This window comes from Zingiber officinale, chromosome 2B (assembly GCF_018446385.1).
Source record: "Zingiber officinale cultivar Zhangliang chromosome 2B, Zo_v1.1, whole genome shotgun sequence".
NCBI classification, from domain to species: domain Eukaryota; kingdom Viridiplantae; phylum Streptophyta; class Magnoliopsida; order Zingiberales; family Zingiberaceae; genus Zingiber; species Zingiber officinale.
Window position 1 is genome coordinate 49,291,981 of NC_055989.1, and position 72,089 is coordinate 49,364,069.

Below are 72,089 nucleotides of genomic sequence, written 5' to 3' on the forward strand. Positions count from 1 at the left end.
TATGTGTAATTTATTTGAAATTGAAATGCTTGAGTTACCTAGGGTTGAGGATGGATGAAGACTTTCTTCTTCATCCCTTCCGGAGGTAGAAGCTTCTTCCTCTTGCTCCATTCTTGAAGAAGAACTCTCCTCCTCTTCTTCCTTAGATGTTGAGTAGCCCTCAACTTCTAATTCCTCTTCTCCATGATGTGAGCTACTTGGCTCACTTGACTCCTCTTCATGGCTTGAAGTGGAGTTCCCCTCATGGAGCTTAGCCAAGTTGTTCCACAACTCCTTGGCATTGTTGTAACTACCTATCTTACATAGAATGTCATTAGGTAATGAGAATTCAAATATTTTCATTATCTCGTCATTAATCGTGGATTGGTGGATTTGCTCCTTCGTCCACTTCTTCTTCTCTAATGGTTTTCCTTCCTTATCCATCGGAGGCTTAAAACCTAATTGAACACAAGTCCAATTTTCAAAGTTAGTCATAAGAAAATACCTCATTCTTACCTTCCAATATGCGAAGTCGTCGCGGTCGTAGAAGGGTGGAATGATGATGTCTTCTCCGAGTTGATCCATCTCTAGCTTGTGCTCCCTCGGGTGTTAATCCGGCGAAGAGCGACCTCGCTCTGATACCACTTGTTAGGATCGATGGTTGCGGCTAGAGAGGGGGGTGTGAATAGCCGACCCCAAATCTCGTTCGTTTCGTTCTACAAGTCAAGGTTAGCGCAGCGAAAATAAAAACAGCGAAACAAAGACAAGAAATCAAACCTCAATACGCGTCGATGTAACGAGGTTCGGAGATGAAACTCCTACTCCTCGGCGTGTCCGTAAGGTGGATGAAGCCTATCAATCCGTCGGTGGATGAAACCCCGGAAACCCGGCTAATAATCACTCCTTCTGGGTGGAGAAACCTCGCCACAATGTCTTGCAACAGCAAGATAAACAGGAGTACAAGAATACAGCAAGAAACTAAGTACAATACAACAATGTAATAACCCTAGCTTTCCTTCTTGTCGACTGGTTGAAGCAGCAACTTCACGAGACGCCTACAACAGCAGGAACCCAGTCGAAGAAGCTCACACGAAGCTTTGGAACTCAGCAAAGCTCAAGAGCACACCAGCAGCTTAGTAGCAAGAATAGAAAGAAGATAAAAGAACAGTAGCTCCTCAATCCCTTTTATAACCTGCGAAGAAGACACAGAAGAAACTAGCCGTTGCTACGCAACGGCTAGGATGTGGACCGATCAGGCTTCATCCTGATCGGTCCACAAGGGTCCTGATCGGTCACAAGACCGATCAGGCCCTTCCCTGATTGGTCATGGACCGATCAGGTCCTTCCCTGATCGGTCCCATGACCGATCAGGACCTTTCCCTCCTTCTGATCGTCTCCTGATCGATTTGCAGACCGATCAGGAACTTCATTGTAGGCTACTGATCGATCACTGATCGGTCTGCTGACCGATCAGATAAGCAACAGAATGCTTCTGTTTGGTTACTGATCGGTCACCAGACCGATCAGATAACCCAGCGTATCACTGGATCGGTCACCAGACCGATCCAGGTTTAGAGCTCCCAGCCCTAAACCCTACTTGGTCCTGAGAACGAGCTACCGAGCCCTCTCCGACTTCGTCCGGTCCAGAGAACGAGCTACCGAGCCCTCTTTGACCTAGTCCGGAGAACGAGCTGCCGAGCCCTCTCCGACTTCGTCCGGTCCAGAGAACGAGCTACCGAGCCCTCTCTGACCTAGTCCAGAGAACGAGCTACCGAGCCCTCTCCGACTCCATCCGGTCCAGAGAACGAGCTACCGAGCCCTCTCTGACCTAGTTCGGAGAATGAGCTACCGAGCCCTCTCCGACTTCGCATGCCAAGCTTCCATACTTAGACTTTTCCCGTGCCAAGCTCCCTGCTTGGACTTTTCCATGCCAAGTCTCCATACTTGAACTTTTCCCGTGCCAAGTCTCCATACTTGGACTTTTCACCAAATGTCTGGTCAACCTTGACCCATCTGGATTCCCCTTGCCTGGCTTCACTCACCAGGACTTCCAAACTGCCTAGTTTCACTCACTAGGTCTTTCCCTTGCCTGGCTTCACTCACCAGGACTTCCCAATTACCTGGCTTCACTCACCAGGACTTTTACCTGGCTTCACTCACCAGGGTTTCCCATCTGCCTGGCTTCACTCACCAGGGTTTTCCCTTTCACCTAGCTTCACTCACTAGGATTTTCACCTGGCTTCACTCACCAGGATTTCCCGACTGCCTGGCTTCACTCACCAGGACTTTCCGAACTGCCTGGCTTAACTCACCAGGACTTTCCGAACTGCCTGGCTTCACTTACCAGGACTTTTCCAACTGCCTGGCTTCACTCACCAGGACTTTCACTTTCACCTAGCTTCACTCACTAGGGTTTTCACCTGGCTTCACTCACCAAGATTTCCCATTGCCTGGCTTCACTCACCAGGACTTGCCTAACATCCCAGTTAGGACTTCCCAGTCAAGTATCCGGTCAACCTTGACCTACTTGACTCTTCTTCATCCAACCTGATCAGACTCTGATCAGTATCTCTCCACATTGACAACTACACCTGCATTGTCGTCCATGTCTACATGTCTTTCTGTATTGTCAAACATCGAAACCATGACCAAGGTTTATGCTTGGTCAAGGTTAACCTTGACCTACTGGAAATTGCACCAACAAGATCTTCAATGACAAATTTGTGATGTTACAAATAGATATAATCTATTCTATATCAACGACTAGAAGTCATCATATTGTTTTGTTTTTTTCACAACTAAACGAACTCATTGGCGACACCTCCAATCAAAATGAGGTGTTTACAACCAAAATCAAATTATCTAGAATGATGTTAATTTTCATAGTGAATGATAATTTAGATAGAAAAAATATACATATAATGCAGGCACAAATAATATAATAATATAATGTAAAATTGGACATATTAACGTCTATATTTACAAATTAATAGTTAAGCAACAATTCGAAGTTTCATGCTGTTACATCAAAAATATAATTGATTTTTATTTTTTATTTTTTATTTTTCATTTTTATTATTTACTATATTAAAAAATATTAAATAATTACAATGAATTTTTTTAAAAATGAAAACTTATTCTTAGCTAAATCAATTTTGAAATGCTTCCGTAAAATATCTCAAATCTCTTTTACATCTTCTAAAAAAGGTAACACAGTGCACGAAGTTCCCGCCATGCGGGGTCCCGGGGAATGATTCATTGTACGCAGTCTTACCCTGCTTTTTACAATAGGTTATTTCCAAGATTTGAACCCATGACCTTTTGATCACAAAGCAACAACTTTACCGTTGCACGAAGCTCCCCTTCTGCTCTTTTACATCTTCTATCTGAAAATATTCAATACTCACAAGATCTTGACTCTTGCTCAAAAGTTCTCATAGTATAGGTATATTCAACCTTTTGACAATTATATGTGAGACAAGGTAATTATGATTGGCCAATAAAAATATTTTTTAATAGAATTCCTTTTTTATTTTTGTAAAAAGTTTCTATCTCTATAAATAAACAATTTGTTCTCATTTCTCTGTCTCATTTATCATATAATATAATAAATAATTTTCTATTTCAACATGTAACAAAAAAGACAAATTATAGGATGATGAGTAGAAGGAGCCTTTTTGCTGAGTTGATCACCCAAATAAGGAGATATAAAAAGTCTACCACTCCCAAAGATCCCTAAACTTGGTGTTGTGCTCAAAGGATGTTCACATATCTCCACAATGGCATGATATTATCCACTTTGGGTCTATGCCCTCATGGCTTTGCTCTTGGACTTTACCCAAAAGGTCTCATGCCAATGGAGATATCCTACATCCTTTTAACCCTATGATCTTTCTCAAATCTTTCCAATATGGGACTTTGATTGAATCCCAACAATCCTCCCCTCAAACGAAGGACAACAATTACTCTCATAGTCTAGGCCTCCCCGCGAGCATCCACATCTGGTCACTCTTGACCTACTCCGAGCCTCCCCGTGAGCATCCGGTTACCCTGACCTACTCGCCCCTGCAAGTATTCGGTCACTCTGACATGCTCTAAGCCCCACACAAGTATCCGGTCACCTTGACCTGCTCCGGACCTCCCCCACGATGCATCTGGTCTGGAACATGGCTCTGATACCATTTGTTGTGCCCAAAGGATGTCCACATATCTCCACAATAGCATGATATTGTCCACTTTGGGCCTAGACCCTTATGGCTTTGCTCTTGGCTCTACCCAAAAGGTCTCATGCTAATGGAGATATGCTACATCCTTTTAACCCCATGATCTTTCCCAAATCTTTCCAATGTAGGACTTTGATTGAATCTCAACACTTGGATTAAATTTATTATAGAAATTAGTCATCTCCAGAAGTAGAAAATTTAGGGTGTGTTTAGTTCGTGCATTTTCTATTTTCATTTTCTGAAAAATGTGTGTTTCTGAAAAATGGTGTTTGGTTTGCATTTTCTATGTCAATTTTTTAAAAAAATAGATAGAATTTTCTAGAAAAATAGAGAATGTCTAAAAGTAATTTTCTATTTTCTAGAAAACGCGTGTTTTCTAAAAAATGAAAATGAAAAACGCGCAAACCAAACACACCCTTATTTTTTTAAAAAAAAAGTTGATTTCAAATAATCTTTTAAGTGAAAATGATTCAAGTTAGGGTTTTCCTTTGCAAATTGGTCCAAACTTCAAATGAACCGAGTCACTGTTTTTTCACCATATTAATGACCAGCCTAGCCCACATATTCAAAAAAATTAGGCCTATAGACACTAGATATTGAATGTGTGATGCTATCCCTTCCCCCAAAATGACTTGGTGGCCACATAAGTAAGGCATTTGAAACTTTGCTACTTAGAAAAAGGTGGGAAAGTGGTGCAAAATATTGGACTTGCAGCAGAAAGCATAGCCAGCGCAAATTAGAAATATTTCCTGATCTAATAAACAAGATAGGCATTGTATATTGAGATTTAGTTACTGTCACCAGCACAATAGGAAAAAGAACCTCCTGAATTTTGACATTTGACACAATAACTGATTCAGAACATGTATGTGCTTGTCAATGTAACGTTTATGTAGCTTCATTATTTGAGAAATGCAACCATAGAAAAAATGAATTTATCTGATTTAAAGAACTGATTACAAAGAAACGAAACAAAGTTGATTGGAGTACTTTAATGAGATGCCCACAAGAATCAGCCATGGAAGTCTTCAAGGGATATTCCACCAGCTAACAAAGCAAAGACAAGTAATGATTAATCAGGATCAATGTAAAAAAGAAAAGAACCAAGCATAACTCACAATGAAACAATCTTCTCCAACCAAAGGTGATTTTGCTAGCTGATCCATTAGTACAGAATAATCAACTTCCGTGTAGGGTGGTGTAACACTTACATAATCAAATGTTCTGTTATTATCTGCAAAGTACAACTTTGTAAGCTGTCAATTGAAACTAGCTGTTAGAATGAAGGGTTACCATTCCAGCAAACACAAAAATATCCCAGCTAGGTGTATTTTAATACTGAAATATAGTTAAAATAGTTTTTACAGAAAATATTTATTATTTTATGAAAATATTCATCATGTAAGAATTACCTTGCAGTCATTTTCTATTGCAAAAAATATTCCAAATAACAAAACTTCAGTAAGGTCAACAACAAGTCAAAGTTGTTTTTAAGCATCCAAAGTTGCACAGAATTGAACTCCTACTGTAGTTACTAATCACTAGTTAATCAGCATAAACAAGGAAACCATGGAAAAACTTTTTGCCCTTGACAGCCAATTTCAACACAAAAGTATTTCCTTGAAATATTACCATTATTAATGCACTCACAGAGTCGAAACTAAATGACACATTGTCATCCCAATTGTATACTTTACAAAGAAGACATGTAAAGTGCATGGTGCACACGTGCAAGACTAAGACATCCTTGTGAATGGCACAATACTAATGTAGTGCCTGTATCCTGCAGAATTAGTAAAATTATGCTTATACAGTGGAAGATAACTTTATGCACTTGGAAATGTTCAAAATCCAGTCAGTGTCACGAACAATTAAGCATGCACATATACATTTTTAGCTTAGTCTCTGATTACTAATTGGCAACTATCAAGAAGTAATGGTTAAGAGAAGCAAACCAAAGCAAGTTCATAATTTAGATAATCAAAAAGGAAAAAGAAACTTTTTCACCCAAAAAAAGTCCATCAAGACAAACTAGATATTAAATATTCCAATGTGCACAATCAAGTTTGTCAAGGGTTGCAGTGAATTAGTGGTATAGAAAAACAGGCATGTCTACCTAAAGATTGTTCAGCTTGTTCCAAGAATCTTTCTACGCGAACAGTATGTATAACTGAAACATCAGAAAACCCAGTCGACTCTAAATTGGGCTGTAGCACTTTAGAGACAACCCAAGGATCCATCTCAACAAAATGTGCCTGATATAAAGGAATAGGAAAAGAAGGAATTTGCTATAAGTAATACAAGTTAATAAACAACACTGTATGTAAAATGCATGTCAATTAGCATCACACACCATTTAGGTTATGTAGATTATACTTCAGCACCCTTATAGCATGATTCTGTTGGTAGTTTTGAGAGCATGAAAACTAAAATAATATATAGATAAATTAAAATGATGCGGTAATTATAAACATACAGTGATCTCTCGAAGTGCTGTTGAAGACGCTGGCGGTCGACGAAGAGGTTGCCGCTGTCGGAAGCACGATCACGGAGCAACCGGAAAGTGTTTCAACGTTCACGAACCAAATCCCAGCCGAATGTTCTCCCTTTGCTCTCCCACGATCTCTCGATGCTCCCTGATCACCTCGCCAAAAACTCTCCTTGTCGATCTGCACTTGGACGCTTCTTATAAGAAGACTAAGGAAGACGAAGGGGAAAGGACGCCCCTTCGTCTCCCTGGCGTTTGCAGCAAACATGCGTTTGCAGCAGCGAAAGGGACGAATCCTTTCGTCTGCCAAGTGTAACGCCCAACATCTCCCACTCGTCCAAGTCAATTCATATGGTCACATAGACCATGTCAGTCACATAGACTTCAAGGTGATCAAGTCACGAAGACCGGAGCGAAATTAGTCACAAAGACCAAATAAGTCACGAAGACTTTATAAGGATCAAGTCACGAAGACCAAAGCAAAATTTAGTTACAAAGACCAAATAAGTCACACAGACTTTATGAGAATCAAGTCACGAAGACCAGATCAGAACATCCATTCCATACATTAGGGAAAATGGTTCATGCGACAGCAAGCACAGTGAGCATTCAATTGCTAAGAAGATTGTCACACCTTACTTAGCTGCTCCATAGAATAAATCAAAGACATAAATGTCCATAGAACGAATCATAGACATAAATGGCTTGCTTTTACCCCAGATTAAATTATTTACATCATCATGAACATCTCTAATCCCTCATATTGACCATATGTCAAGAGCATGTTCAACATCTCCAATTAAACAAATTATTCAAAATTACATTTTATGTACTGAACTAAAAATGTAACTGGTACCAGTGAATAAATATCACAGATGTAAATCAATCTTAATCTTCCTTTTTAACTAGAATCCATTCATTCTAATCAGTCGCTTTCCTAGTTATGCTCCATAGACTGAATCATCCATAGCCAATAGGAAACATGCTAAAGTAGCAGACACTGATCAGAACTTCAAGTAGACAGCTAAATAGTCACTTAGGATAAAATCGAGATTAACTTATAATCTCAAGAGTCTCACATAGTAGAGAAGCAGGGATCCATTCTCCTACTACAATTCTTGTCGCCATAGCACATGTGGTATGAATCACATGCTACGATGTTATTCTCTTTACCAAAAAGAGCGCATGTTTTTCCCAAATTTAACATCGTACAGATTTCGATCTAGACATTCCCAATGTCTAATCCTGAATTCAACATATGAATTCTAATCTGGCTTCAAGCAGATTCAGTAAATGGTGGGTATATTTACTCCAATCATTACACAAATGATCTCATCTTGACACAAATATCAAGGCGACCTTAACTTATGGGTATGTCTCTATTCACAGCTACATAAGCTGTCCCATAAGCAACGGTCTTACCTCTATTCGTACTTAACAAATAGAGATGATTGTCCATGTGAGTGGACCAATCCCAATCTGCCAACATGCTTATCGAGACTTTTATTCGAATGTAACCAAGACATATACACTGAATAGATCATGGAATTTTTCATTTATCAAAATGTCTTTACAATTATTACATTCTTCGAAGTCCCAAAGACTTCATATGCCCATGAAATGACTCTTTAGTCAATGGCTTAGTAAAAGGATCAGCAAGCATATTTCGTGTAGGGATGTACTCAAGAATAATCTTTTTCTTGTCAACAATATCCCTTACAAAATTATACTTAATTTCTATATGCTTGCCTTTGCTGTGATATTTGGGATCCTTGGAAAAAGCTATCACAGCTTGACTGTCACAGTACATAGTAACAGGACTCCCACTATCCTCAGCAATCCTCAGATGCTTCAGGAATCTTCTTAGCCAAACAGTCTCTTGCACAGCCGCTGCACAAGCCACATACTCAGCTTCCATTGTCGACAAGGCTACACAAGCCTGCTTCTTGTTGTTCCATGAGATGGCGCCATCATTCAGCAAGAAGACATAGCCAGATGTGGATTTTCTGTCATCAAGGTCCCTGCCCAATCTTCATCTGAGTAGCCACTTAGGCTCATATCTGATCCTTGGAAACAGAGGCAATAATCAGCTGTTCCTTTAAGATATCTGAATATCCTCTTCACCGCTTTCCAGTGTCTCGATCTTGGGTTTGACTGGAAACGACTAACTAAACCAACAACATAGCTTATATCGGGACGAGTACACAACATAGTGTATATCAAACTACCAATAGCACTGCCATTGTTAGCTAGAGCCCTAGAGTCAATCATTTGATGATTGTATTTTTGGACTTATTGTATCATATTCTATCTATATAAATAAAGGCATTTGGATTTTGGTTATTATACTTACTTGTATTGGTGCCAAATAAACTAAGTATAATAATGTCCTTGAGTAGACGGTTCTCACCTATATCAATCGGTTAGTTGAACTGATAGTGAGATGATATAGGGAACACTACTCTTAATCATTCCTAGTCGAGTATTAACATTCAGGGACAATGTTAATGCAATAAGACTAGCATGTAGGTCAACTCGATGACTTGATCTCACAAGTCATGGATATAGAGATATCAAGTTGACACATGGGTATACATTAGAGAATGTATACTGAATGACCCGCCATGAGAAAGTATCATGGATCGTTATATGAGTGTCATATACTTTCTCATGTGGCTATTAGTATGACTACTAGTCCTTAGACCTGAAGTCACCATAGATCCCTACATAAGGAGTTATGTACTTTGGTTTCGTCAAACGTCACCCGTAACTGGGTGGACTATAAAGGCGATTACTGGGTATATAACAAATTATGCAGAGGGATGTGAGTGATGTAGATGGGATCTATCCCTCCTATATGACGGGAGAGACATCGGTATTCTTGATAGAGTGAGACCACGAAGTGCATGGTCATGCCCAAATGAGTCAATATAGGATATTGAGCTCATTTGATTTAGTGAGTCTACTTGGAGTTCAAGATTTAGATTGGTCAGAGGATGACACGGTCTATGCCTCACATTGACCAATCTAGATGTCTAGGATAGAAGGACACTTGTCATATATTGTGAGAAGTCACAATTAGTAGTCACAAGGTGATGTTGGATCTCAACATTCTTGTAACTTGGGTAGTAATGATGTGTTGCTAGATACCGCTCGTTACTTATGCTCCTAAATGAGTTTAGGGCATTGCCAATGTTACAAGAACCTATAGGGTCACACACTAAGGACAATTAGATGGAGATTAGGTTCATATGATTAACCAAGAGGATTAGATTCATTTGATGAATCAAATTGGATTAAGAGTAATCCTAATTGGGCTAACTTGAGTTGGACTCAAGTTGATTCATTTGTTCAATGAGTCTAATTTAGATTATGACTCATTGAATCAATTTAGTTAAATGAATTAGATTCATTATATTAAGTTGGCTTGAATCAAATGGTTGGATTCGATCAACCATGGAAGAGATTTGGTCAAGTTTGACTTGACTTGAGAGGAAGAGGAAGAGTCAAGTTTGACTTGACTAATTGCCACATCATTAGTGAGATGGCAAGATGTGGACCAATGATGATGTGCCACATCATCAAAGTGTGCCACCTCATGGGAGTTACAACTTCATTCTCTTTAATGGCTACATTTAATGAGAATGGGGGTTACACCTTGGAGATGTGGCCGGCCACTTATCATTGTGAATGAAATTGATTTTTCATTCAAGGCATATTGATTCCTTCTTCTTCCTTGAGTTCTTCTTGCTCTCTCCCTCTCCTCTTCTTGCCGTGACCTATCAAGGTGCTAGCACACCTTTGTTTAGGTCTTCTCCACCTAAGTTGTCCGTGTGGATACTTCTAGAGGACCGTACGCTTGACGGTCTAGAGATTCGGCATTTTGGACGAGCGGGATACGCGAAAGGCACGCTTCAAAGGTATAAAAATGTTTTCTTCCTTTGTAGATCAACTGTAGATTGAAGCTTTAAACTCATACTCATATTTTTGAAAGTTTTCTTCGCACGAGATCCTTGGCATGGGTGATTCGGGGTTTCCACGACGCGAAAATACGGTTTTCGCGGCCCGAAAAACCCAACAGTGGTATCAGAGCCACGTGCGAAGCGAGTACTAGTTTCAATTAGTATTTTTGTGAAAAATATGCATACTGTAACATTCTGTGAATTTCCTAATTTTTATGATTTTATGGGTATTTTTCTTGTAGAAGCGAAGCACAAGTGTTTCGGCACTTGTAGGCTTCGACTACCGAGAAGAATTTTCCAAAACGGTAATGTTTCGACCCAAAATCTTTTGGGACAGCGGGCTAAGGCGCTCTTGGATCGCTTAGGAGCAACTCGCGATGGTTAGATCGCGGGTAGGGGTAATGCCCCTAACCCCGCAAGGGGATTTGCTCCGCGATTGCGCCCGAAATCGCTAATCGGGACCGCCGGGAAAAATTTACTCATAAAATCTGTAAAATTATGAAAAATTACAAAAAAATTATGAAAAATATATAATTTTGAATTATATATTATTTTTGTGATAGTCATGGCCCAAAGACCCAATTCGATTGGACAATTGTGTTGTAATTCATAATACGGCCTGGGTGCCGTTATGTGATGTGCGTGCTGTATTTATCTTATTTTTATTTATTTTATTTTTCGTGACCTGCGCGTCGTGCCTTCCTTTTATTCTGGTTTGTAAATTAGATTTAGACTCGAATGTAACTCGAGTTTCAAAATTGTAATGTAATTTTGAAGCGGTGGAAGGTCCACACGAGACGGAGTTACGAGGAGGGCGCGAGCAACACAAGGTGGTCAAAGGAAGAAGCTTGAGAAGCTGTTGACCTTAGGTTGACCATCCGATCTTCTCATTGGCTTGAGAAGATCGTAGTAGGGCCATGACACAATCACAAAATAATTTAATTAATTACTTATATGTATGTGATGCATGTTTAATTAAGTAGTTAATTAGTGCATAGCGATTAGATAAGATCTAAATCGTGCACATGATGCACCCCACGATTAGATTAGATCTAAATCAAGTATTTGATACCCATCATCATTTAGATTAGATATAAATCACGTCAACTCTAATGCCTACCGTGCCGTGATACCTACTACTACCTCGATCACATGTAGTTGTTGAATCTGCCAAAGCAGAGCAACACATACTATCTTGGTAGGGTACGGAGGGACAATCTTGGTCCCGCCTATCAACGCATGGGTGAGTATAACTCAATTAAATTGAGTATTCCTAGTTAACTCAGTTGGATCGAGTATAACTATAGGCATTTTTCCAACGGTTGGAAAGTTAGGTCAAAATCACATATATATTAACTCTCGGTCGTATTAGCCAAAGCTAACTCGAGTTTTAATATAAATGCGGATTTTGATTCTATAAACAAGAGTTGCATAGAGATGTAATTGATAATCGTTACCTACAGATCATACTAAGTCTTGGGCGTATTAGCCAAAGCTAACTCAAGGGTTAGTATGATGTGGATCTTGTCCTACATAAATTATAGAATTCAATGGGAGCATCATTTAGTTAAAGGCCTAATTAAATGATTAAGAATATGATATTTATTTCTGCTTTTATTTCTGTCGTAGATTACCATGACGTCGAATACGAACACCTTCTCCCTGCGATATGTCCTCGAGAAGGACAAGCTCAACGGAGCAATCTTCCTGGACTGGTACAGGAACCTGAGAATAGTTCTTACCCAAGAACGTAAACTGTACGTTCTGGAGCAGGCCATTCCGGAGGCTCCTCCTGCCACTGCCCCGCGAGCTGACCGAGATGCTTTCAAGAAGCATCAAGATGATGCATTAGATGTGTCTTGTCTAAGGCTCGGGACCATGAACTCTGAGCTTCAGAAGCAACACGAGTTAATGGGCGCTTACGATATGGTTGAACATCTTCGTCAGCTGTATCAAGGACAAGCGAGGCATGAGAGATTTGATATCTCAAAGGCACTGTTTCAGTGCAAGATGTCAGACGGGGCTCCCGTAGGCCCATATGTACTCAAAATGATTGGGTACATAGAGAACCTACAAAGGTTGCGGTTCCCTCTTGGCCAAGAGCTGGCTACTGACCTGATCTTGCAATCCTTGCCGGATAGCTACAGTCAATTCGTTCTAAACTACAATATGAACGAGATTGACAAGCCACTGCCCGAGCTGCTTAGCATGTTAAGAACTGCTGAGCTAAACATTAAGAAGGCTAAGCCCAACACTATTATGATGGTTCAGAAACATAAGGGCAAGGGCAAGCCTAAAGGCAAGGGAAAGTCCCAAGCCAAGGGCAAAGGCAAGGCACTGAAGCCTAAAGGAGGGGTCGCCAAGGATGCTACCTGCTTCCACTGCGGTCAGACCGGGCACTGGAAGATGAACTGCAAGGTATACTTGGAGGATCTTAAGAAGAAGCGAAGTGAGACTTCCACTTTAGGTATACATGTTATAGAAGTCAATCTATCTATTTCTACATCATGGGTATTAGATACTGGATGTGCTTCTCACATTTGTACTGATGTGCAGGCACTGAGAAATAGCAGGGCATTGACAAAGGGCGAGGTGGACCTACGAGTAGGCAATGGGCACGGGTTGCTGCTATTGCTGTAGGGACTTACTTTCTATCTCTGCCCTCTGGGCTTGTACTAGAGTTAGTCGATTGTTGTTATGTGCCTGCATTAACTAAGAACATTATATCAGTTTCTTGTTTGGACAAGAAAGGTTTCTCGTTTACTATAAAGAACAAATGTTGTTCCGTCTATTTAAACGATATGTGCTATTGTAGTGCACCTCTGATAAACGGACTCTATATTCTAGACCTTGAGAGCCCTATCTATAACGTAAATACCAAGAGGTTCAAGTCAAATGACATGAACCAAACCTACCTCTGGCACTGTCGCTTAGGTCATATAAATGACAAGCGCTTATCCCAGCTCCATAAGGATGATTTATTGGACTCATTTGATTTTGAATCATATGAGATATGCGTGTAAAATACCATAAAATTAAATAATAATTATTATTGGACGAAAAATCTTATTGGATTTTTCCAGAATTTTTAGAATTTTTTTTTTGGATTTAAATGGAGTCCGTATGACTTGTTTTGAGGGGATGAGTCGGTGGGGTTAATTGGAGGTCTGTTTGGAATACCCAATTAAATTGGGAGTTGATTGAGGAAATCAACTTAGCGTTTAATTAAATTAACCTAAAGTTTTAATTAACATTAGGTTATATACCTAAGTTATTTCCTTAGCCCTTTAATCCCCGATTCATTTCCTTTCCCCCCCGACAACCCCTCTTTGCTCGATCCCTCCTTCCCGACGCCAACGCCGCGTCGATCGTCGCGAGCTCACCGGCGGCGGCGGTCTTCTCCAGCGTGCCTCCGTCGACTCTCCAGCCTCCCTTCCTCTAGTGGTATGGAGCGGTTGAGCAACGGTCGACCACCGAACCAGAGCTTTTCTGCCTCTTTCTCGCGAATGGCGTTCCGATCGCCGACGCCGAGCCTTACTCCTCCCTCTTCCTCGCGTGCTGCTGCGATTCGTCGACCCCCGAGACCCTGGAGCCAAGCCACCCTTCCTCTAGTGTCATCGTCGTCGCACGGTTTCCGATTTCATCTTCTCTTCACCGGATCTTGGACTAGGAGGGGTTCAGCAGCAGCTCGTCTCCCTTCACCGGAGTATAGCCTACCTGTCTTGAAGCTGTGCCCTAGTTGCATTTCATTGCTGGTACACCCCAGGAGTTCTTCCTCTTTGGATGTCAGCCCCAATTGTCTTTGATTGGTCGCGATCAAGTTAATGTCGGAGGGTTTTCAAGCATCCAACAGCGGCGTTGTTCCTTCGTCAATGTGAGCAGAACGGTGACAATTCCACCAGGGAGGTTCATCACCTTCTCTTTATTAGGATTGCAGCACCCTTTTCATCTCCAGACAGATCCGGTTACCTTCTGTGGTAGCTACCTTGTCTTCTTGGAGGTAAGAAGTTAGGTCTAGCGGTGGATTTTGCGTGTTTGATTTGTGTAGTGTTGATTAGGAAGTGGCATTTCTTGTGTATGACAGGTGTTTGACGAAATGTTTGGAGCCCTTTTGTCTCCTCTGTTTGCACTGGAAACTCCATTGGTGACCACCTATTGTGGAGAGTAGCTGCTGGAACAATGGGCATTCATTGTAAGGAACTATGAGGTAACAAGGACACTCATTTCATGTTGTTGTTTCGTTCATATATTTAGAATATGATTCAAGTGGCTAGAGTACTAATTTAGGGTTTGTGTTTGCTTAGATTTATGAATGGTTGATGTGTGGTTAGGGATTGATTATGTGGATTTAGAAGGATTAATGGATGGATTTGATTAGTGTTTGATTGATGATGATTTATATGAATTGGATTTAAGATGTGTTAATTATGCAGATTGAGGATTATTGGAGTTGTTGGATTGATTGAGGTTTGTATTGGATTGGAATTTATGTTTGTGGTTATGGTCATTGGTTGATGTAGATTGTTACGTGATCATTCTTAGGATCATTAGATTGATTAGTGTGATGATTGTGGATCGTGTTTGGATTTAGAAAGAGTTGGATTAAGGATGATCTTATCATCTACTTTGGTTTGGATATTTAGGTGGAATTAAGCAGGGTTACCTAATCGACGTAGGATTAGGTTATGAGTTTAGCTAGTTGTTGATTATGTGATTAGCTAAATAATATATGTATATATCATGTGATCACAGGACTTTGATCTGGACGAGCAGCGTGACGTGGAGTGGTTCTGTTGGATACGGGACTTTTAAAGGCGGGTATTTCTTCCTTTGCCTCTATGTATTTTCTTTGAGCTTAGTGCATGGTTGTTGTTTGACGGATTAGGTTGCTTTACCCTATATCGTGTTCGTTTGCTGTTTTCCCTGCTTGATACTTTGCTTGAGCTTAGAGATGATCTAGTTTTATCATATACAGTCTCAACTTTTGATATCTACTCTGCTAGGATTACGCGTGTAGAGTATGTATAGTGGGGATTGTCGAGTTGTTGGATTTATCATGCTGATTTATGCATATAATGTTGATTGTATGTAGTTTGGTATGTGTTTTAGGAGTCATCATGTTGACCTTACATTTGCATGTTGTATGTACACACGTGTTTGGTTATGTACTTTTGGAGGAGTTATGTTGATTGTATGTTTGTGGTTTATACACGTGTCTGATGTGTTTATTATTGGAGGATACATGTTGATTGTATTTACGATCTGTGCATATGTGTTCAGGGGGGATTATTGGAGATTCTTAGTTGATTATACATGTGTAGTTGTGTACATGTGTTGGGTGGGATGTGTGGATTTATCATGATGATTATACTCATGTTGAGGGGTATTTAGGTGGATTTAGAGTTGCATGGATGATGGCGGTGTTCGTTTCATGATTATATATATATCATGTCATCATTCATTGCATGCTGACGACTATTGTCTCCCTTGTGGTGAGAGAGTCGTCGGTTGTTTATAGCTGCCCATTCGGCCACTGTTGGAGAGTGGTAGCTAGGAGTGGAGCTAGTCCTGTCGTGCTCATTCAGCCGCTCAGTGTTCTGTCAGCCTCGACCACTCTGGAGTAGTGGGTCTTGAGGGTACAGTAGTCAGAGGGTTTGAGTTATGAGTGGTCAGGGACCCTTAGCTATGTAGTTATATAACTACTTAGCTGACCGTCCGCTTCGGGCGCCTATAGCGCTGCATGTACTGGAGGCTAGTACGGTTTGTCACGGACCCAAGCCTCTCGGCCATACAGGGGTCGTGGTGTCTAGAGAGGTGGCGGGGGTGACCATGGAGCATGCATGCACATTTGCATTTGATGCGCGGTGCATCTTTGGAGATATATTTGCATACATGCCTAGTAGTTACTAGTTGCATGTGTTTGTGGTATGTTGCATTTGTTTGCGATATGATTGTTGCATATGGTTGTCATGCTGCATACATGTCATTTATTTTACATGTATTTGCAGTCGTATTTATATTGCACAGGTGTCACGGGTATATCTATTGTAGATCCGGTGAGTTTATCGATCATGTGTCGATTCCAGATTAGGTATGTATCTGTCATTATGCTAGTTGTGGTTTGTACAGTTTATGTCAGGTTATTATGTCAGGTATGTTCAGATGCATTGATTATGATAGTATGATCATGTTCTTATTCCCTACTGAGACTGTATAATTGTGATCTCCATGTTGTTTATGGACCATGCACTATCTTTTCTATTACCCGCTGAGTTACCTATACTCACCACCGCATGTATACATTTATGTTTTCAGGTAGCCTGTAGATGGTTGGTGTCGCTCAGAGTATCCTGTCTGCCGGGTCCTACGTCACATCCGAAGGTCGTTTTTGGTTTTGTATATTCTTTTCTTATTTTTGGCATTGTATTTATGTATAGCCATGTGGCTATCTTATGGTTTTGGTGTTGTATTTGTGTTTAAGCTGTGCCGGCATGCATTGTATTTATTTGTGTTGTGTGGGCTTTCCTTCGTTTTTCTGTTGTGTGCCGTGTGGGCTGTTTTATATATAACTGCGTGGTTGTGATTGTTTCATTCCACCGTGTGGGCTGTTATTATAACTGCGTGGTTGTGTATATAAATATTCCACCGCATGTGGCTGATGTATATTTTGTTTGTAGTGATGCTTCATATTGTCACCGATACAGGGAGATGCTGTCGGATTTTGTTGTGACTCCTGTGAGACAATGCGAGTCATGCCTACGAGGCAAGATGACCAAGACTCCCTTTAGTGGGCACAGAGAGCAACTGATTTGTTAGGACTCATACATAGTGATGTATGTGGTCCTTTCAATGTTGTCGCTAGAGGCGGTTATAGATACTTCATCACATTTATCGATGACTTCAAGAGATATGGTTATGTGTACTTGATAACACATAAGTCTGAATCCTTTGAAAAGTTCAAAGAATTCAAGAATGAAGTATGTAAGCCTGGCAAGAGTATTAAGATACTTCGATCCGATCGAGGTGGAGAATACCTTAGCCATGAGTTCCGTGACTATCTAGCTGAGTGTGGGATTCTATCCCAACTCACTCCTCCTGGAACACCACAGTGGAATGGTGTATCCGAAAGGAGGAATCATACCCTATTAGATATGGTACGATCTATGATGAGTCACGTAGATCTTCCGACATACCTTTGGGGATATGCTTTAGACACGACAGCTTTTATACTCAACCGAGTTCCATCCAAGGCTGTGATAAAGACACTATATAGGATATGGACTGAGAGAAATGCCCAGGTGTCTTTCATGAGGATTTGGGGTTGTGAGGCTTACGTTAGACGTCAAGTCTCAGATAAATTAGGACCCAAATCCGACAAGTGCTACTTTATAGGATATCCCAAGGAAACTAAGGGATATTACTTCTACATTCCTAGTCAGCACAAGGTAGTTGTGGCAAAGACTGAGGTCTTTCTAGAAAGGGACTTTGTTTCTAGAAAGACTAGTAGGAGCGCGTTCGATATTGAAGAAGTTCAAGATGCGAACAATAGCACTGATGCCTTGATGGAAATTGAACTGGAACCACAAAGTGTTGTGAATGATGTTGTTCCATAAGGAGTTGAGGAACAACAACCAGTTCAAGTAGACATACCTCTTCGCAAGTCTGATAGGGTACGTCGTCAGCCTGAGAGATACTCATTTCTCTTGTCTGACCATGATGACATTGTGCTCATAGAGGATGAGCCTGCCACCTATCAAGAAGCTGTGATGAGACTAGATTCCGAGAAATGGCTAGAGGCCATGAGATCCGAAATGGAATCCATGTACACCAACCAAGTATGGACTTTGGTTGATCCACCTGAAGGGGTAAAACCCATTGGGTGTAAGTGGATTTTTAAGAGAAAGACTGACATGGATGGACTTATCTATAAGGGTCGCTTGGTAGCTAAATGTTTCAAGCAGATTCATGGTATTGACTATGATGAAACCTTTTCTCCAGTAGCGATGTTTAAGTCCATTCGGATCATGCTTGCTATTTACCATGACTATGAGATATGGCAGATGGATGTCAAAACCGTGTTTCTGAATGGAAACCTGCTCGAGGATGTGTACATGACACAACCTGAGGGTTTTGTAGATCCACAGCATACTAGCAGAGTATGCAAGCTGCATAGGTCCATTTATGCACTAAAGCAAGCTTCTCGGAGCTGGAATCTTCGATTCGATGATGTAATCAAACAGTTTGGTTTCATCAAGAATGAAGATGAGCCTTGTGTCTACAAGAAGGTTGTAGGGGACATAGTTGTCTTCCTCATATTGTATGTGGATGACATACTACTCATTGGGAAGGACATCCCTATGCTTCAGTATGTCAAGACTTGGCTAGGGAGTTGCTTCTCAATGAAGGACTTAGGTGAGGCATCCCGCATTCTAGGGATACAGATCTATAGAGATAGATCTAAGAGATTGCTTGGCCTAAGTCAGAGTACATACATTGACAAGGTACTCCTTCGGTTTGCCATGCAGAACTCCAAGAAGGGATTTCTGCCGATGTCACATGGCGTGAGTCTTTCGAAGACTCAAGGTCCCTCTTCTAGAGAGGAGAGAGACCGCATGGATCAGATCCCTTATGCCTCAACCATAGGATCGATCATGTACGCCATGCTATGTACTCGACCTGATGTCTCATATGCTTTGAGCATGACGAGCAGATACTAGTCAGATCCAGGTGAAAGTCACTGGATAGCGGTCAAGAATATTCTTAAGTACTTAAGAAGGACTAAAGAATATTTCTTGATATATGGAGGCGATGATGAGCTAGCTGTAAAGGGTTACAGTGATGCTAGCTTCCAGACCGACCAGGATGACTATAGATCACATTCGGGGTTCGTATTTTGCATTAATGGTGGTGCTGTCAGCTGGAAGAGTTCGAAGCAGGATACAGTAGCTGATTCTACAACAGAAGTTGCTGCATCAGAGGTAGCAAAGGAGGCAGTTTGGATCCGCAAGTTCATCACTGAACTTGGGGTGGTTCCTAGCATTGCTGATCCCATTGAGCTCTATTGTGACAACAATGGAGCTATAGCACAGGTGAAGGAACCTCGCTCACACCAGCGGACCAAACACATACTACGACGCTTCCATCTAATTCGAGAGATCATCGAGAGAGGAGATGTGAAGATTTGCAGAGTACCTACAGAGGCTAACATCGCAGATCGCTTGACCAAGGCTTTGGCATAGAGGAAGCATGATGGTCACACTAGGTCATTGGGGCTTAGAGCCTACACTGATTGGCACTAGTGCTAGTGGGAGATTGTTAGCTAGATCCCTAGAGCCAATCATTTGATGATTGTATTTTTGGACTTATTGTATCATATTCTATCTATATAAATAAAGGCATTTGGATTTTGGTTATTATACTTACTTGTATTGGTGCCAAATAAACTAAGTATAATAATGTCCTTGAGTAGACGGTTCTCACCTATATCAATCGGTTAGTTGAACTGATAGTGAGATGATATAGGGAACACTACTCTTAATCATTCCTAGTCGAGTATTAACATTCAGGGACAATGTTAATGCAATAAGACTAGCATGTAGGTCAACTCGATGACTTGATCTCACAAGTCATGGATATAGAGATATCAAGTTGACACATGGGTATACATTAGAGAATGTATACTCCGCCATGAAAAAGTATCATGGATCGTTATATGAGTGTCATATACTTTCTCATGTGGCTATTTGTATGACTACTAGTCCTTAGACCTGAAGTCACCATAGATCCCTACATAAGGAGTTATGTACTTTGGTTTCGTCAAACGTCACCCGTAACTGGGTGGACTATAAAGGCGATTACTGGCTATATAACAAATTATACAGAGGGATGTGAGTGATGTAGATGGGATCTATCCCTCCTATATGACGGGAGAGACATCGGTATTCTTAATAGAGTGAGACCACGAAGTGCATGGCCATGCCCAAATGAGTCAATATAGGATATTGAGCTCATTTGATTTAGTGAGTCTACTTGGAGTTCAAGATTTAGATTGGTCAGAGGATGACACGGTCTATGCCTCACATTGACCAATCTAGATGTCTAGGATAGAAGGACACTTGTCATATATTGTGAGGAGTCACAATTAGTAGTCACAAGGTGATGTTGGATCTCAACATTCTTGTAACTTGGGTAGTAATGATGTGTTGCTAGATATCGCTCATTACTTATGCTCCTAAATGAGTTTAGGGCATTGCCAACGTTACAAGAACCTATAGGGTCACACACTAAGGACAATTAGATGGAGATTAGGTTCATATGATGAACCAAGAGGATTAGATTCATTTGATGAATCAAATTGGATTAAGAGTAATCCTAATTGGGCTAACTTGAGTTGGACTCAAGTTGATTCATGTGTTCAATGAGTCTAATTTAGATTATGACTCATTGAATCAATTTACTTAAATGAATTAGATTCATTATATTAAGTTAGCTTGAATCAAATGGTTGGATTCGATCAACCATGGAAGAGATTTGGTCAAGTTTGACTTGACTTGAGAGGAAGAGGAAGAGTCAAGTTTGACTTGACTAATTGCCACATCATTAGTGAGATGGCAAGATGTGGACCAATGATGATGTGTCACATCATCAAAGTGTGCCACCTCATGGGAGTTACAACTCCATTCTCTTTAATGGCTACATTTAATGAGAATGGGGGTTACACCTTGGAGATGTGGCCGGCCACTTATCATTGTGAATGAAATTGTTTTTTCATTCAAGGCATATTGATTCCTTCTTCTTCCTTGAGTTCTTCTTGCTCTCTCCCTCTCCTCTTCTTGCCGTGACCTATCAAGGTGCTAGCACACCTTTTGTTTAGGTCTTCTCCACCTAAGTTGTCCGTGTGGATACTTCTAGAGGACCGTACGCTTGACGGTCTAGAGATCCGGCATTTTGGACAAGCGGGATACGCGAAAGGCACACTTCAAAGGTATAAAAATGTTTTCTTCCTTTGTAGATCTACTGTAGATTGAAGCTTTAAACTCGTACTCGTATTTTTCAAAAGTTTTCTTCGCACGAGATCCAGTGGCATGGGTGATTCGGGGTTTCCGCGACGTGAAAATGCGGTTTTCGCGGCCCGAAAAATCCAACAAGCATATGGTTTCTTCTTCATTTCGGCTATTTCCTTAGGAGTCTTAGGGTACATACTTTTGCTCAAGACAGTACCTTTCGCAATAGGCGTCTGTTCAATGTTGCAATCTGACATTTTGAAGTGTTGTAGCATCTTAGTGATATAAGCTTCTTGAGACAAAGCCAAAAGCCTCTTTGATCGGTCTCTAACGATCTTCACTCCTAAGATGTACTCTGCTTCTCGCATATCTATTATGTCAAATTGTGATGAAAGCCAACTTTTGACTTCTATCACACTCTTTATGTCACTTCCAGCTATTAGCATATCATCAACATATAATGATAAAATGACAAGCTTTCCTTTTTCCTATCTTAGGTAAACACAATGATCCTCATTGATCATTTCGAAACCATAAGATAATATTACTTCATTAAATCTTATGTTCCATTGTCTTGACGCTTGCTTTAGCCCATATATAGACTTCCGAAGTCTACATACTCTTTTCTCTTGGCCTTCAGCAACATAACCTTCTGGTTGTACCATATAGATTTCTTCATCAAGATTACCATTAAGGAAAGTCGTTTTTATATCCATCTGATGTAATTCCATGTCATAGTGTGCTACTATAGCTAGAATGACACGTATTGATACAAACTTTACAACTGGGGAGAATGTCTCTTCAAAGTCAATACCCTCCATTTGGGTATATCATTTTGCAACTAATCGAGCTTTGTATCGATTAATCGATCCATCTGCTTTCCTCTTTACTTTGAGAATCCACTTATTCCCAATAGCCCTTCGTCCTGGAGGAAGATCGACTAAATCCCAAACTTGATTCTTTCTCATTGACTCCATTTCTTCATCCATTGCAACTTTCCATTCTTTTCTAACTGAGCTGCTCAAAGCTTCCTCAACTGTTTGAGGTTCCTCATCATCAACTGGGAGAACCATTAATGCCTCATTCTCAATATCAAACCTTCTTCGAGGAATAATCTGATGACTACTTCTTCGAAGGTTAGACTATTGAGAAACTGACTCATTCAGTGACAAATTACTCCCACTCGGTTGACTAGATTCAGGCATCTCCTGATTCGTTGATAAAGGAACATTATCCTCCTCCTCTATCTCATATAGAGGAATTGTCTTATCAACTTCACCTCGTGTTGGGAACTCAATTTCTAGAAAAGTAGCATCTCTTGACTCTATGTCAGAGATGGTTCCATCTTGTCGCTCACCAATAAAAACATAACCCTTAGAAGTCTCAGAGTACCTTATAAAGATGCACTTCTTACCTTTGGGTCATAATTTTCCATATTCGTGAGTCTTATCATGAACATAGGCAGCTGACCCCCAAGGTCTCAGATTACTCAAATCCGATTTTCTGCCTGTCCAACGTTCATGTGGGGTAGATGGAACTGACTTTGAAGGCACTTTGTTAAGTATATAGGTCGCAACTAATAATGCATCTCCCCAATAGGAGATTGGCAAATTAGCCTGCGCCATCATAGACCTAACAATTTCAAGAAGAGTCTTATTTCTTCTTTCAGCAACCCCATTTTGCTGTGGAGTTCCAGGGATAGTAAGCTGTCTAATAATCCCTTTCTCATTACACATTGTCTTGAACTGATCAGACAAATATTCTCCTCCACGGTCAGTGCACAAGGTTTTAACCTTACGTTCCAATTGATTCTCAACTTCGTTCAAGTAACGAATAAAGCAATCCAATGCTTCAGATTTGTGAGAAATCAAATATACATGACCAAAACGTGTGAAGTCATCGATAAATGTAATGAAATAAGAACTCCCATTTCTAGCCTTCATATTCATCGGACTACAAATATCCGAATGAATTAATTGCAATAGTGATTCAACCCTAATAGCCTTACCAAACGGTTTCCTAGTTGTCTTTCCAACAAGACAATGCTCACATACAGACAAGTTAATCTTAGCATGAGTGCCTAATAGACCCTCCTTAGCTAATCTATTCATTCGTTCTTGTCCTATATGTCCCAATCTAGCATGCCAAATTTCATCATTAACATCAGCATTACTAGTAAGAGCAATGTTTGAAAAATAACTATTATTATTTGGTTCTACATCAAGAACCATAAAACCATTTGTTACATAACCATATCAAATTAACACAGAGTTAATTCGAAGTTCCACACAACGGCTATAAAAATTTACATTGTAACTTAAATCAAGAAGACAAATAACGGAAATCAGATTCCGTCAAATCTCAGGAGCGTACAGGACATCATGTAGAAACAAGGTGCCTCCACCACGTAGGTTGAGCTTGCACGTGCCAATTCCTTTGACTTCAATTCTTGCATTGTTTTTATATATATCCATTTGTTGCCAGCTGGTACCCGACGGTACTCCACATATGTAGCTCGATCACGAGCTACGTGGTTCGTTGCTCCTGAATCTACAATCCACAAAGGATACGAATCAGCTAACAACACTTTACTTACAACATATTGCTCGTGGAAAGAAGACAAAAATGAATTTACCTTTTTAGTCTTAGTACAATCCCGAGCAAAATGGCCCTTCTTGCCACAGTTGAAGCAAGTCAACCTGCTCTTAGGTTTTTGTCCATATTTCTTTCCTTTCTTCTTGATTTGATTTTTCGCAGCAACAGCATTAACCTCCTTTCCTTTCCCCTTTCCTTTCTTGAACCACTTGTTCTTATTCTTGGAACCAGAACCTTCAGCTACAAAAGCTTGACCCAAAATCCTTGTGGATTCAATCCTCTCCACCTCAAGTTTCACATGGCGTGAGACATCAGTGAAAGTCTTGATACTCTCACTATGGGTCAGGTTCTGTTTCATCGTTTCCCAAGAATCAGGAAGGGAACGGATAACTGCCTGAACCTGTTATTCATCGGTCAACGTATAACCAGCAGTCTTAAGCTCTCGAATCATGTTACCCATCTCCTTGAGATGTTGGGCCATGGTAACATTCGAGCGCTTCTTACAACTATCAAACTTGATAGTTAGCTGACGGAGCTTACTCAGACTGACTTCACTGTACTTCTCTCTAAGGGCTACCCAGACAGCATGAGCCGATGGTAATGGCTCATACTCAAATACCAGGTCATCCACCATTGAACTAATCAATATACCCTTAGCAATGGAGTCCTTCCTTTTCCATGCCTTATAGGCATCAATATCACGTCTGTGTTGTGTTGTGGAACCATCAACCGGTTCCTCCATTATTTGGTTTACAGCCTCCAGAACTTCTTGTTCCTCAAGAACATATTGTATCTTGAGGTGCCAGATTTTGTAGTTATCCCCATATAATTTCTCACCCTTATTGAGTTCAGCTATGATGTTTTTAGTTGCCATGATCTACATAAATAAATAAATTATTTATTATTTCAGTGTAATTCATATATGTGCAACCATTTATTGACTCAGTGTAAATTATAGTTAGTTTACAAAATCAAGTGATAACATTGTTTCCACTCATCATTTGTATGTTCTAATCTAATCAACACTGATCAATTATATTACACATATCCCAACTAATGAACAAATAATTTTATATGAACGAATCATATCATGAAATGAACTAATCATTTCCAAGTTAGTTAACATATAACATAACTTTTATTATATAATTCTGTTCGTACAAAACAACAGACATTATTACATGACTCAAAAACTAGATGAGCTAACAATGCTCGTACATAACGACAGCAAACAGAACACTAATAAACTAGATAGGCCAGCACTGCTCCCATTAGGACAAACATTAGTATAGCAGCCAACACTATCCCTATTAACCTGGACTCATTTGGAATAATCTCAGATGGGGTAGCTTCAGGATTCTCCATTAGATCCATTTCTGGATCTTCCTCGAGCATCTCCTGGTCCTCTTCAGACTCTTCAGGCTCTTCTTCACCCATATGGTGAAGTAGTTCCTCACAGTACTGAATATGTGACACGCCCTTGATGACGCCCCCATACATAGTCTGCTATTATCCTGGGATACTCTGGCAATGAATGCATCAATGCCCAGATCCTATAATTGTCCAGGATTGGAAACTCTTCTTGCTCAAGTTTCCAAAATAGTCTATCCAGCCGTCTAACATGTCCGTCAACTCCATAAGCAGACTTATACTCTATCTCCTGAATCTCCTCTCGGAGCTGGTTTCGCCGCACTTCACGACGAGTCAATGTGGTAATCGTCCATGCCATCTGAAAAATTGAATTTAAATACGTCAGTACAAAACTGACTAACCAGTACAAAACCAGTTTAATTCAATTTATACAGGCATACCATCATTATAAATCAAGAAAAATAAATCTTCTCGATTTTCAGGAGTTTAAGTCGACTGACCCATTAAACCGGTCAATCAGGAGTCTGGATGTTAAACTTAGTCTATTGTCCTCATTAGAACTAATCTAATTGGACCTATGTTCTGTTCTCGTTTAAGCCCATTTGAGTCAATCACAAACTTATTAATCAAACTCAGGTTTGTTTGACTCGTCCAATTGCCCATTGGATTAAGTCTGACTCATTAGAATAAATACAATGTTTCTGATCAAATTTGACACAACGGAACTAATCCGGTCATATTTGATCAGCCCAACTTCTGTAATCAAGAATACCCAATTAATTCAATAATAAACCGGACTGGTTAAACCAACAAATGATTTAAACCAGCTTTAGGTATCATTGAATCAAATTGGTCTGCCTAAATCAATTAATAATTTAAACCAGACCTGGGTTTGATTGATCAAGTTGGTAGGGTTCTATTTTCGATAAATTGAACCATAATTTAATTAAATATTTATTTATTAATTAATAATACATTCCTATATGTATTTAATTAATTAATAAAAAATATTTAATTAAATATACCTACTGTTCGTGAAAAAAAATAAAGGTGTGCATGCCTATTTTTTTCTTACACGTTTTTTTTTATTATTATTTTTAATCGATTCAAATTTGTAATTGAATCGATTCAAAAATAAAAAAAATATGCATGCGGCACTGTGCTTTGTCAAATTCAAGCACTGTTCATTCCGTTTTCTTTCAAATCTTGAATCGATTCATGAATCGATTAAGCGAGTTTTTTTTCTTACTGATTCGAAAAAAAATGGACATACTGTGCACTACGATTTTGAATCGATTGAAATTTATTTCAATCAATTTAATTAAATCAAATCGATTAATGAATCGATTCATGCACAGTTTGCGATATTTTTTTCTTTGTCACGATTTTGAATCGATTGGAAAGAAAATTCAATCGATTCAATTTACTGTTCACCTTCTTCTTCGCGACAGAAGAAGAAAAAACGCGAGCTTTTTCGCATCGATTTCCATACTTTCAAAACTATGCATGCTCTGATACCATTGTTGGTAGTTTTGAGAGTATGAAAACTAAAACAATACAAAGATAAACTAAAACGATGCGGTAATTATAAACTTACAGCGATCTCCCAAAGTGCTGTTGAAGACGCTGGCGGTCGACGAAGAGGTTGCCGCTGTCGGAAGCACGATCACGGAGCAACCGGAAAGTGTTTCAACGTTCACGAACCAAATCCCAGCTGAATGTTCTCCCTTTGCTCTCCCACGATCTCTCGATGCTCCCTGATCACCTCGCCAAAAACTCTCCTTGTCGATCTGCGCTTGGACACTTCTTATAAGAAGACTAAGGAAGACGAAGGGGAAAGGACGCCCCTTCGTCTCCCTGGCGTTTGCAGCAAACATGCGTTTGCAGCAGCGAAAGGGACGAATCCTTTCGTCTGCCAAGTGTAACGCCCAACAGATTCCACAAAGTAAAATATCAAGTAAGCAATAGTTGTCATGAACCACATTGATTATCAAGGTTTAGAGTATCATTTTGTGCCAGTGTTTTACTGTATGACAATAATGATATGATTCTTGTATTGTATTGTGCCAACACGGCACCTTAAATAAACTTTAATTTTATAAAACCTTTTTACTTAGCTTGGTAGGAAAAACTAGAAGGGAAATGTTTTAGCTTAGTAGAATAAATACATAATATATGGAATTTATGTTTAACAATATTAGACGTAATAAAATAATTGTTAATATAGGAGGAGATGACGAGTTGCCCGGAACCGAGAGGTTCAAATATTTAGGATCTTTTTTGCAAAACGATGGAGGGATTGAAAGAGATGTCTTACATAGAATACAAGTAGGAGGGTTGAAATGGATGAGAGCGTCGGATGTTTTATGAGACCGCAAAATACATCTAAAACTTAAAGGAAAGTTCTACAAAATGGCAGTTAGACCTGCTATGCTGTATGGAGCTGAATGTTGGCTATGACTCGAGCACATGAGCAGAAGATGTGAGTTGTAGAGATAAGAATGTTAAGATGGATGTGTAGACATACGAGGATGGACAAAATAAGAAATGAGAGCATTAGAGAGAAAGCCGGAGTTGCATCTATTGAGGGAAAATATATACATTTAAAATGGTATGGGCATGTACTTAGACGACTAATAAATGCTCCAGTTAGACGATATGAAATATGACAAAAATACATATCAAACGAGGAAAAGGAAGACTAAAAAAGACTTGGTTAGCAACAATAAAATAGGATAAAATTTATTTAAGCATAAATGATGATATAGTAGGAGATAGAGCTCAATGGCGTAAAAGGATCCATATAGCCGACCCCAGCCAGTGAGATAAGGTTTGGTTGCCGTTATTGTTGTTTTTACTTAGCTTCTTTGCCTCCAAACATAATCTTATTACAATTAGAAGGTAACTGATTAAATTTTGGAGCAACCAGTTGTATCTTGGCTAATTGATTATATTTTACTAATACAAATAATTATGGTGCATGGGATAATACCACTAATAAGTTTCTCAAATGATTGAGTCTAACTATATGGTTTTGATGCGTTTGGCAAAGGTTTAAAGTTAAGTTCATATTATGTTATTCATGTTGTGTGCCAAATGTGTAGGTGCAAATTATTTAACATTATCATTACAGAAGCGACGAATGAAATCCAAATGAGTCAGTACAACTATACATTTGGTAAACCAATAGATTATTACTAAAATTTAATAATTTTTATTCTATTTTTTATTTTTTCCCTATTTTTAAATTTTTTTCTATTTTGATGATATTTTTCCTTTTTCCTTTTCTGAAATTTTTTATAATTTCTAAATGTTTTATATTTTCTGATTTTTTATTTTTTTCTAATTTTGAATTTTATTTTTTAAAAAAAAAATACTCCGCCCTGATAAACTAGTCATGACCTATCCCAAGCCTAGATAAAGGAGGAGGGTTACGTTAGGTTGCCAGACAACGTTAAACTATGATAAATGTTCAATGAATGGATCCATTATGTTTAAAAAAATATATTTTCTAGCCCACAAGCTTGAATTCAAGCCCAATCAACCGACCAGGAATGACTTAACTCGACATAACACCTAGGTGGATTGACCAAGCTCATGCCATAAGCCATGCTCAACTAAGCATGGCCTATCAACATATCTAAATAGGATAATATAATGACTATAGTGTCAGTCGACTGATGAAGAATTTCAATTAATTAATGTTGTAGTAAAAAAGTTTGAGAGCGACGTTATACAAACAAAGTTATGCGACAACGATCTAATGACCTAACAACTACAATTCTTTTTTTTTTATTTTTATTTTTGGTAATCTAGGTAATTTGTCCCCAGGGCGTAGCACAGTTGGGGGCGCATGGTTTCGTGGTCGAAAAGGTCCAGGGTTCAATCCTCGGGGTGTCATTGCCTGGGGTTAACGTCCCGGCTATGTGCTTTCAGCTGTGTACCTGCATTTACCTCCCTCCATATCCGTGGGACCGGCTCTAGGGGGGCCGCTGATGTGGCGGTTCCACATTTTTCGTGGTCGAAAAGGTATCCAGCTCTTATGATCCTACTAATCTTGGAGATGACCGACCTGTCCCATGGAAAGTTTCCCACCGGCCATGGCAAATCGAGAAGCGCAGATGGGTCCTAGCGGATGGTCGACCATCATAAGTTTTTCAAACTCTCAAAGTGTAATGTGTCTTGAGTGAGATTTGAACCCTGGTTGCCAAGGGAGCCAGTCCCACCTCTTACCATCGCACAATAGCCCTAGGGGCCTAACAACTACTATACATAAATTGACTAATGGTGGAATCAAATTAACTAATTGGTGTTAGCATAGTAGAACGACAAAGAGAAAGTGAAGATGAATGAAACCTATAATGAAAGGGAAGCATTTAAAGGCCAACGTTCCTGATATATTTTAGTGATCATCTGAGCCTTAATATTTGAGCTTTAATTGTAATTCTTCAAAGAGCTTTTCTCCACCTTTGAAAGAAATTCGAGAAGAAGAAAATCTAGCAATGTATTTGAGAGTGACTCACTACGAGTCATAGGCCATGAAGTAGAAATAAAGGTTTTGAACTATGTCCTGATTAGATCAACCATCCCACCAAATCAATTCAGCCTACCGAACCTATGTAGTTTATTTAGCCTATTTTATCAACAACGCAGCATGCTTACTCAATTCACTAGACTCACCTAACTTGACCAGCTCACCCCGACCACCTACCTATTGCCCAACCCACCATCTAACCAATTCACTCATTTTATTTATCTAAATTTTAATTTTAAAATGATAAAGTGTTGATAATAAGTATTATATTAATAGTGGTAAAAGGAATCTTTTACCTTTCACATCATAAAGTATGAAATGGATTGGATTGAATGATTTTAATGAATTACTCCACCTTATTTGTCAATCCATTATATATCCAAATATTACAATAAAATATCCTATTTTGATTTTAGCAATTTATTGACTAAAAACCAACTAAATTGTTTGTTTTGAGGGAAAATTAAGTTCCTCCTTTCTTATATATATATATATACACATTGATGAATAGGGGATATTATAAATACTCCCTTAAGATTTACATAATTACACAAAATTTCATCACACTTACCCTCAAACTAATTCAAATGTAGTGTAGAGACAATTTTGTTATAAATATATTTAACTTTTATGTCCGCAAAATAACTCACAAAGAGAAGATCAAAAAAGCTTGAGATGTTTGTAAAATAACGCATGTGAAGAAAGTTGGACTGATGCAACTTAAGATCTTAACAAAGTGATGCAAGCAAAGAAAGGAGGAATCCAGCTTGAGATCCACAAAATAATACATGTGAAGAGTCAAGAAACATCAGCTTGAGATTCAGTACCAATTTGAGATTCGTGGAATGACTCACATAAGGAAAGGAGGATGCTCGTGTGACTTAGAGGACATAAGACTCAGTCATCACATAAGGGAGGCAGCGAGGGTGCCCATGCTAAAGGGCACATAGAGGAGATAATGCTTGGGTAGAGGATGCACTCGCCGAGCACAATGGAAGCACACAGCAAGCATGTGGATGCATGCGACAAACGTGATGGACATACTCAGCGAGCATGGTGCATGCAGACGGTTCACCCTTATAACTTGTTTATACCACATTGAACCTACTTCTTGGGATCTCCAATCAGATAGGTTGGGTTGTCGTTATAGATGAAACCAGGATAGGCCTCAGTCCCATTCCCTTACTGGATCTCTTGATTTTCTCAGAATCAAGTCCTTTTGTGAGTGGATCAGCAATATTATCTTTTGAACTTACGAAGTCCAATGACACCACTCCAAGACTAGCTCACGAATAGACTTCAATATTATTCGTACATGTCTCTTCTGTTTCTGGTTATACTTGGAGCTTCTAATCTGAGCTATTGTTGTTTGATTATCACAGTGTACTAAAATAGAAGGTATTGGCTTTACCATCAAGGGAATTTCTGAAAGAAGACCCTTAAGCCAATCAGCTTCAGTTATCTACACAATTCTGCCTCAGATGTAGAACGAGATATAATCGTTTGTTTAACAGACCTCCAAGCAACTGCACCGCCTCCAAGTGTAAAGACATAACCAGTAACGCCTTTACACTCAGCAGTGTCTGCTATCCAACTAGCATCACTATATCCCTCCAGGACTGCAGGGAATCTCCCATACCACAAGCCCAAGGATAATAGTACCTTTTAGGTATCTGAGTACTCTGTCTAATGCATCCCAATGCATTCTGTCCGGACAGCTGGTAAACCTGCTCAATTTCGTTATAGCAAAAGAAATATCAGGTCTAGAACAATTAGCTAAATACATTAGACTACCTATTATTTATGAGTATCTTAATTGAGACACTGCCACACCACTATTATTCTTGTGGAGAGTTTTTGAAGGGTCATATGGTGTGACAACAGATTTAACTTGGCTATAACCATATTTCTCTAATACTCTCTCAACATAGAGTGACTGAGAAATTGTTATTCCATCAGTTGAACGAGTCAACTTCAGCCCTAAAATCATATCAGCACAGCCCATATCCTTCATATTAAACTTACCACTTAAGAGGGCCTTAGTCTCATTAATAATAGAAAGGTTAGTTCCAAATAGTAGAATATCATCTACATATAAACATAGGATAATACAATTATCACCTTTAACTTTAGCATACACACATTTATCAGAGTCATTTACTTCAAAGCCAAACGATAGCATAGCTCTATCAAATTTTTCATACCATTGCTTTGGGGCTTGCTTCAAACCATAAAGAGATTTGACTAACCTACAGACTTTATTCTCATTTCTAGAGACTACATATCCCTCAGGCTGATCCATATATATCTCTTCTTCTAGATCTCCATTCAGGAATGTCGTTTTGACATCCATTTGATGGACCTCAAGATGATATATGGATGCTAATGCGATTAACACTCGGATTGTAGTAATTCTGGTAACAGGAGAATAAGTGTCAAAATAGTCAATCCCTTCTTTTTGTTTGAATCCCTTAGCAACTAGGCGGGCTTTGAATTTATCTACTGACCTATCAGGTTTTAGTTTTCTCTTAAACACCCATTTACATCCTATAGTGGTACACCCAGGAGGTAAATCTACCAACTCCCAAGTGACATTAGAGATAATAGAGTCCATTTCACTTTTAATAGCCTCTTTCCAGTGTTTAGCTTCAGGAGAAGCCATAACATCTCTATATGTCACAGGATCACCTTCTATATTATAGGTGATAAAGTCCTGGCCTAAATCCGTAGACACACGTTGCCTCTTGCTCCTTCTTGGTTATGTATACTCACTAGATTCATCTAGTTTAGAGTGACTTGAGGAAGGTGTACCCACTACGGATAGTGGGACCTCTACGGAAGAATGCTCATTTCTAGTAGGAATACTAGATTGAGGTGTTCTCGTCTTCATAGGAAATATATCCTTAAAAAATGTAGCATCGCGAAGTTCTACAATAGTATTTGCATCTATTCCAGGAATTTCTAATTTAATAATCAGGAACCTATATGCAATACTATTTTGAGCATAACCCAAGAAGATACCATATACGGTCTTTGGACCAAGTTTTTTTCCTTCTGTGTTTAGGTACTAGCACCTTTGCAAGGCACCCACACACTTTAAGATATTTCAAACTTGTCCTTCGGCCTTTCCAAAGCTCATATGGTGTTTTATCCCTTGACTTCATTGGGACTCTATTTAGCACATGGCATGCAGTGTATAGAGCCTCTCACCACATAAAATTGGGTAACCCAGAACTGCCTAACATGGAATTAATCATATCTTCAAGGGTTCGATTATTTCGTTTTGCTATACCGTTGGATTGAGGACTATATGGAGCAGTTACCTCATGGATTATACCTGTATCTTGACAAAATTTTTGAAACGGGTTCGAGGTAAATTCTCCACCCCTATCAGACCTTAACCTCTTAATAGTTTTATCGGTTTGATTCTCAGTTTCAGATTTAAAAAACCATAAATTTATCTAAAGCTTCATCCTTGGTTTTTAGCAAATAAACATAATAATAACGAGAGTGATCATCAATGAAGGTGATGAAATACCTTTTATGATCTCTCGTTATTACACCGTTAAACTCACAACAATCAATATGGATTAATTCTAAAATATCAGAATTTCTATCAACTGATTTGAAGGGTTTTCGGGTTTGTTTATATTGCACACAAACTTCACATTTTTTCCTATCATTTATAGCATATTTAGGAATCATGTCAAGGTTCATCATCCTTTTCACGGTATTAAAATTGACATGTCCTAATCTATCATGCCATATATCATAAGACTCAATGTTATATGAACAACCAATATTAGTAGATTTATTTAAGGTAGCATTTTCTACATTGAGTTTGAATAAACCTTCATTAAGGTAACCTTTTCCAATAAAGGTTCCTAAATGTAATATTACAACTTTATTATATTTAAAGTTCAACTCACAACCAGCACGGACTAACTTTGATCCGCTAATCAAATTCCGACGGACCGCTGAAACATGGTGCACCTCATGCAGTGACAGGACTTTTCCAGAGGTGAACCTCAGGTCAACTTGTCCTATCCCAAACACCCTGGCTGCAGAATGGTTCCCCATGGTCACGGAAGTGCCTTCAATTACCTGATAAGTAAGGAAGTCACGACATTTACTTGTACCTTGGTGTTGGACGTATTGCTTTGGTTTTTCTCCTTGTCCTTTCGCTTAGGGCAGAATTTGGCATAATGTCCAACCTGTCCACATGCCCAGCAAGGCTTAGGTTTGGTTCCAGTTTTCTTTTGAACCTTTGGGTTGGGTTTCATCTTGTTCTTCATTTTCTGATTTTTGAATTTCTTCTTGTCAGATGAGACTGCTACATTCGCCTTTGGAATAAAATCCATAGGCATTCTTGTATCATCATTTTTATGTTGCTTCCGATGTTCTTCTTCGATATTTAAGGCAATCATCAAATCTTCTAGAGAGATTTTACCTCTCCGATGTTTAAGAGTCATGCCAAAATCTTCCCAACTCGGAGGCAATTTTTCGATGATAGACAAGACCTGAAATTTTTTAGGTAATGGCATATCTCCTTCAGCAAGGCCATGAATTTGAACTTGGAATTCATGTGTCTGCTCAACCACAAATTTGCCTTCAACCATTTTGAAGTTCAGGAATTTTGCCACAGTATACTTTTCTAAACCAGAATCTTCGGAGTTATATTTTTTATTCAAAGATTTCCACAGCTCTTTAGCTGAAGAGGTTGAGCAGTATACATCAAATAGTGTATCTGAGAGGGCAGACAAGATTCTCCCATGGCAGAGATAATCCCTTTGCTTAAACCTCTCTAAGGCAGCACTACGGGCAGGTTCCTCTTCATTAAGTCAAGGAGGGTCTGTTTCTATAACGGAGAATAGCCCTAGCATAGTAAGCTAAAATTTCATCCGTTGTTGCTAACGTCTGAAGTTTTGCCCGTAAAATTTCTCGGGTCTAGCACTAGCCTCATCAGATCCTATTACCCTATTATTCATCATGTCTATTGATGCAGGCAATAAATTCTCTAAGAATGTTATAAAGTAAAGCAACATAAGCAGTATTATATTCGCACAAAAAATAGCATGCAATAGACAGATAAATAAAGGAGTAGGGTTTAGAATATAGTTATCCGGTTGAAGCGTCGGCACGCCGACTGTCCTTAGAGAATTTATTGCCGCCTCACGGTGCAAAGGCTCTCCGGCAAAATTCCCCCAAGATCCGACAACCGCTCGTCTCGTCCGTATGTGCACTCCAAAATGGACGCTACACTCGGACCCAACCTCAGATTGCCGGAAGACCAAGCCTCAGAACAAGAAAGCAGCGAAAAACTCTACGAGAAGAAAGCAGAAAACCGTGCAGAATGAATTGCACAGAGAAGGGAGAAGGAGGAGAAAGCTCGAGGCTTGAGTCAAGAATAGAGGTGCTGCAAGTCCCCTTTTATTCACTCTGAGAAGATAGGGCTGGGGATTTTCACCCCCCCCTGCGCGCGTTAATCGCGTACGTGACGCCCAATTTATGGATTTCCGGCTCGAACCCCCCAAATCTACTCGATTTGGGCTTGGCCCGCGCATGCGTGTAGGTCCCCTTATCATTGCTAAGCAAGGATGGAAGGGCTTCCTATATAAGCCCTTCTAAGCTTCTCCACTTAGCAATGTGGGACTAAAAACACTACAAAAAAAATGCTTTGAATTTAAAACAAAATTCAACAGCTAAAGGGCACATAGAGGAGATAATGCTTGGGTAGAGGATGCACTCGCCGAGCACAATGGAAGCACACAGCAAGCATGTGGATGCATGCGACAAACGTGATGGACATACTCAGCGAGCATGGTGCATGCAGACAAGCACAATAGGCACACACATCGAGTGCAATGGATGAGCACCACAAGAGAACTGGATGTGCACAGCAAGAGCAATGGACATGCGTAGCAAGAGACATACATGACGAGGGTGGTTGATGCACACAGAAAAGGTGTCCATGCAATGACCGAGAGATGTGATTGATGTAGAAAAGGATGATTTTAATATCATGTTAGAGGGCAAATTAGATTCCTCCTCTAAGAGATCTAGATAACCCTTTCTACCTTTATATGTATTATTGATGAATAGTGTATATTAAAAGTAATCTGTTAAACTTTTTTGATTTTTTTGCTTAAAAGTGAATTGAAGTTTGAAAGAGATTGTTTAATTCAGTCTTGCCCTAAGCTTATTCTTTAAAGGAACTGCCAATTGGTGAGAAAGGACCTTTGAGCAGGTAATATTGAGATGTATATTGCTTATTTAAATGTATACCTCTGAACATCCACGACTGATAGCTTCAATACCAACAGCTCCAGTTCCACTATATAAGTCTAACCAGTGTCCTGGCCTTAGTGATGCAGGGCAACCACCGGCCACCTAAGAACATAAAGAAACTATGAAATCAATTTCATTGTTGAACAAGGCTAATTTGAGGGAGCAACCACTAGAGTAACAGCTTAAATCAATAGAACCAATCCAAATATTATGTTATATTTTGGCATCCCCCAACATATGCAATTTGGATTTGAATTCAAATTGACTGATGGAACAAAAGAGAAGATATAGGAAGCCAATGATTGAATGGTCATGAAAATAGCCCATATGCATATCATTTAAACATGTAAATAACATAGAAGACCAAGAATTTGTAACCTGTTCTAACTATTCCAATCATTTCTTTAGAAAACAACTTGATTGAAAAGCTTAAGCTTCTACATCTCACAATTACCATTACACTTTTAACAGGTATATATGTGTTGCACTGGAACTCTTATATGAAAAAGTACTAATGGAGAACTGCATACTAAAGAGAGTATCTACGAAGTGCATCAATCTCATTACCTGTAAAATGCCAAAGGCTGCCCCCTTTACAACTTCCATCATTGGACGTACATCCATGCCTTTTGGTGAAAGCAACTTCTTCCTACAAGCTTTTCCTCCTAACACCTAGGCCAAAAATTATTTTTCAGTATCTAGAGAAGCCAAATTTGAAAGTAAAGTGCCAGATCCATTAAAATTTCGGAACATAATGCCAGCATGGCTAATATTTTTCAGTTCTAGCATTGATCAGCACAGAGACCACCAGATTATGAGTGGTCTGTGGTGATGAATTCAGTAGACAAGCCCAGAAGTAGGACAAAATTTAAAATTCGAGCTGTCAGTATTGTTCACAAGTTGCAGTGGTTAAAGGAATTAAAATAATAAGCTTATTAGTGTAGTACGTTTAGTTCCATAGTAATACTTATAGGTTTAGAGGTTTACTATGAGTCTATATATACATATAATTGTTATCTCAATAATATAAACAATAAAAAAATCCTTCCAACAAATGTACATGGTATCAATCACAGCACCTTTTTTAGAGTTAGGATTCTACAAAAGTAATATTACCCTTGGAAGACTGCCAGCCTTCCTCCCATTTCTTGATCCTCTCTATAGACTAATCAGGAGCACAAAATGTCCATAAAATCACTAGCCCTACAAGAATATTATTTGATTATGTATAATCATTTAGTTATTTACCCTGATGAATGTGCAATCTTTACCTTTTTTCTAAATTCTATGGTGTATACTTAACTAAAGCATGTTTACAAAGGATGCTTTCAAGGGGGGTCTTTCTTTCCATAGTGAAAGGAAAACGAATTTACTAGTTCTGATACAATAATACCACCCTTGTCATTATTAGGCATTAGTTTTGTGAAAGTTTGAAGATAGAATGTGGGGTTGGGATCGGGATTAGCCATAATCTTGCATTCAATATAATTCAACTCCCTAATCAATTAGATTTGCCCAAAAAAATCAGGATTTGGATTTAGATAAGATAATTTAGAAACCAAACTCAAACAAACATTAACTAGTAAAGAACTATATTGAGTTTTTAGCTAAACATAAAATACAGGTCAGCACTTGGCCCAGGAATAAGCTACACGCCCCTTGTACCTGCATGCCACCAAGTGACACTTAGATAGGAGATTGCTCCCCTCTAGAGGGTGGAATAGATATGAAACATATTAACCAATCAAAGGTCAACAAGTGGGACTAGGTGCCTAATAGACTAATCATGCTAATATAAACCAGCGATAGATATGTCGACATGCACCTCTTGTAACTAGTGTCATTGAGAAGCTCTACTCCCCCATGGCCTTTATAAGCCTATGACTATTTCACCAAACGAGTGAAGAAGGGGAGAATGTCTTTCATCCCTCCTGCTGCCGCCTTTCCTTATCGTTCTTTCTAGCTTCCAACAGCCATGATACCAGTTTGGCAAACATTGGAGATGATCTTCCCCCGAAGCCTTCTGATTTGAAATCCTTTGATGAGAGGAAAGGAGGGGGAAAAATTTAAACTTCATTTGTAAAAATAAGAAAAAGAAAATCATATATCAAAATATATTTGAAAAAAAATAAATTTTTTAAGCTCAATTTGAATTTCATTCCACACCAAAATAAGTTTTCCCCCAAATTGGACAGAAGTAATATAGAAGGAAACTGGGAAAGATTTCTCCCGTCTTTTCTTTCCCTCAGCTTATCCAAGTAAAGGAATAGAGGAAACATACAACTAAAGAAACCTTCATATCAACTTATCTTCTTCCTAGTTTTATATCAACTCCGCCAATGACAAATTAGTCATGGTCAGTCCCAAGTCTGGATAAAAGAGGAGGGTTGCATTAGGTTGTCAAATAGTATTAAAATTAAGGCAAATATTCAATGAATGAATTCATTAAACTATTGTGTTAATGCTAGGTTGTTCCCCGGAAAGAATGTCTTACAAGGGTCAGACTATAACATCTCGGCAAGGACCGTTACATCTCCAAAACCCGAGTGTAGTGTAATTATGCAAGAGTTCACGTTACAGGATTCAACTTTAACGTAGCATATGTTGAAGAAGAACAAATATTATAAGAAAACTAATAATCTAAGATTTATAATATGGAATATAGGAACTCTCACTAGTAAATCAATGGAGGTAGTATATGCGATGATTAGGAGAAGAATTAGTATTTTGTGTGTACAAGAGACAAAATGGATAGACAAGAATGCAAAGATAATAGAAAACTCGGATTTTAAGTTATGGTATGATAAAACAAGAAATGGAGTGGGTATGAAATTAGTTCTTTAAAGGATGAAATTAATGCCTAGGAGAGTTTAAAAATTTAGTCTAGTATGCTAATGACTTGCTGTATGATATGGTATGAAGAGTACTTAGTGTTTTCACACTTGTATGTTGATTGGAACCTAAATGCATGCCACCTTAGGGAATTAGGGTTTCGGCCATGATAGAAATGAAGGCCTAGAAGTGTTTAAAATTTAAGCTATCATGCTCATGACTTTCCTTATGAAATGGTATGAAGAGTTCTTAGTGTTTCATGCTTGTATGTTACTTGGAACTTAGATGTATTCCACCTTAGGGTTTCGGCCATGATGGGATTAAAGACCTAGGAGAGTTTAAAAACTTAGTCTAACATTCTCATGACTTTCCTTATGACATGATATGAAGCTAACTTAGGGTTCTCATGCTTGAATGTTGCTTGTAATCTAGATACATGTCTCTCTAGGGTTTAAGGGTTTCGACCATGATGAGTTTTAGGGTCTAAGAAAGCTTAAAATCAAATCTAACATGCTCATGATTTTCCTTATGATATGATATGAAGTTAGCTTGATATTCTTGTGCTTGTATGTTGTTTAGAATTTAGTTTCATGCTCCTCAAGTTTCGGTCATAACCAAGTTAAAAGACCTAGGAAGCTTAGAACCTAAACTAAACATGCTCATGATGTTCTTTGTGGTATATGATATGGAATTATTTTAGGGTTCGTATGCTTTTATGTTACTTGTAACCTAGATTCATGCTAGGCAAGTTTCGGCCATAACAAGGGTAAAAGACCTAGGAAGCTTATAACCTAAACTAAATATGCTCATTAGGTCCTTTATGATAAGTGTTATGAAGTTAGTTTAGGGTTCATATGCTTTTATGTTGCTTGTAACCTAGGACAATATCTTGTATGTTTCGGCCCTCCATGGAATTAGGGTTAGAGACCCAATTATGATTTTACTATGTGTCTCACATGCTATGATATGAATTAGGAGATGCTAGTTAATGTTTTCCATGCGTGATTATGTTCCCTATGATAGATTATATGCTCATTTATGTATGCTTATGAACCATGTATGATAATGACTCTTATGATGTGTTATATGCTCAAGTATGCATGCTTTATGATATGACAAGTAATATGCTCATTTATGTATGCTTATGAACCATGCATGATAGTGACCCTTATGATGTGTTATAAGCTCAAGTATGCATGCTTTATGATATGACAAGTAATATGCTCATTTATGTATGCTTATGAACCATGCATGATGATGACTCTTATGATGTGCTACATGCTCAAGTATGCATGCTTTATGATATGGCAAGTAAAGGCCTAAGAATTGCTTCCCTATTAGTTGGGACTAAGAGCACTCTTCATGATATGACAAAGATATGATATGCTATGTTATGACATGAACCATGATATGCTATTTTACTTTGTATGGCTTGTACCAGGGATGAGCTCCTAAGCGCCCCTAGGTCGATGGTCTATGAAACGAGCCTAGTAAAAAGGAATGGGCTCCTTAGTACGCCCCTTGGTCGACGGTCGTAGTACGGGCCTAGTTCCCTAGTAGGTTCGGGACTAGCTACCCCGTCCTAGGGATTGTGCGCATTTATGTTATGTGGTACATAGCCGGGCCCCCCTCATGTCGAGATTATATTTAAGTATTATATGATATGTTTTTAAAAGACATCTTGCACATGACATGACGCATGTTTTCAAAAGACATCTGCATATACCTTTATGATACGATATGACATGATGCTCTTTTATGATATGATATGGTATGACCTGATACTCTTTATTTTATGATATGATATGATATGATATGTTATGATGCTTTTTTACATGATATGATGTTTAGATGATTATGTCTCCATGCTACATGCTTATGTGATTATGCTATGATATATGGTTTTTGTGAGTAGGAAAGGATCTTACTAAGCCTGTGTACTTATAGTTTACTTTCCTTGTACCACAAATAAAGGTAAAGGATGGATAAACTAAAGGAGCAGCAGGAGGGGCAAGAGATGTGTGTGGTGGTGGCTCGGCTAAGAAAAACAAAAAGAGACCTGCTTATGTTATTTTATGTTAACATGAACTATGTTTACTTATGTTAATGTTTTGCATGATTACTTAGCACTTATGCATGCTTATGTTAGAAATTGATATCATGACTTCTTAAGTTGAAAATTATGCTCACATGACTATAAATGTGTAGATAATTAATTATTGTGGTTAAAAGAAAAGAAATTAAAAATATACAAATACATACTTCCGTTGCTTAGAAATAGATTTATATGCATGTATGTTTCCCGTAAGTAACCCCGCCACCCAGCAGGTGGAGGGCGGGCGTTACAAGAAATGAGTGCGGACTCATGGCTCAATTCAGGTTCGGACCTGTCTTCCGATTCACTCTTCGATTCTAGATCGTGCGCCATCAGTGCAAGATAGTTGGAGTACTTTGGTTCTCTGCCGTTTGATTCATCTCCGGACGATTCATCCCACGTCACCTTAAGGGTCTTCTTCTTTTTCAGATTTGGGAAGTCGGTCTTATAGTGCCCCTTTTTATTGCATCCGAAGCAGGTCACATTCTTGTTGTTAGAGTTGGAGGTAAAGTTGATCTTCTACAAATCCTTGTTGGTGAAGTTTTGCTTTCTCTTAGTGAACATTTTTCTTACCAAGTTCACCAGGTGTTCTTTATCATCTGAGTCTGGGTCAAACTCGACTTTAGGTTCCGGCTTAGATTTGGACTTGTCTTTTGATGAACCTGCAATAAGAGCAAGAGCTTTCTCGGATTTGACATTAGTATATTCATGCAGTTCTAGTTCACAGAATAATTCATCTAGTTTTAACTTTGACAAATTCCTTGAAATCTTATAGGCATCCACGATGGATGCCCATAGTACATTTCGAGGAAATACATTTAAGGCATAGCTTATCAGATCTTGGTTCTCTAATTAGTGGCCGATTGTGTTGAGTCTGTTGAGTATGTCCTTTATCCTCGCGTGCAGCTGACTGGCAATCTCACCTTCCTGTATTTTGACATTAAATAGTTTATTTAAAATAAATCTCTCTTTGTTACCTTAGCGTTGTTGGCTCTCTCGTGCAGTTTAATGAGCTTGTCCCAAAGTTCCTTAAGCTTTCGTGCAGGCCGACACGATTTAGCCCTTCTTTTGTTAGCTCGCACTGAATTATGTTGAGAGCTTTGAAGTCAATCTGAGTCTTTTTCTTCATTTCTGGATCCCAATGTTCTAGGTCCATTGGAATTCCGGCGTTGTCGATGAGAGTTTTGTAGGCTCTGGTGATGCTGAACCACTGATTGAAGTCGGTCTTCAGATACACTTCTATCCGTTTCTTCTAGTAGGGGAAGTCGTCACCGTTGAATAGGGGAGGATGAACAGTGTTGTATCCTTCAAGTTGTGCCATTTCACAATTGTAGAAAGAAAAACTAAAAGGTACCAAGACTTGGTCTTGGATTAATAGTGTTTGAGATGAAAAAAATGTAGAAAAATTTGAGTGGTGTTACGTCAATCTCAAATTAAAACCGAGCGAAAAATAGTTATCTGAATGGGTAAAGTTTTACCAATTCAGATAGAGAACAAAAAAACATAATTCCCCCAGCTTAATTGGTGGTTGCACCAAATCAGAGCAAAACCCGCTCTGATATCACTTGTTGGATTAATACGGACGTAAGAGACTGTCGGGGGGGGGGGGGGGGGGGGGGGAATCACGTGGTTTTCAAAATTATTATTTTTTTGTAGTTTTGAAATCACGAGTATGCGCAGCAGAAATTACAAGAAAAACATACAAAAAAACACAGGCTGTTTGACTTGGTTCGGAGCCTTCGATGACTCCTACTCCAAGACCTAGGTCCTGCGGACCTATCGACGGGTAATCCACTAAAAACCTCTTCTGGTACCTCCAGAAGAGGGAATCAAATACAAAGAAATTTAGAACAAGTGCAACACCTTGCTTGTCCTTTTACAGTAATTAAATACACAAAATAAATGTTACCGACACTTAGAGATCGATGTTAAAGTGCTCGTGTCGATGTCGGTCTACCAACCGCGATTAAAACTCCTCGGAGCACATGTCGGGGCACAACAGCTTTGCAGCAAAGTCGTAGCAGGAGCCTGGAGCAGTCGGAACCTCAAAAGGATGCGTAGTAGCTCAAATAGTTGTTGTCGTTGAATGCCTTCTTGAGACAGCCTTATAAAAGGTATGGAAGGCGCCTCCAATGAGGCAAGATCGATCCCGATCAGCCCGGTGCTTATCCATGACTTTGGCTAAAATTTATCCTACGGAAGGCGCCTTCCATAGATGGCGCATTCTATGAACAGTACGAAGGCACCTTCACTGCTTGAAGGCGCCACCGGATACTATTCATCCGAAGGTAATTTTCATCTATTTGCCTTGTAAAACAATGTTAGTCTAAATACCTTGCAAAACTAGTATTAGGATAATTTAATAATAATAAAAAGTAGTAATTAGTTCCTGTCCTCACAGGACAAGAACTAGTCAAGGTCTAAGCTTAGGAATCCCAAATGAACCTAAACTGGACTGACGTCTATTGTCCCTTTAACCGGGACACGTCCTCACTTGGTCACTCTCCTCCAATGACTTACCTTAACTTACCAGTTCTCCAGACATCCGGTCAGTCCGTCGACTTGTTTGGACTTTGTGCCAACTATCCGGTCGGCCCGTCGATTTATCTAGACTTCGTACCAGCTATCCGGTCGGCCCGTTGACCTAGTTAGATTTCGTGCCAGCTATCCGGTCGGCCTATCGACCTAGCTAGATTTTGTGCCAGCTATCTGATCGACCCGTCGACCTAGCTAGACTTCGTACCAGCTATCCAGTCGGCCCATCGACCTAGCTGAATTTCGTACCAGCTATCTGGTCGGCATGTCGACCTAGTTGGATTTCCTGCACACTTGATCAAATGGTTAGATCACAATAAGACATAACTTAACTTACTTGTCATTCATCAAAATCCGAGTTAGATCGTTAGTGTAAATCGCACCAATAGTTCTGTCGCTATAAGCTTTATCACTTTGTTTACAGATGGCCTCATCATCATGTCAACTGTAAAAAATAACATACTTTTATTTAGATATCAAAACTTGTGAAGATAAGAATTCTTACAAAATGAAGCAAAGATTAATCCCAGAATGGGAAGAAAAGAAAAAGACTTCGTCCTCCATTTTCTCCGGGTAAAAGAAAAAAATAGAAAAAGCTAGGAGATAGTGGAATACAATATAAAAGAAAGAAAATCAAGATCCCAATTAAAATATGAAAGGAATTAGGGCTAAGTTGTAATAACGGGATATGAAAATATTGCAACACTTCTATGAAGAAAATAGGCATAGGAAAACGTAGACCAGCATATGACTTAGGAAGAATGTTACAAAGCCTGGAGGAGGATGATTTAGTCGGTCATTGCCATTCGGAAGTCTTAGCACATAATTAGTTGACACTCCATAAGCCATCCTCAGTTGATCCAAAGATGCCTTAGTAAAACTCTAAATGGTAGATCTATATCGGAGAGTGGAGGAAGATTCACGACCATGAAAAGTACTATCAAGGGATCAATGAAAGGAGGGGCTATAAAGGAAGACTAAAATCACTTACTAGGCGCAGAAGAAAACTCGAAAAAAAAATGAAGTAGTGATAAGAGAAGCTACAAGTGTATATAGGAGCATTCATAGCTAACCTAATATAGTCTGACTCATTCAAGATGGATTGTTGGATCTCTGTTGTTAAAAGGTGAGATTGATCTTCCACCATAGGATTGAGCACATGAAATAGATAAAAATTCAAGGTAATCATTACATATTAAAAGATGCTTAATTTTCTTGGTCATGGGTTCCATCATATTAATGTAATACAATCTTAGAGGCACGTTGATGCATCATTATCACAGTGATTGTTATATGTAATAATAAGAGAAAGAAGATAGAATTTTATTTTAATTTAAGAAAAAAAAAATTATTATATACAAATGAGAGAGATTTAAAAAATTGAGTTTTGACATAATCAAATCGTCCACATCAGATATCACTCACGATCACACAACAAGTATCGAGCAATATATTTTTTTTCTCTATATATATATATATTTTTTTTTCTTGCCCTTAAATAATTTCACTAATTTTCTTCTATAGGTTTAGCTATTTGAAAAGAAGCCGTATTTGAAAAGCATCGAGGACAGTAGCTTTCTAATTTTTTAATACCACATATTTGACGAATAAGATGATTTAAAAGAGAAATATATCATTTTCATATGGCCTATAAAAAACCAGCGTCAGCATAGGCGGCTAAATTTTTTTCATTAAAAAACTATTTTTTAAAAAATATCTATAGTCAACTCCGTGACGCCACGAAGCCTCAATCACAACCGTACCTTCGCATCGGCTTCGTCTAATCGATCGGCTAAGTCATGAGCGAAGCGTCCGCGAAGCTTCGTCAGACTTTTTTAAATATTTGATGTACTCAATCGCCTACCCTGACTCGTCAATGGTCTCTCTCTGGGCCCCGCCATGAGCCTTCTTCCAGTCCCAGGTGACACTTGCGTCATTCTATCGGGTACCTGTTAGGCCCGGTAGACAACTGCTGGTATAGCTACGGGTAGACGTCGATGGGGTCATGAAATGCAGTAATGAGACCGGTTGCATGTAAGAACCGGAGTGATTTGTAAGACGGTGCTGTGCGCCGTCGCCTCGCCCTCGTTTGCGGAGCGATTCCTTTGCCGAGAGAGATAGGGTTGATCGCTTGCTTATAGGCGTCGGTTTCCGATCTCTTTCACTAGCAAAGAAGGAAGATCCCTTTTTTTCTGGATCGGATTACGAAGTCCTCCTTGCTTGCTCCTGGCTGCGTGCGGATCTGTGGTGGGCTTGTTTGATTGGTCGCGCGGGCGCTCGGTGGAAGGTTGGTTTTTCTTGTCTGTTGTCGTCTGATGCTGGAGGTTTTCTAAAGGGTTTGGATTCGGGTGTTTTAGGTCTCTTTTTGTTGTTGTTTTCTAGAGGATGCATGTTGAATTGGCTCGGTCGAACATTTTATATTGTTGGTTTAAGGGAGAAAGATTTGATTTTTATCAGGTTTGAGCGGTTTCAGATGGGGAAAGGAGGGCAGCATGAAGGTAAGAAGGCCGGATTGGAGCAGCCAACCTCTAGTTTTCCGGCTTGGGCACGGAGCGTCCAGGAGTGCGAGGCCGAATTCAAGGTTTCATCAGAGCACGGGATCCGATCCGATGAAGTCCTAAGGCGGCAAAAATTTTATGGGTTTAACGAGCTCGAGAAGCATTCAGGACCTTCTATATGGCAACTGGTTCTCGAGCAGTTCAATGACACGCTGGTCCGGATCCTCCTCGTTGCTGCTGTTGTCTCTTTTGTGCTTGCTTGGTACGATGGAAACGAAGGTGGTGAGATGGGGATCACTGCCTTTGTGGAGCCCCTTGTGATTTTTCTTATTCTGGTTGTCAATGCAATTGTTGGCGTTTGGCAAGAGAACAATGCTGAGAAGGCACTCGAGGCCCTGAAAGAAATCCAATCAGAGCATGCTATGGTTAGAAGGGATGGTGAGTTGATTCCTAATATCCCAGCTAAGGAGCTTGTGCCAGGTGATATTGTGGTGCTCAAGGTCGGGGATAAGGTTCCTGCTGATATGAGGATTCTCCATCTTATTAGCTCGACTGTAAGGGTGGAACAAGCTTCTCTTACTGGAGAGAATGATGCTGTGAACAAAACCAACCACCAAGTTGAGCCTGAAGACATAGATATTCAAGGGAAGGAATGCATTGTCTTTGCAGGTACCACAGTTGTGAATGGCAGCTGTATCTGCTTGGTTACGCAGATTGGGATGAACACTGAAATTGGTAAGATACATTCGCAAATCCATGAAGCTTCACAAAATGAAGATGATACACCGTTGAAGAAGAAACTGAACAAGTTTGGGGAGGTCCTCACAGCCATCATTGGTGCAATTTGTGCTGTTGTTTGGCTTATCAATGTTAAGTATTTTCTTACATGGGAACTTGTTGATGGCTGGCCACGAAATTTCAAATTTTCTTTTGAGAAATGTACTTATTACTTTGAGATTGCTGTGGCATTGGCTGTTGCCGCAATCCCTGAAGGTCTGCCAGCAGTTATCACTACTTGCTTGGCATTAGGGACAAGGAAGATGGCTCAAAAAAATGCATTGGTTCGGAAGCTACCAAGTGTTGAGACATTGGGTTGCACAACTGTGATATGCTCTGATAAAACTGGTACACTAACGACAAACCAAATGTCTGTTGTAAAGCTTGTAGCAATGGGGAATGGGAGAGATAAACTTAGAGTATTCGAAGTTGATGGTACCACATACAACCCCAAAGATGGTAATATCCATGACTGGCCGGCCAACAATATGGATGTAAATCTTCAAACAATTGCTAAAATTGCAGCTGTTTGCAATGATGCAAGCATCACTGAGGCAGAACATAATCGATTTGTTACCACTGGTATGCCGACAGAGGCAGCCTTAAAGGTGAGAAGTGTTGTATTCCTTTTTCTCTTTTGCCTTTTCATTGTAACCTTTACGTGGTTTAGATTAATACTAAAGCATCTATCTTTCCTAAAATTAAACTAAGTCATCAATTAAACATTTAACAGAGAAGCATTCTTGAAATGATACATATTGTTCAGTCTTTGATTGGGAAATATTTTATCCAATTGTTTGTTCTCTAGTTAGGAAAGATACACTGGATCGTTTTGTACTTATTTTATTAAATCAAAGAGATATTGAGAATATTCACAATCCAGAAGTTTTTTCAGAATACATAGCAGCATCCAATGCCCAAATGATTTCCTTTGCATATATGGGATGTATAACTTGCTAGAGTAACTTGTGCAATTTGTTTTTTCCCAAACAATTCACTGATGGTTAACCCATCTATGTCTACTAGGCCATGTATTTCATATTTCAGTCTCCTAACTTTCATAATTTTTTTCTTTGCCAATAAACTTCATATTTATTTTCTCAGATTTTGGTTGAGAAGATGGGGCTTCCTGGAGGACATGATACTTTGTTGGGCTCAAACGAAACATTAGGTATGTTTCAAGGCTTAAGTTTGATATTCTTTTTAGTTGATTTCATTAAAACACTGTGTCTGTGTGCTTGCCTTCTTGGTACCAAACACATGATATTTACATAAGTTGTTACTTGAAGGATGCTGCAAATGGTGGAACACAATGACTCAGAGGATTGCTACTCTTGAGTTTGACCGCACTCGAAAATCAATGGGAATTATTGTGAAATCAAGATCAGGAACCAACTCTTTACTTGTAAAGGTAGATAACACCTTTTTGTCTTATCATTTTATCTCTCTATAATGTTTATCAATTATCCTTTCCTGAGTGCTTTCTTTTCCAAGTGAAAGGTGAATTGTTGGAGGTGTTTTTGAGATTTTAATTGATAAACAGTCAACTGTTTCATTTGGTGATGATAGGGAAACCTATTCTGAGGAAATTACTTTTATAAATGGCATTTTATTGTTGTAATTTCATGGTTTTATTTTCCAATTGCATTTTAACCTAGTGGTGGGAAAATTGCATGTTAATTTAGTGGTGAGTAGTAGTGATGATGACCCTTGTACGTTATAACTTACCAATAATTGTCTATAGAAAAGAGTAACAATTTGCAAATTCAGAAACATTTACTCTCGTATATATCTATTAATAATTATTTTGGCAAGTATTTATTTTTGAATTCTTTACTTTTCTACCACTCTCTTGTTGATCTGCAATTTTGATACTTCATCCTTTTATCAGTGGGTCTAAATTTCACACTTGTTCAACAAAATGTTGTATTTAATAAGTTTTTGATTTCATTGATACATAAAGTATTGGTTATTTCAGTCATCATGATCTATTATTTCATGGTATCTGCCAATATACAATGTATATTTATGATGAATCAAAATTGCTTTGCTACAGGGAGCAGTTGAAAATTTGTTGGAACGGAGTGCCTATGTCCAGCTGCCTGATGGTTCTGTAGGTTTGCTAAATGAAAACTCAAAAAAACATATTTTGGAAGCCCTCCATGATATGTCTACAAAGGCTTTGCGCTGTTTGGGATTTGCCTACAAGGTAGATCTAGCAGAATTTGCAACATATGATGGTGAAGATCACCCAGCTCATAAACTTCTACTCAATCCGGAAAATTACTCGTCCATCGAGACTGATCTCATATTTGCTGGAGTAGTTGGGCTTAGAGTATGTCATCTGACTTTGTTTGATTCACCTTTGTTGTATGTGCTAGTTTGACTCTATTAGCATTTCTAACTTGTAACTATTGTTTATTTTCTTCTGAAACATTTCAGGATCCACCAAGAAAAGAGGTTTTTAAAGCAATTGAAGATTGTAGAGCAGCTGGTATTCGAGTCATGGTCATTACTGGTGATAACAAAGAAACAGCAGAAGCAATTTGTCGTGATATAGGTGTCTTCAAACCTGAGGAAACCATACATTTAAAGAGTTTCACTGGCAAAGATTTTATGTCAAAGCCATCCAGTGACAAGAAGACCATTTTGAGGCAAAATGGTGGTCTATTATTTTCTAGAGCTGAACCAAAGCACAAACAAGAGATTGTGAGATTGTTAAAAGGAGACAACGAAGTAGTTGCTATGACAGGGGATGGTGTTAATGATGCTCCTGCATTGAAAATGGCAGATATTGGCATTGCTATGGGCATTGCTGGGACAGAGGTAGGCAATTCTCATCTTCTCACGATTGCTGTCTTTCCAATTGGTTTATTTTTGAGCCCAAATGCTAAATAATAAGAAGTAACAGAATACCTCCATTGAATGCAATTGTCCTTGTTAAAAGTTCATGACCTAGTAAAACATTGCTTTTCTCTCTCAGTGTGGCACAATTTTTCTCTGAGCATACTATGATGATATATCTAGAACTATGACAAATTGACGACAAATCAAAAATAGGAAAAAGAAAGTCATATAACCTTGTTTCTGTGCTTTAGTTGGATCTGTGAAAAAGTTTATAATACATGCATCTTAATTTTGTGATAGAAGTTTTCAAGTGTGATTGCTATTTCATGGTTTCTGCTTAATCTGTGGCTCATGATGCATTTCTTTTGGCTCACTTTTTTGTCATTTGTTTCTGTTACTTATGCTGTTCATCTAAAGACTTACAATTCCTTAAGGTTATTCTAGAAAGTACTTTAATGCGATGAGACATTTTGTAAACTGTACTTATGATATCTTTAATTTGTGGCTGATGCTGGAATTTTTTGACTCAGCCTTTTTTTTGTTTCTCTGTTACTTATGTTGTTTATCATCTAAAGGCTTGCAATTTCTTAAGTTTGTGAGAAAGTACACGAATGTGATCAGACATTTCATATACTGCATTTATGGTTGTCAGTTTGACTGCTATGATGTTTTATTTATTTATTTGTTTGTTATTATTATTTTTAAATGTATGCGTGTTTTCATCTAAAGCCTTCAAACGTGCGTGTTGGTATCAAAAGGATCAGTAAGTGAATGGAACATACTTTTATTCCTTATTAGTTCAGTTATCTGTTAGTATCTTTACCAGGAAGTTCATTTTCCCAGGTTGCTAAGGAAGCTTCAGATATGGTGTTAGCAGATGATAATTTCAGTACAATAGTAGCAGCAGTTGGTGAAGGAAGATCAATTTACAACAATATGAAAGCCTTTATAAGGTCTTGTTTTTTTTTTTTTTAATATTTTTGTCTTTCAAAATATTTTTCTTTCTAAAGATGGGAACTTATTATTTCTTATCTCAATCTAACTATCTAGAGTACTGGCTATTCAAGTAGCATAATCTTTGCTCATCTGTTTTTATGTAATCCATATTCACTCTTTGGTTGGATATATTATGGCAAAATTTCGATGTACTTTTTTACTTTGTTGAAATGCTTCGTCTATGTATGATAAGTTTTGTTACAGTGATTACCAATGATAATTTGAAGCCATGTAGAAGAGAAATTCAAGGTAGAAGCCTTTAATATTAACTCTTCAAGAAATGCAAATTGCGAGTATTAGGTTAATGGAGTATTGATGTAGTCGGTTTAGTTGTTTTTGGTTAGTGCTTTAGCTATGTAATTAAATTATCTCTTAACATGAATGTGATACAATAATTTTCTTTCACCAAATTCTACATGGTATTGGAGCCAACACATTTGGGGCTACAGTTTCGAAGATAGTACTCCCCTTGGGGGAAGGCTGCTCCCTTGACCGCCACTCATCCATCTGCAGTTCTCCTTCCTAGTCTCTTTGTCTTGTCACTGCTCTTAGTTGTGACTCACATGAAGTGAGTTATCTTCTTCACGTGTATCTATGCAACCATCAAGTACTTGACAGTCTGCTCCTTTTGCTCTTTCGAACTTACAGTATCTAGTCCCAACCTGTAACCAGAAGTACGGCCACAACTCTTTCTACTGTGCGTTCCCTCCAACAAGATTCCACTGTGTGTCATTTGCCTATGAATGGGCAAACATTGAGACTTTGAAGAAGTGGCGAGCCTTCCTCTCCATGCATTGTGTGCCATCATGGTCCATCTCTGCTTCCCAGCTGAACCAACATCTCCAGCTCTTGTTGCCACCTCGAGCACCAAAACTGGAACCTTGCACAGATAAGGGGGAGTGAGGCTGAGGCTTTAAATAGGAGCAGTGTTTCTCCTATTCTCTAACACAAAGCTTCTAAAACGGTGCATGATTGATTGCATTGGTTGTTTTATGCAGCAACATCTGTCAGCGAGCAGCGACATCTGTCAGCGAGCAGCTCCTGCTTGACATGTTGCTGATCATCCTCGAAAACCGTGATTCCCAAACATTTCCTCTTGGGCTCTTTCCTCTCCATTGTGATCTAAATTTGAATCTAAGACCTCTTTGCATCAGTGACCTCATCGTCCAAATCTTATCCTTAATATCCTTATCTTCAATTCTAAGGAAACCGATACTGACTTCCTGTTACTAATTGTTCCCCCGGAACTTTGTCCAGATCTAGCGCACATAAAATAATTTCAATCTGTTCTTCCAGCATTAGGTGATTGCATCTTTGTTTTCTTCTTTGTCAGCCATACTCTTCTTTATGGAGAGCTATGCTTCCACCTGTTCTTTTCTTCCTTTTTTTTTTCTTCATATCTGCAAAATCTTCTCCTCTTTACTCCCAAACAACAGCCTCACCTTCTTGATTTCTTTGGCAGATACTCATCCACCTTCTTCCTATTCCTCTTTTTGTTTTCACTGTTTCCCTTCTTTTTTGTTTTCTTCCTACTTATTTTTTCAATAGAGTTCTCGCCTCCTCTCAGCATCTTCTCCCCATTATCCTGATCTGCTAATGTACATCTCCTTGCTTTTGTGCATGTTTCTCCTTTTGCTTCTCTGCTTTTTTAGTATATCCTGTTTTATTCTATTTGTACGCTTTATATGCACTGCCTAAAAACTATAGAAGAGTCAAACAAAGAAAATATCTTGTTCTTATTTTTCTAGTCTAGCAAAGGATCGAACTTTGCAATCTATCTTTCCTTTAGAATGCTCGAGCATTTTTTTTTTGTAGTTTATTGCATGTTGCTGTATATGCTGCTTCAAGGAAAAGTCCACTCAAGGGATTTGTTCCTGAGATGTTTTTTCATTGTAAAAAAAAAAACATCTCAGGAGCCTTGGGGCAACGGTAAAATTGTTTCCATGTGACCAAAAGGTCACGGGTTCGAATCCTAGAAACATCTTCTTGCAAAAAGCAGGTAAGGTTGGGTACAATGGATTCTTCCCCGGACCTTGCATGGCGGGAGCTTCGTGCATGGGCTGCCTTTTTTTTTTTTTAATGTTTTTTCATTGTGGTTTTATTATTTCTCTCTTTATCTTCTTTTGTCAATGTGTTTATTTGATGCCAAACACATATTGCATGTGTGCTAAAGTGTGGTCCAAGGGATCATGGATTGAATGCTTTATTAACTCATTTCTTTCTTTTGCTAATTATGTTTTCATTTGGTAATCACGACCTCGGAGAGTCATCGCTATATTTGTGTGATCTTTTTTAGATGATGTAAAAATATGAACATAGATGATACATATCCTCCAATTTTGAGAGGCGAATGTTAAGTGTATTTGGTTGATAGGGTTAGTAGTCAAGTAGATATAATTTTAGTATTTTAGGTGCAGGGTTTAGGTTGAGTCTATGAATACTCTTGTAATTATCTTATTACACGAATGTAATAAATATTCTCCTTTCTTTAAATTCTACATTGAATGAAATGAGAATTTTCAGATATCTTTCTTCCCTGTGAATTTTGCAAGAAAATTTAGGACAGTTTTGGAATTATTCTTCGATCAAACTTTAGTTTGGATTAGAGTTTAGCCATGTTATTCTTTTGGGAGTTCATTTACTGAAATCAAATATTTTATTGCTTCTCCATGTTCTAACATTGTTTTGCTAGAAGTTGCATTTCTATCTGATCTCTTTCTTACACATGTATTGGTGTCTCTTAGCCATAATTAGAGTTGAAGTTTCTGTTCCCTCTCCCCTGTATTGTGTAATTGAACGCTGACCTGTCCTCTGGTTTGACTAAGGTATGGTTAGGCTTTGGTAGTACCAAAACAGCATATAAGTTTTTGTTTGATATAGTGCTTAGCAAATACAATTGTAGCTTAAGTGAAGCCTTATTTTTGTTTGATGTCTAATTTCTGTTTAATTATTCCTTTTTGTCTTTTTGCTTATGTCCATTCTCATTTCTAATTGCAGATACATGATCTCCTCAAACATTGGTGAAGTTGCTTCTATCTTTCTAACGGCAGCTTTAGGCATTCCAGAGGGGCTGATACCAGTTCAACTTCTGTGGGTTAATCTTGTTACAGATGGACCTCCAGCAACTGCTCTTGGATTCAACCCACCTGATAAAGATATCATGAAGAAACCACCTCGAAGAAGTGATGATTCATTGATTACTGCATGGATTTTGTTCCGCTATATGGTCAACTTTCTTTTCTACTGTGTTAATTCTATTAATTCACTTCTTTCTTTATTGTTACTCAATTGCATTGTCCTTATGTCTTTTTTTTTTCCAACTCTCAGAAGTTAATGGTTCATTTGACAGTTTTACTTTTTTAAAAAGAAACTCCAATTTTGGTTTAAAAAAATTCACTGTACTTCAGATTTTGTTTTTGATTAGTTGGTTCTATCTCTTAGAAAATTAAAATTCTAAAATCTTAAATTTGGGGAAAAAACAAAGAGTATGAACTATCATTTAGGTTTTTTTCTTCAGAAGTTTAGACATGACATTTGCATTTGTTTCAATTATTGTTCACAGTTATTTTTTGTACATGCATAAGGAGGTCTCACTCATTTTCGTAGCTGTTTTTTTTTTTTTAACTTTCATATCGGAAGTTTTATTCCAAATTGTGTGATTGTGCACTGTCTTAGAAAGACTAGCATTTACTGCCAATAGTTGGCAACACCATGTTTATTCTTTTCTTATTTGTTTAGTCTGGCAGTATGCATTACTTACCTTCAGATGTATGCATATAACCTTGATAGTGAAATCAGTGCAATGGTGGAATCATGGATTTTCTGGAGATAAATGCCATGCGGTTCTTGCTATTCTTTGATTTCTAGACCAATAGATACTGGTTCCCGTTTATAATAATAAAATGACTCAGAGTTCGAGGCTTTAGTTGAATACATTTAGTATTTCACTACAAATTATCCTTTTATGCTTATCTTGCTCCATCAAATGTTGAGGTAGCATTTCTGGCGACATTTAATCATGTATTGCCTGTTACATGAAGATATGTGCCTTTAACCAATGCATTTGTATTATCTGACATAGCTTTTCGTTTTATAGGTCATTGGGCTTTATGTAGGGTTCGCCACTGTCGGTATCTTCATTATTTGGTATACTCATGGTTCGTTTATGGGGATAAACTTGAGTGGTGATGGCCATACCCTCGTAACATATTCTCAACTTTCTAATTGGGGAGAATGCTACTCATGGGAAGGCTTCAAGGTTGCGCCTTTCACTGCTGGAGATCAGCACTTCACCTTCGATGAAAATCCTTGCGACTACTTCCAAACTGGAAAGGTGAAGGCAATGACCCTTTCGCTCTCTGTGCTGGTTGCCATCGAGATGTTCAATTCACTCAATGCATTGTCTGAAGATGGGAGCCTCCTGACCATGCCTCCCTGGTCAAACCCATGGCTCCTCATTGCTATGTCTATCTCATTCGGACTCCATTTCTTGATACTATATGTTCCTTTCCTTGCACAAGTATTTGGAATCGTCCCTCTCAGTTTCAATGAGTGGCTCTTGGTGTTGGCGGTTGCTTTCCCTGTGATTCTTATCGATGAGATCCTCAAGTTCGTGGGTCGCTGGGCAAGTTCTTCAGGTGCTGAGAGAGCTCCTATAAAGCACAAGGACGAGTAGATGCTAACTGGAGGCAGCAACCAGCCGTTTACACATCATGCCCAAGGTGCCTAATTGCCTGCTAATTCTTTTTCCCCTATAGCTTGAGAATTGGGGCAAACCAATATAACCTTCATTTATTGATTAGGGCAAAATGTATTAGACTTAGATACTTCCAAAAAAATTTAAATCAATTTTTGCTACGCTGGAATAATCAGCAACGTCAGTTTTAACTTTTTTTTTTTTTAATTTACATGTACAAGTTGCACTCATTTGTTTTGAATCTTTAAAAAGTTCAAGCAGGCATGATGTCCATGTTTAACTGTGTAGCTGTTGGTACAACACCTATTGTAGCCTTTATAAGTCTACAAGTCAAGTGCATTTCTTGATTCTACCACGTCAATATTTGTACCATCAAGTTTAAGTAGTTATAGAAATGATGAGTGTATTATCTACACAAGTAGGTCAAAATTGTGTTGGAGCATCACCTAATGATTTGTTATGATTATAGTGAAATGTTTAGTTTGCCACAGTAGACCACCTCCAACATTTGTAGCATCAAGTTTAAGTAGTCAATATAAAATGAGCTTATGATGCTACACAAGTAGTAGCTTGAACTATTTTGTAGTGATCTGTCATGATCATAATGAAATGTTGAGTTTCTTACTGTGAGCAAGTGTAGTTGTCCAAATTGAGCTTAAGGTGGTGCACAAGTTGAAGTCTCGAGCCCTCTTGTGGTGATTTATTATGAATGTTAGGTTTGTCATGGTATACTGTCAAGTGTAATTCCTGACCTTAACCACATCAACACTTGTAGCTTCACGTTGAAGTAGTTATACAAATTGAGTTTGTGGTGCAAAAGGTGGTTACGTTCACCCTGAATGTATCTCAACACCGGCCCAACAATTAGAAATTCTGCTGGGAATGAATCCAGCGGGAATTGCTCAGAGGGTGCAAATCTACCACTCGAGTACGCTCGCGGGGATATACAAATTGAGTTTGTGGTGCTACATAAGTAGGCTGACGATGTCTCAAGCAAATTTGTAATGATTTGTTATGATCATAGTTGACCACGAAAACATTTGTACAATAAAATCTAAGTAGTTATAGAAATGCGCTTACAGTGTTACACACATAGATGTATTATTAATTATTAATACTAGTATGATCGTGCATACGCGTTGCGAGAGAATGATAAATACTTGAGAGAATGCTTTTATCACTACATTATGCCCGGGAGACTTACCCAGGTAGATGTAGCCCTTCACATGCGATGAGACGAAAGGAATAGAATATGACTTTGCATTCAATTACATCCTCTAATTGGATACAATGTCTTGGATTGACTAGAAATTGACATACTGTCAGTGATTATATGCCACACTTTACGATAATACACTATGTACTCCATAATGTTGAGGTACTATTTGTTTTGACACTAAAAGGTCCAATTGCAGAAAAAGACATCTTTATTTAGAAAATATATTTAACGCATTTAAGAGATTTTACACCTATGACCTAAAAATACTTTTCTTGTTTTGGCGTATATTTTAATTTATTTATACTTCTAACATCTTAAGTGTTAGAAATTACATCTTGTTTGGGCTCTATAACCTGACAATTACTTCCGACTCTTGTCAAACTAGGTCACAACACAATCACTGAGTAAGTCAAAATGTTAGTAAACTTTATTGGCGCAATTAGTCCTGATCAAAGGTTGACCAATATTTTGATATTTGAATAATATGATTAAATATGTATTGCAGAAGTCCAAATGGATTAGAGAGACTTAATACTTGGCATCGATTAAAAATTTGGATATTTAGAAGTTTAAATGAGTTAAAGTTGATAAAATATTTGATTAATAGAAAGTCCTAATTAGTTAAGGTTAAATTCATCATGTGAGTAAGTCCAAGTAGATTAAAGGTGATCAAATATTTAAAAATATGAAAGTATTTGAGAAGGGGAGCCTTGACGCAACGGTAAAATTGTTGCCACGTGACCAAAAGGTCACGGGTTCGAATCTTGGAAACAGTCTCTTGCAAAAAGCAAGATAAGGCTGTGTACAATGGATCCTTCCCCGGGACCCCGCATGGGGGGAGTTTCGTGTACCGGTGAACACTAGACAAGTATAGAAGTTTTAGATGAGTGAACTCTAGATAAGTCTAGAAATCCTAAAGAAGTGAACTTTACATAGGCGTGGAAGTCCTAAAAGAGTGAATTCTAGATAAATGAAAATCCTAATAGTGAGACTAGTGGATGTCTTGATAGTGAAACTAGGCAAATAAAAGTACTAGATAGGGATGACAATGAGTAGGATTTGGGTCAGATTTCATATTCTTCATATTTATCCTCATTTATTAAATTTATCCCCATATCCAATTTCATACCCATCGGGTATTTAACTTTCTGTAACGCCCCGTCCCACCTGCTAAGGCGACGGGGGTTACTTACCATACTTAACAACTTAATAACTTATTACAACGGAAGTCTTACTTGTAAATTTTTGAAACTTAGAGTCCATATGTCATACTTAACATTATTTTAAGACATATAGAGTAACATGATAAAATGTCATGGAGATATAACGTAGTAATATAAACTAGGCATAATTCCTATTAAATAAAAGCAGGTCTTTTTCTTCTTTAGCCAGTCACTGCCACACACATCCTGCTAGCCCCTCCTGCTGCTCTCCTAGTTCATCCATCCTTTGCCCTTATCTGTGGTACAAGAAAGTAAGCTGTGAGCACTCATGGCTCAGTAAGTTCCTTTCCTACTCACAAAAACCGTATAGCATGTCGACAATCATAAAGCATACATCATAGCATAAGGTATCATGGCATAACATACATGATCATCATACATGTCATAAGCATCATCATAGATATCATGGCATAATCATGGCATAAACACAAGGTAGCATGGCATATCATAAACATGATCATCATAATTATCATGACATATTCCTAAGGTATATGCAGGGTGAACTCTTAAACATACATCATGAAACATGTGCATCATGTCTTTTTAAAACGTATAGCATAGATACTTAAACATAATATCAACATAAGAGGGGATCCCGGCTTGTACCACGTACATAAATGCGCGCGTCCTAGTAGGTCCAAGGTAGCAAGTCTTGAACCCTACAAGGCATACATATATTAGGCCCGTTTCTTAGTCCATCGACCTAGGGGCACTTAGGAGCCCATCCCTAACGAGGCCCGTTTCTTAGTCCATCGACCCCGGGGCGTTTATGGAGCCCACCCTTGGTACAAGCCTTAAAAGTAAAATAGCATGTCATATCTACATAGTCCATATCACTCATGTCATAGTCATGTCATGAAGAGTGCTCTTGATCCCACTTATAGGGAAACAACTCTTTTAGGCATAGCTTAAAGCATGTATATTTGAGCACACAGCATATCATGATTTTGAGTACACAGCATATCATGAACACATGCATAATTAAGCATACAACCTATCATGAGTTTAAGCACACAGCATATCATGAATTTGAGCACATAGCATATCATGAGTTTAGGCACATAGTATATCATGAATTTGAGCACACAGCATATCATGAAGTTAAGCACATAGCATATTCTGAAATTGAGCACACAGTATATCATGAAAATAAGCCCATAGCATATCATGGATTTTAGCACACAGCATATCATGAAAGTAAGCACATAGCATATCATGAAATTTAGCACACAGCATATCATGGAATTTAGCACACAGCATATCATGAAAGTAAGCACATAGCATATCATGAAATTTAGCACACAGCATATCATGAACTTAAGTACATAGCATATCATGAAATTTAGCACACAACATATCATGAAAATAAGCCCATAGCATATCATGGAATTTAGCACACAGCATATCATGAAAGTAAGCACATAGCATATCATGAAATTTAGCCCACAGCATATCATGAACTTAAGTACATAGCATATCATGAAATTGTACCTAACATACATAAATAAATATCACAGCATGTCATACTCTTAACATATCATAAAGCATTGCATGTGAAGTTCATGGGAGAACCTAATTAGGTCTCTAACCCTAGTAACAAGGGGTGGCCGAAACATGTAGAGATAGCTTGGGTTATCAAGCAACAAAAAAAAACATGTGAACCCTAAACATTTATCATTTCTTAGAACATAAGGAACATCTTAAGCATGTTAGGTATGAGTTCCAAGCTTTCTAGGTTCCTTTTCATAACATGGCCGAAACCCATTAAGCCTTTATTTTGGGTTATAAACATCATACAAGCATGAAAAACCCTAACAATTGTCACATCATATTTCATAAGAAACAACTTGAGCATGTTTGATTTAGGTTCTAAGTTCTCTAAGCCTTTAACCCCAACATGGCCGAAACCCTAGCAACATGTTTCTAGGTTACAAGTAACATAAAAATGTTGAACTTCATACCAATATCCCAATACATATCATGAGAAGCACCATAAGTACTTTTAGTCTAAGTTTCAAGCTTCTTAAGCTTTTTAACCTAATGTGGCCGAATCTTGTTAAGCATGGGAATTAGGTTTCTAGTAGCATAATAGCATGAAGACCATAAGAATTTTCCTAGCATTCATTTCAAGGAATATCATGGACCACTTAGTTTAGAATTTGAGCATCCTAGGTCAAAGAAACAAGTGTGGCCGAAAGTTATAGAACAAGAATTCAAGTTTCAAGCAACATAAGAACATTAGTTTACTTCATATCTTTTCATCAAGAAGATCATAAGTATCTTAGGCTTGATTTAAACTTTCCTAGGGTTCAAGTCTCAACATGGCCGAATCATCATATGCATAAAAAAAAAACATAGTTCAACCTAACCTAAGATCATGACATGTCATATTAGCTTCATATCTTGTCTTATGAAAATCATAGCATGCTAAATTTTAGGTTTAAAGCCCTTCAAGGCCCTCAACTCTATCATGGCCGAAAGTTCATGAAGATGGAATCAAGTTTAAATTAACATACAAGTGGGAAAAACATTAACAACACCATCTACCATAAGGTACATATCATAAGGACAAGAGAGCATGCTTTGGTTTAGGTCTAGAGTTCTTCTAGTTCTTTTGTTCTTTCTTGGCCGAAAGTCTAAGCCCATAACTTATGTTCTAACCAAACATTCTAGCATGAAAATATTAGTTTAACCCCCTTACCATCAGATACATATCATAGGAAACATCATGAACATACCTAGTTGGTTTTCAAGTTCTTAAAACCTTTCTTTTTGTTTTGGCCGAAACCCTCATGAAACAAACATAGGTTTTTCTAGAAATATATTTACATGACAATCATATAGCTATTGTACCACAGGTGAGGGGAACTTACATCCTTTCGCTTGTAGTTTTTCTTAAGGAGAAGAATATCCTAGGAGCTAAGAAATGAAGGAGCTTCCTCTTCTTGTGTCTCCTTTGGTTTCCTTTGCTTGGAAGGGCTAGAACTTGAAGATTTCTTCTCGAAAATTAGTTTTCTTGGAGAAGAAACTTGACTTAGTGTTCGGATCAAGGAGAGGGAAGACCTCTTAGTCTCGGTGAAGAAGAGGAAAGGAGGAAGGAGGAGGAAGAAGAAGAAAATGAGAGATTTACTTTCTCATTTTTCTATTTATTCACCATGAGGGGAATTTATGCCTTCATTTATTCCCTTTCTTAACTCTCCCATGTCTCTTCCCTTGGTTCTCACGAGAATGAGAAGAGGGAGAAGTGAGGAAGGCAACTTGCCTTCTTCTTGTTCCTTCTCTTAACCAAGAGGAAGGAGAGGTAAGTAAATTTGGTTTTCTCTTGCTTCTTGCTTTATTTTCTTTTTCTCTCCTTTAACTAACATTTTTATCTCTTCCTATCCATATGTTACTCTCTATCCTAGTGGTGATCATGCCATAAATCTTTCTCCATTGTTTGTGGGAGGTTCAAGGTTTAATTCTTGACCTTCTCCTCTTATCATATTATTATATATATTTTTTTCTTTTATCTCTAAGTTCTAGTGGAAATAATTACTCATGTACTTATAAAGAAATTTGTGGGTGTTACAGTACCCCATACCTCATAGAAAGTTCGTCCTCGAACTTAGAATAACGATGGATATTTCCGTTTCATATCATCTTCCCGTTCCCACGTAGCTTCTTCGTGTTGTTGATTTTGCCACAGGACTTTTACTAAGGGTACTTTCTTGTTCCTTAGTCTCTTGACGTCTCGATCCAATATCTGAATTGGTCGCCTCTCGTATGTCAGGTCCTCTTGCACTTGTACTGCCTGTGGTTCAATCACTTGGTCCGTGCCCGGAATACATTTCTTTAACATCGAAACGTGGAACACGTTGTGAATGACTAACATCTCTTGAGGTAACTCTATTTCATAGGCTACCTTGCCGATTCTTTTTAGAACTTGGTATGGTACCACATAGCGCGGACTTAGTTTTCCCTTCTTGCCAAACCTCATAACTCCTTTCATAGGAGCTACCTTGAGAAATACTGAGTCTCCGACGCTGAATTCCAATGGCCTTCGTCGTTTATCTGCATAATTCTTTTGTCGACTCTGTGCAGTTTCTATTCGTTGGCGGATGTTCTGTATGGCACGGGTGGTGATATCGATGAATTCGGTTTGAAACCCCATCTCTTTCTTTTCACCACCTTCGTACCAACATATAGGGGATCTACATTTCCTCCCGTACAGAGCCTCGTAAGGTGCCATCCCAATAGTAGCCTGGTAACTATTGTTGTAGGCGAATTCCGCTAGGCATAGATATCGACTCCAGCTCCCTTTGAAGTCTAATGCGCAAGCTCGTAACATGTCCTCTAATACTTGGTTAACTCTCTCCGTCTGTCCATCGGTCTGAGAGTGGAAGACAGTGCTGAATAATAGCTTTGTACCCAGAGTCTTCTGGACGCCTTCCCAAAAATGTGAAACAAAACGACCATCTCTGTCTGAAATGATGGTCTTAGGAATCCCATGTAGCCTAACAATTTCTTTGACGTATAGTTGAGCCAGTTGCTCGATTGAATAAGTCATCTTGATTGCTAGGAAGTGGGCGGATTTGGTTAATCTGTCCACGATTACCCATATAGCGTCATAGCCGTTCGTTGTCCTGGGTAATCCTGAAATGAAGTCCATAGAGATATCTTCCCATTTCCATTCTGGAATTTGGACAGGCTGCAGTAATCCTCCTGGCCTCTGGTGTTCTGCTTTAACCCTCTGACAGGTCAGACACTGACATCCTGAACCACATCTCTTTTCATACCGGGCCACCAGAATCTCTTTTTCAGATCCTGATACATTTTGGTGGATCCCGGATGCATTGCACAGGGCGTTGAATGAGCTTCTTCTAATATCTTCCTTTGTAGCTCGGGATCCTCGGGAATACATAATCGATCCCCGAGGTATAATATTCCACTGTCCGCGATACGGAACCCGTCATTCTTTCCTCCTGAGATCTCTTGTTTAATCCTTTGGAGGCTTTGGTCTCTGGTTTGCTTCTCCAATATATTATCGAATAGGGTGGTTGCTATGGTCAGGGTGGAGAGTTGTCCGGAGATAATCTCAACTCCATGACATGAAATATCCCTTGGTCTCCCGATAGATTCGACCACCGGTTTGCCTTCGGTATTAAATAAAACTTTAGCATATTGACTAGAATTAGGCGGCTGACCTGTGACGACTGTAGAGGCATTCGCCACATCTTCTCCGATGAGCGAAAAAACCCTGGCGTTTGTAGTTGGCGGGGCTCCCAATCTCCCTTGGCTAATCGTTGTCCCTTCAATGGTAGCTTGCATCTGATGTAGTTGTGAGGGAACACTCCTGTTCTGGTTATTCTGCTGGGGTGGTGCTTGAACCCGGTTGGTGCAGTCTCTAGCCAGATGTCCTTCCCCTCCGCAATTATAACACCTTCTTGAACCCTTGCGACATACTCCGGAATGCAGCTTTCCGTAAATAGTGCACTGGGGGTATCTCGGTTGCTTATTCGTTGGGCCACCTTTAGCATTGTCCCATTGCTTCCTTTTTCCGGTAGAGGCCCCCTTCCAGTTTGTTTTGCTGCCTGAGGGTCTCTGTCCGTCTGTTCGGGACTGACTCTTATTCTCGTTCATTGCTTTCTGATAGTGCTCCGTGATCAGGGCACTGCTGACTAGTTCCTCTGTAGTCTGTGGTCTATTAACTCCGCCGGCCACGTTCAGTGCTATCTCAGGTCGGAGCATTTTCAGCATCAGTCTGACCACCCTTTCCCTTTCTGTGCGAACCAACTCCGGACATAAGCGTGCCAATCGGTTGAAGCGTTTCACTGCCTCGTTCACTGATAGGTCACCTTGCCGAAACTCGGTGAATTTGTCATAGTGTCGGTTCGTCACTTGCATATGGAAGAACTCCTCAAGGAACTCTGTCTCGAAGTCCGTCCAGGTCATCAGATTAATCTGTCTCTTTGCCTTTACTCTTTCCCACCACATCCTTGCGTCTCCAGAAAAACAGAACGATACACATTTGATCTTTTCCTACACGGGCCAGTCCAGCAATTCTACTATGCTTTCCACTGTCTTGAACCAGGCCTGGGCGTCCCATGGTTCGCAAGTACCTGAGAAGTTCTCCGGCTTCAGCCGTAGCCACTGTATCAAGTAGGTCTCCTGTCGGACTACCGGAATAGGGGCTATCGGTGGTACTGGTGCAACTACTGGAATAACTGGCGCTACGTTCTGATTCACTGGCGGGGTGGCAGGATTTCCTTGCTGACCCATTAAAGTCGTGATCAATTGCTGTTGCTCCACGATCTGACGATGGAGGTCGGTAACTACATGTGTCAGATCCGGTGGAGTCGCTGTCTCGTCGGCTCGAGTAGTGCGTCTCCTAGCCATGCTTATCTTCATTTAAACGACAATAAATTATCGTTATTTCTATCCGATTTAACATAAGGTCGTTATCATTCTTACTCTGTCAGCATACATTCCTATCCTAAACTTGTGACTTATCATAATCAAACAGGATAAGTAAACATGCATAATATTAAAGCATCATAACAAAAGAATTTAACTTAAACATATAAATTCTTACTTGGAGCGGCAGGAGGAAGGCTTGACATGTGTGTAGTGAGAGGCTAATCTGGCTCTGATACCAAACTGTAACGCCCCGCCCCTCCTGCTAAGGCGACGAGGGTTACTTACCATACTTAACAACTTAATAACTTATTACAACGGAAGTCTTACTTGTAAATTTTTGAAACATAGAGTCCATATGTCATACTTAACATTATTTCAAGACATATAGAGTAACATGATAAAATATCATGGAGATATAACGTAGTAATATAAACTAGGCATAATTCCTATTAAATAAAAGCAGGTCTTTTTCTTCTTTAGCCAGTCACTGTCACACACATCCTGCTAGCCCCTCCTGCTGCTCTCCTAGTTCATCCATCCTTTGCCCTTATCTGTGGTACAAGAAAGTATGCTGTGAGCACTCATGGCTCAGTAAGTTCCTTTCCTACTCACAAAAACCGTATAGCATGTCGACAATCATAAAGCATACATCATAGCATAAGGTATCATGACATAACATACATGATCATCATACATGTCATAAGCATCATCATAGATATCATGGCATAATCATGGCATAAACACAAGGTAGCATGGCATATCATAAACATGATCATCATAATTATCATGGCATATTCCTAAGGTATATGCAGGGTGAACTCTTAAACATACATCATGAAACATGTGCATCATGTCTTTTTAAAACGTATAGCATAGATACTTAAACATAATATCAACATAAGAGGGGATCCCGGCTTGTACCACGTACATAAATGCGCGCGTCCTAGTAGGTCCAAGGTAGCAAGTCTTGAACCCTACAAGGCATACATATATTAGGCCCGTTTCTTAGTCCATCGACCTAGGGGCACTTAGGAGCCCATCCCTAACGAGGCCCGTTTCTTAGTCCATCGACCCCGGGGCGCTTATGGAGCCCACCCTTGGTACAAGCCTTAAAAGTAAAATAGCATGTCATATCTACATAGTCCATATCACTCATGTCATAGTCATGTCATGAAGAGTGCTCTTGATCCCACTTATAGGGAAACAACTCTTTTAGGCATAGCTTAAAGCATGTATATTTGAGCACACAGCATATCATGATTTTGAGCACACAGCATATCATGAACACATGCATAATTAAGCATACAACCTATCATGAGTTTAAGCACACAGCATATCATGAATTTGAGCACATAGCATATCATGAGTTTAGGCACATAGTATATCATGAATTTGAGCACACAGCATATCATGAAGTTAAGCACATAGCATATTCTGAAATTGAGCACACAGCATATCATGAAAATAAGCCCATAGCATATCATGGATTTTAGCACACAGCATATCATGAAAGTAAGCACATAGCATATCATGAAATTTAGCACACAGCATATCATGAAAATAAGCCCATAGCATATCATGGAATTTAGCACACAGCATATAATGAAAGTAAGCACATAGCATATCATGAAATTTAGCACACAACATATCATGAACTTAAGTACATAGCATATCATGAAATTTAGCACACAGCATATCATGAAAATAAGCCCATAGCATATCATGGAATTTAGCACACAGCATATCATGAAAGTAAGCACATAGCATATCATGAAATTTAGCCCACATCATATCATGAACTTAAGTACATAGCATATCATGAAATTGGACCTAACATACATAAATAAACATCACAGCATGTCATACTCTTAACATATCATAAAGCATTGCATGTAAAGTTCATGGGAGAACCTAATTAGGTCTTTAACCCTAGTAACAAGGGGTGGCCGAAACATGTAGAGATAGCTTGGGTTATCAAGCAACAAAAAAAACATGTGAAGCCTAAACATTTATCATTTCTTAGAACATAAGGAACATCTTAAGCATGTTAGGTATGGGTTCCAAGCTTTCTAGGTTCCTTTTCATAACATGGCCGAAACCCATTAAGCCTTTATTTTGGGTTATAAACATCATACAAGCATGAAAAACCCTAACAATTGTCACATCATATTTCATAAGAAACAACTTGAGCATGTTTGATTTAGGTTCTAAGTTCTCTAAGCCTTTAACCCCAACATGGCCGAAACCCTAGCAACATGTTTATAGGTTACAAGTAACATAAAAATGTTGAACTTCATACCAATATCCCAATACATATCATGAGAAGCACCATAAGTACTTTTAGTCTAAGTTTCAAGCTTCTTAAGCTTTTTAACCTAATGTGGCCGAATCTTGTTAAGCATGGGAATTAGGTTTCTAGTTGCATAATAGCATGAAGACCATAAGAATTTTCCTAGCATTCATTTCAAGGAATATCATGGACCACTTAGTTTAGAATTTGAGCATCCTAGGTCAAAGAAACAAGTGTGGCCGAAAGTTATAGAACAAGAATTCAAGTTTTAAGCAACATAAGAACATTAGTTTACTTCATATCTTTTCATCAAGAAGATCATAAGTATCTTAGGCTTGATTTAAACTTTCCTAGGGTTCAAGTCTTAACATGGCCGAATCATCATATGCATAAAAAAAACATAGTTCAACTTAACCTAAGATCATGACATGTCATATTAGCTTCATCTCTTGTCTTATGAAAATCAAATATCCTAGGAGCTAAGAAATGAAGGAGCTTCTTCTTCTTGTGTCTCCTTTGGTTTCCTTTGCTTGGAAGGGCTAGAACTTCAAGATTCCTTCTCGAAAATTAGTTTTCTTGGAGAAGAAACTTGACTTAGTGTTCGGATCAAGGAGAGGGAAGACCTCTTAGTCTCGGTGAAGAAGAGGAAAGGAGGAAGGAGGAGGAAGAAGAAGAAAATGAGAGATTTACTTTCTCATTTTTTTCTATTTATTCACCATGAGGGGAATTTATGCCTTCATTTATTCCCTTTCTTAACTCTCCCATGTCTCTTCCCTTGGTTCTCACGAGAATGAGAAGAGGGAGAAGTGAGGAAGGCAACTTGCCTTCTTCTTGTTCCTTCTCTTAACCAAGAGGAAGGAGAGGTAAGCAAATTTGGTTTTCTCTTGCTTCTTGCTTTATTTTCTTTTTTCTCTCCTTTAACTAACATTTTTATCTCTTCCTATCCATATGTTACTCTCTATCCTAGTGGTGATCATGCTATAAATCTTTCTCCATTGTTTGTGGGAGATTCAAGGTTCAATCCTTGACCTTCTCCTCTTATCATATTATTATATATATTTTTTTCTTTTATTTCTAAGTTCTAGTGGAAATAATTACTCATGTACTTATAAAGAAATTCGTGGGTGTTACAGTACCCCATACCTCATAGAAAGTTCGTCCTCGAACTTAGAATAACAAGTGGTGCCGGACTTCCTACTGAGTGCATCGGCTACCTTGTTTGCTTTTCCCGGATGATAAATGATTTCACAATCATAGTCCTTGACTAGCTCGAGCCATCTGCGTTGTCTCATATTTAGGTCTTTCTGTGTGAAGAAATACTTTAGGCTCTGATGGTCTGTATAAACTTTGCACTGGGTTCCATATAAATAATGCCTCCATGTTTTTAGTGCGAAGACCACCGCTGCTAGTTCTAAATCATGAACGGGATAATTCCTTTCATGCACTTTGAGTTGTCTAGAGGCATAGGCAATGACTTTGCCCTCTTGCATGAGTACAGCTCCAAGTCCTAGTAAGGAAGCATCGCTATACATATCAAAGCCTTTGCTACTTTCCGGAAGAGTGAGGATCGGAGCACTGGTCAATCTCCGTTTCAATTCCGTAAAACTCTTCTCACAGTCATCCGTCCATTCGTACTTTTTATTTTTCTTGGTAAGACCCGTCATAGGGGCTGCAATTTTTGAAAAATCTTCTACAAACTTCCTGTAGTAGCCTGCTAATCCCAGAAAACTTCTGATTTCGCTGGCATTCTTTGGTCTGTCCCAGTTACTTACGGCTTCGATCTTGCTTGGGTCTACCATGACTCCATCTTTGGAGATGACATGACCCAGGAATACTACTCGATCTAGCCAGAACTCGCACTTGGAGAATTTTGCATACAGTTGTTTTTCTCGGAGAATCTGTAGTACAATATTCAGATATTCAGCATGTTCCTCCTGGGTTCTTGAGTAGACGAGGATATCGTCAATGAAGACTATCACACATTTATCAAGATATGCTGCAAATACCCGATTCATCAAATCCATGAATACAGCAGGGGCATTTGTTACTCCGAAGGGCATAACCACGAACTCATAGTGTTCGTATCTTGTTCGGAAGGCCGTCTTGGGTATATCATCTTGTTTCACTTTCACTTGATGATAGCCAGACCTTAGGTCAATCTTCGAGAAAACAGTTGCTCCCTTCAATTGGTCGAACAAATCGTCGATCCGTGGAAGAGGGTATCTGTTCTTGATTGTTGCATTGTTCAGCGCTCGATAGTCTATACACATTCGCATAGACCCATCCTTCTTTTTCACAAACAGTACCGGAGCTCCCCATGGAGAGTGACTAGGGCGGATAAGTCCTTTGTCGAGTAACTCCTGTAGCTGTCCTTGCAGTTCCTTTAACTCGGTTGGCGCCATCCGGTAAGGTGCTTTAGAGATTGGCTTAGTACCCGGAACTAGTTCAATCGTAAATTCTATTTCTCTATCGGGTGCTAATCCTGGTAGTTCCTCTGGAAATACCTCCGAATAGTTGCATACTACTCTGACCTCTTCTAGCTTCTGGTTCCCGGTTTGTCTTGCATCAACCACGTGCGCTAGAAATCCAGCACATCCTTCGTCTAACATTCTTTGCGCCTTTACAGCTGATAAGAATCCTTCAGTTTCCTTCCCAGATTCCCCAAATAATTCAAACATTGGTTCGGCTTCAGGACGGAAGACTACTTTCTTCTTACGGCACTCGATTGAGGCACCGTACTTGCTCAGGAAGTCCATGCCTAATATAATGTCATAGTCCCGCATATCGAGTACTATCAGGTTGCTGTAAAGTTCCCTGTCCGCGATCCGGATAGGTACGGCCCGCAGCATATGATCTGATGGAAAAACCTCCCCGGATGGTAGGGTTGTTAAGAACGAGATATCCAGGGTCTGGGGTGGTATGTCTAATCTCTTGGTAAACGATGCCGAGACGAACGAGTGTGTCGCCCCCGTATCAAACAATACTAAAGCATACTGACTGAAAATAGGCAGCTGACCTGTAACGACAGTAGAGGCGTTTGCCACATCTTCCTTAGTGAGCGAGGAAACCCTGGCGTTCATTGTAGTTGGCGGGGCTTCCAATCTCCCTTGGCTAATCGGTGTCCCTTCAATGGTAGCTTGCATCTGATGTAGTTGTGAGGGAACACTCCTGTTCTGGTTATTCTGCTGGGGTGGTGCTTGAACCCGGTTGGTGCAGTCTCTAGCCAGATGTCCTTCCCCTCCGCAGTTATAGCACCTCCTTGAACCCTTGCGACATACTCCGGAATGCAGCTTTCCGTAAATAGTGCACTGGGGGTATCTCGGTTGCTTATTCGTTGGGCCACCTTTAGCATTGTCCCATTGCTTCCTTTTTCCGGTAGAGGCCCCCTTCCAGTTTGTTTTGCTGCCTGAGGGTCTCTGTTCGTCTGTTCGGGACTGACTCTTATTCTCGTTCATTGCTTTCTGATAGTGCTCCGTAATCAGGGCACTGCTGACTAGTTCCTCTGTAGTCTGTGGTCTATTAACTCCGCCGGCCACGTTCAGTGCTATCTCAGGTCGGAGCATTTTCAGCATCAGTCTGACCCTTTCCCTTTCTGTGCGAACCAACTCCGGACATAGGCGTGCCAATCGGTTGAAGCGTTTCACAGCCTCGTTCACTGATAGGTCACCTTGCCGAAACTCGGTGAATTCGTCATAGTGTCGGTTCGTCACTTGCATATGGAAGAACTCCTCAAGGAACTCTGTCTCGAAGTCCGTCCAGATCATCAGATTAATCTGTCTCTTTGCCTTTACTCTTTCCCACCACATCCTTGCGTCTCCAGAAAAACAGAACGATACACATTTGATCTTTTCCGACACGGGCCAGTCCAGCAATTCTACTATGCTTTCCACTGTCTTGAACCAGGCCTGAGCGTCCCATGGTTCGCAAGTACCTGAGAAGTTCTCCGGCTTCAGCCGTAGCCATTGTATCAAGTAGGTCTCCTGTCGGACCACCGGAATAGGGGCTATCGGTGTTACTGGTGCAACTACTGGAATAACTGGCGCTGCGTTCTGATTCACTGGCGGGGTGGCAGGATTTCCTTGCTGACCCATTAAAGTCGTGATCAATTGTTGTTGCTCCGCGATCTGACGCTGGAGGTCGGTAACTACCTGTGTCAGATCCGGTGGAGTCGCTGTCTCGTCGGCTCGAGTAGTGCGTCTCCTAGCCATGCTTATCTTCATTTAAACGAAAATAAATTATCGTTATTTCTATCCAATTTAACATAAGGTCGTTATCATTCTTACTCTGTCAGCATGCATTTCTATCCTAAACTTGTGACTTATCATAATCAAACAGGATAAGTAACATGCATAATATTAAAGCATCATAACAAAAGAATTTAACTTAAACATATAAATTCTTACTTGGAGCGGTAGGAGGAAGGCTTGACATGTGTGTAGTGAGAGGCTAACTTGGCTCTGATACCAAACTGTTTAGGGTTTAGGGTTCACATGTTTTTTTTGTTGCTTGATAACCCAAGCTATCTCTACATGTTTCGGCCACCCCTTGTTACTAGGGTTAGAGACCTAATTAGGTTCTCCCATGAACTTCACATGCAATGCTTTATGATATGTTAAGAGTATGACATGCTGTGATGTTTATTTATGTATATTAGGTCCAATTTCATGATATGCTATGTGCTTAAGTTCATGATATGCTGTGTGCTAAATTTCATGATATGCTATGTGCTTACTTTCATGATATGCTGTGTGCTAAATTCCATGATATGCTATAGGCTTATTTTCATGATATGCTGTGTGCTAAATTTCAGAATATGCTATGTGCTTAACTTCATGATATGCTGTGTGCTCAAATTCATGATATACTATGTGCCTAAACTCATGATATGCTATGTGCTCAAATTCATGATATGCTGTGTGCTTAAACTCATGATAGGTTGTATGCTTAATTATGCATGTGTTCATGATATGCTGTGTGCTCAAAATCATGATATGCTGTGTGCTCAAATATACATGCTTTAAGCTATGCCTAAAAGAGTTGCTTCCCTATAAGTGGGATCAAGAGCACTCTTCATGACATGACTATGACATGAGTGATATGGGCTATGTAGATATGACATGCTATTTTACTTTTAAGGTTTGTACCAAGGGTGGGCTCCATAAGCGCCCCGGGGTCGATGGACTAAGAAACGGGCCTTGTTAGGGATGGGCTCCTAAGTGCCCCTAGGTCGATGGACTAAGAA

At 39.1% G+C, this 72,089-nt stretch overlaps 2 protein-coding genes across 2 annotated transcripts; one reads left to right on the plus strand and one right to left on the minus strand.

Moving 5' to 3' along the window:
• Positions 1 to 5,090: 5,090 nt before the first annotated feature.
• On the minus strand, positions 5,091 to 37,207 carry LOC122048271 (putative rRNA methyltransferase YlbH). The gene is made up of 6 exons (XM_042609863.1): positions 37,202 to 37,207; positions 37,011 to 37,115; positions 36,441 to 36,545; positions 6,319 to 6,457; positions 5,321 to 5,436; positions 5,091 to 5,249 (listed from the first exon to the last, which is right to left on the minus strand). Exons 1-6 carry the CDS (start codon positions 37,205 to 37,207, stop codon positions 5,091 to 5,093), a joined length of 630 nt encoding a protein of 209 aa, XP_042465797.1.
• An 8,709-nt stretch (positions 37,208 to 45,916) lies between these two features.
• On the plus strand, positions 45,917 to 55,910 carry LOC122045639 (calcium-transporting ATPase 1, endoplasmic reticulum-type-like). The gene is made up of 9 exons (XM_042605953.1): positions 45,917 to 46,192; positions 46,363 to 47,788; positions 48,285 to 48,351; positions 48,470 to 48,591; positions 49,237 to 49,515; positions 49,623 to 50,006; positions 50,871 to 50,980; positions 54,021 to 54,249; positions 55,120 to 55,910. Exons 2-9 carry the CDS (start codon positions 46,379 to 46,381, stop codon positions 55,696 to 55,698), a joined length of 3,180 nt encoding a protein of 1,059 aa, XP_042461887.1. The 5' UTR covers positions 45,917 to 46,192; positions 46,363 to 46,378; the 3' UTR covers positions 55,699 to 55,910.
• The last annotated feature ends 16,179 nt before the right edge of the window (positions 55,911 to 72,089 follow it).

Excerpts from the sequence above, each read along its gene's own strand:
- LOC122045639 (XM_042605953.1), top strand. The coding sequence starts at position 46,379 with ATGGGGAAAGGAGGGCAGCATGAAGGTAAGAAGGCCGGATTGGAGCAG. Across the intron at positions 47,789-48,284 it reads CGACAGAGGCAGCCTTAAAG|ATTTTGGTTGAGAAGATGGG; the intron begins GTGAGAAGTGTT and ends TTATTTTCTCAG. Across the intron at positions 50,007-50,870 it reads TGGGCATTGCTGGGACAGAG|GTTGCTAAGGAAGCTTCAGA; the intron begins GTAGGCAATTCT and ends TCATTTTCCCAG.
- LOC122048271 (XM_042609863.1), bottom strand. Across the intron at positions 36,546-37,010 it reads CAGCCTTTGGCATTTTACAG|GTGGCCGGTGGTTGCCCTGC; the intron begins GTAATGAGATTG and ends TTATGTTCTTAG. Across the intron at positions 6,458-36,440 it reads TCAGTCGTGGATGTTCAGAG|GCACATTTTGTTGAGATGGA; the intron begins GTATACATTTAA and ends CCTTTATATCAG.